The sequence below is a fragment of the Homalodisca vitripennis genome, chromosome 1 (genome assembly GCF_021130785.1).
Source record: "Homalodisca vitripennis isolate AUS2020 chromosome 1, UT_GWSS_2.1, whole genome shotgun sequence".
Classification (NCBI taxonomy): domain Eukaryota; kingdom Metazoa; phylum Arthropoda; class Insecta; order Hemiptera; family Cicadellidae; genus Homalodisca; species Homalodisca vitripennis.
Window position 1 is genome coordinate 68,255,446 of NC_060207.1, and position 72,089 is coordinate 68,327,534.

Here is a 72,089-nt window from a genome sequence, read left to right on the forward strand (position 1 = left end):
TAAATACAGTTTTGTATGTAATGAATAAATGACAGTCATACACCAATGAGGGAATTTTAGGGAATATTATTATAAGACCTACTCGTATATTAATAACCCAAACATATTTTTGCAAGTGGTTTTAATTTATCTTTCTAAACACATGAGTCTACGTTATCTCACAATATGCTTGATTTTCAGTTTAAAGTTCTAGTAACCAAGCCTGGAAGAAATCAGAAAGCATAGACATTGATACCTTAATTGCGGTAATACAAAATTTACAAACTTATAAATAAGTGTTCTAAATACACCGTTAGGGAGTTCTCAAGTAGCCACCGACGGTGAAGGGGTGGAAAAGGCTAAAATAAGATTTCGTCCATTGTCGTTAAATGACCATTCTAAACTAACACCTTATCTTAAACACATAATCCAAGCTTCCAGGAGTGGTGTCACAAGGGAATATGGAGAGAAAACTTTATTATTGATATCTTATAATAATAATGTTTTGCCTGAGAGGTACTTGAATTCTTTTGTACGTCCAGTATATAGGCCTAAGTCAGAAATAAGTGTGTTTGCGTACGCAAGCTGTTGGGACTGATGCAGTAAAATAAAATAAATGACGTGCCATGGTAGTAACCATGATAAGAAAATAAAAAATACAAGATATCGAGAATTACGTGGGTACCGGAAGAAGTGTACATTTAACAAATAGTAAATTTTTATTTTAAATAATATACATTAATTGATAAAAAGCCATTGTAACGAATTATTAAATTAATTCACTATTTGGTAAGAATGTTTCATTATGTTAAGGGAAACGTCATGCATGGATTATTGTACTAAACATACGCACACAGGCACACCTCGCACAAACAAAAATCTGTATTAAAATGTGTTAATGAGATTAATTATTATGAACTAGGACTTATTTACTTTTGAACGTTATGATGGAAGCCAAATGCTTATGTGTATTACATGGCTACCGTTATTAATAACTCCGGTCTTGTAAGCATAAGAATGAATGTCAATATGTGAATATATATATGAATGTCTTTTGACATTATTTTACAGTAATTTCACAATTTTTACCTCGTGGGAATCGAATCCGTGACCTCTCTGGTAAGGAAGCTGTAGTCTTATCCCTACGCAGACAATATAAATGTTCTCACGATTCCCATTAGAAAATGTAAATTTTTACAAAACCATAAGAGTATTATTTGAACGTTTGACGATTTGCTAAAAACACATATTATTATAATATGGTAGGATTTGTTGTTATTTATGATTGTGAGCAAAAATATAAGAACTATTATAATTAGGTGGCTGAAATAAGAGCTTGTATTTTGCAAATATTATCTAATCTAAACGCAAGTTCCCGAAAGGCCAGTTTTAGACAAAAACGCAATGTTATAATATCCCCAACGCAATGTACTCTGCTACCAGTAATCAAGCTTGCTGAAATAATGTTTGTTAAGCCTCAAATTAGAGAGCGTTTATAAATAATACTTGCGTTGCGCGTGACAGCTTGAACAATAAGCTTTGTCAAATGCACGCACAAACACACAAAGCACCTGGTGAGGATCGTATCTCACAATGCACGCAGGAATGAGCGGTTAATTAAACCTCCTACCCGTACTCTCGGTAAATTTGATTCTGCAGATGTATCGGACATATTCTCATCTCGAAGTAAATGCATTATTAATGTTTCATACTCATTTTGGAAATGCATTTTCTAAGAAAATTACTTCTAAGAGTTATGAATACTTAAAAACTGTTTATTGAAGTTTATTTTTGTGTCGTAAAAATCTTTAAATAACGACGTACTTAAAACAAACTAGTTCTTAACATTCTAGAAAATTCAAGTGTTCTGGCTCAATTTATGTTGTATGCTGTAATAATGAAGGTATACACTAATTATTTACGTACCTGATTTTAGCGTGATAGTCCAACATCCTTGTTGTTATCACCTGTGTGTCAGTTTATTTTGACAGAGAATCCAAACACCATAATGTAACTCAAGAAATATAACTATTGTTTGCAAGAATATACAATATAATTATTATTAACTTAAGCATTCAGTATGTCATAGCTGGAGACACACACATCGTTTTATAAATCAAATGCATGTATACGAGTATTTATGTCGTGCTCGAATAGAAAACAATTCAACCGATTTAAAAGTAACTATAACTGTACTGTATAACCTGTACTGCTTTAGAAATGTTCAGAAATGGACTAAACACAATAACTTAATTCGACCACAACTAGAATAGCAGTGACAGAGTAAAACTTACACCACGTATCAACAAAATAACCATTAAAAAGTAGCGATATTTTTACAAGATTCACTTCAAAATTCCTTTCTCACCTCCTACATACGAAATGTAATGTGCAGATCCTGACCTTTCTCTGAAAAGGAATGAACAAACGAAAACTGTACAAATTTGTCTAACTTAGATACAAGATTTTAGTGATTTGTCTAATAAAAATAGTAGTGAGAAGCAGTAGTTGTTCTTGTTGATAAATAATTATGCTAAAAAGTCCAAAATATAGTCAAAAGCTTGTCTCGGATAGTAAAAACATTAAGAGCCTATATACATCTGATATAATACATACCTGGTACAAGCCGTTGTTACACACAAAATATATGACATTTGAATTAATTACATATCTATTTGTTACCCTTTAAGTTTGATTTTATATATTATACTGTTTGACCCAGTTGGTTGTACTTCTTAAACGGTTTGTGTATTTATAGATTATTCATTGTTCTTATCAACGTCGTAACGTAGAGATAACCTGTCTATAATACGTATCCTAGGCGATATCCGTTAGCTAAATAGCCTGTGGTTAATGTGTTTCTGAGTAATTCTAAAAGTATTACACGATTTTCACAATTTAATGTAAACGTATATAATATATAGCAATGTGCCGAGACATTTATGTAGCATATACTTTAATAATTAACTGATAATAAATTATATGAAATCTGATTTATTCGCTATATATGAAAATAATATTATAAGTTGTAATTTTAGAATAGATATAAATTTGCATGTACACAATAAGTAAGATTAATGCAGTAAAATATAGTGAAATGTGTACTGAAGTGTCAGCGTGGGATGATGTACAAGCTGTCAAGCTACTAAATTATGTATGCCTGCTTGGCCCAAGTAAGCCAGAGCTCCCTTGATAAATTAACCTCATTATACTACAAAATAAGGCGTTAATTTGCTCATTTTTATAATTTAATTACTTTATCTGGTCTAATTTCTTTACCTCATAGTTTAACTATTTTGTAGGAATACTTGTTTTATGCTGTTGTTATATTTTGATACAAGAAGTAATGATCACACTATTCTCCAATGATATTTTTATTTCGTGCAAGGCTTTTCGAAATCAACGACTTTATCAACAAGTGACTCCATAAGATCTTTATTACATTAAATACGTATTTGTAGATTTGCCGAACATAATGTTGTTGATTCCGAAAGGCTTCAAACGAAATAAAAATTAATGTCAGTTGTGAAATTGTGTGGTAATAGTTGTATCAAATTAAAAACAATTCCAGCTGCTCCAAGACCTTTTTTATTACTCTTGTTATTATCATAATTTCAACATACAAATAGGGTTAATCATGAGTCAAAAATTATACATATGAATAATTATTTAGAATACTCCATTAGGTTAAACTAATATTTCAAATACTTTTATTTGTATAAAATATACTACTAATTAAAGTAGCAGGTCATTTATATATGCATGAATTACCATAATTAATTAATATTGGATTTATATGCGTGAATTGAAAATTTTATAGCTTACATAGTATTGTATACTTTGAAAATGTCTACTAAGACATTTGATAATTTAAACAGTATATTACAAATATCCACCGGTCTTATAAGTTTTGTTCTTTAATAAATTCATATTTTAAATTAATAAAGATTATATTAACATTTCAATTTTGTTGTAATATGAAATTGTTGTGTTTTTATTACAATTTCATTCACAATACACAATATAAATTATTACCTCTAATTCCATTTTGTGAGTCTTGGACTGTTATATTTTAGGAACGTTCCATAAATAATCTATTACAACATTTTTATTATTGTTACTAATATCTGCCATAAATAGCGTGCCAAAATAGAAGATGTGACACAAATATTATAAGACAATTATTCATATAACTATATGTATTTTAGTAAGGACACACTTACTAAAAGAAAAATCATTACCGTAAAATTTTTTGCTATATTTAGGTAAATATAAATAAATAATATAGCTGTTAATCGTATAGTTGGTGTAACATGTCATGGATTTTCAAGAAAATTTTCAAAGTACAAGAATTTTGAGAAAATTCCATGTTAGTACAGCTGTAAATTTAACCTCATACTCTGAATGAATAAACACGGAATATAAGCAATTATTTTACACGGTGAGGCACAACAAGCGTTAACATGTCAATAATGCATTGAAGTCATGTTATTGGAAACGTTTTCAAATGATGATGTTTTTGTGATAACATTATATCACAAATAAATATATTTTATATAAATACAATAATATATTTTAATATATTTCCTTTAAATATTGTATATAAATATTGTGCTAACAAATCAGTTAATTTTAATAATGAATATGCTTTTAATATGGTATTTTAATTTACAAACAACATTTAAATGTGGGAAAGTCTTTTATATATTAAAATATTATTATAATGATACTTCATACCAACAGAAGCATAACGATTTATGATTGAAAGTGTAATAAAGTCTTTATTGAAAAATCAGTGGAAAAAATAAAAACAGATTAAGGCAAATCCCAATATTTTACTTTATACTGATACATTACGTTCCTCAAAACTCGATGACAGAAAAAACTTTCGCAAATCGTATCAGAAGTCTATAAATCACTTGGATATAAAGATCTTAGTGAAGTCTGTAAAGTGGAAAAGTTTATCGCAATCCAAATATATGACATCAAGCAAGACCTCCGAAATTCCAAATTATGTTTATTGTTTAAGTGTTTTTTATTTTATTTAATATTCATTATTTTTTAATTAAATTTTTACTCATATAATTGATTTGTACTTTTAATTTGAAAAATATTACGACTTTTTTTCGTCCTTGACAATGTAATAGTTTAAAAAACGTCTAAGAATAAATCATGCACTAATTTCAGATAAATCATGCAGATGTGAATCCTCCATTCTACAATAACTGTCATTCCTTAATGAGTATTTGTGGTCTTAGAAGATTATATTTCCATTCCCAAACCTAACTTTGACATGTTTTCCCCAATCAAAAAATATATGCATAGGTCTCAGAAACTTTTCTACATTCTTTTCAGAAACTTACTTTGATAAAATTCGTTTACTTATAGCCCTTACAATATAATTACACACTTACCATATTTCCAGTGACATGGTTTCCTTGTTACTCATGAAGTAAATGAGGAAATATATTTCAAAAATATCCTACATATCTAGAACTGAGAAGTCCAATTCAGTCTAAAGCACTTTCGGAGTAAGCGGAAAATCATTACTAAGTTCATGCAACATTTAAAAAAATTGTTTATAATAGGTTTTGCGTTATAGACGTGTAGTTATTTTTCCGACAGTAGTCTAGGAAAGAATAGCTCATTGAAGCATGTTAGTGTATATTTCTCCATTTTCCTTAACTACTGTAAAAATTCCATTCTACAATTTCAAGTAAACCAACCAGTTTTATCTACTAAGATACTAAAACATGAATCCAACCAATCCAACTTATCACATGTCTCGAGAAATCTGGAAACCTTTGCCATGTAATCTGTTTGCTGTTTTTTTGTTCTATGCAAATTGTAATTCAATGTTCACATAAGTGTGAAAACATTCACAGCTTTATTCGTGAAGGTGGGTTTATAATACTCTTTAAATATATAGTATTTTAATGCGTTATATGTTTTTAATTCGTCACTGGTGTAATTTAGAGTAAATTTTAAGTACAAGTAAACCAACCAGTTTTATCTACTAAGATACTAAAACATGAATCCAACCAATCCAACTTATCACATGTCTCGAGAAATCTGGAAACCTTTGCCATGTAATCTGTTTGCTGTTTTTTTGTTCTATGCAAATTGTAATTCAATGTTCACATAAGTGTGAAAACATTCACAGCTTTATTCGTGAAGGTGGGTTTATAATACTCTTTAAATATATAGTATTTTAATGCGTTATATGTTTTTAATTCGTCACTGGTGTAATTTAGAGTAAATTTTAAGTACAAGCAATCTGTATTACTTTATTTATCAAGTGCATTATAAACATCTAAAATGTAATTGTGAACACAGTTCAGCAACTGTGGTGAACTTGAGCTGAAAATGTCGACAGCTGTTTAGTTTTACTTTAACCTGAATTGCAAATTGTTAGTAATTATATAATTAGTTTTTTCCGAGTATTAAAATATTCCAACGTTTAAAAAAAGTATTGGCGAAATTACTCCAGTTGTTCTCAAGGTCAGTCCTTGGCATCAAATTTAAATATGTATTTTTATTTATAAGATTTATCTTGATGCCAAAGTGGTTTCCCATTAACACGTAATAACTCTTTTAATTACTCATAATATGCATATAGCAAATGTTTTGAAGTAATCCAGTTATTTCGTTACAATTACATAGAAATCTGTAAAATATATGTTATTATTAATAACAGGGTAAGTGACACTTACTTTTTAATAGATCTATCATTCTGTAGAGTTTCCTCCAAAAGAATTACTTAACATATAGAAAAGTATTATAAGGAAAGAATATTTCCTTTTAACTAATGGCCTCAAGGAAGATGTATCCAATGCATTTGTTTTCCTGCCACGTTAGCTTCAATGAAAGAGTGGCTGTTGTTTTTGCTGTCTCATATCGCGTTCGTTTCTTTCTTTCTTTCCTTCTATCTCTATTCAGAGTTTTTTTTTAGCTTTAATCATTGTGTGTTGCTTTATGTAACAATGGACAGGTCACAAACAACTGTTTTTGCTTTATTAAACAAAACCTGGTGGTTTATGTTTGAGTTATAATTCCTTTACAAAATTCTGCGTTTATTTCAATATATATATATATATATATATATATATATATATATATATATAATGAGGTAAGATGCAAATCCACAAGACAGGTAGCTAAGCAGATGTACATTAACTTGCATACACGCTTGTAGAATGTTCAATAAATGTAGGCAAATTGTGGTTTGATCAATTCATGTATGATTCTCTATAAAATTACGTAAATAGATATTATAATATTTATTGTGTTAATGGAGTAACTGAGAACAGAATTACATTCATTTTTACTAAATTCGCTTATACAAAATCATAAATAATCATGAAGCGTATAAGTTATTCATACTAAACCTAATATCTCCTCCGCATGTGATATAAACAAAATCATTAACCATATCTGCTGATTAGAAACTTTAATAATATTAGTTGGTCTAAGAACCGATCTATAAACATATGCTACTGTTTCTTAAGTTGGACTTTGTAATTTCATTTTAACTCTGCTAATAAGGACATTAAATGTGTCAGTTATACCTATTTCACTGGATTAATAACCATTTGATATAACTATTATTTGGGATATACAGAAGTTCACAAATACCAAGAACTGCCAAAGACTGGGGGCTGCTGAGGGCTGTGATCTGCCAAAAGCCGTGAGTTGCTAGAAGTTGGGACTTGAAGTTCTGCCAGTATTTAAAAACTGTGACCTGCCAGAGGCCGAAAACTACTGGACTTTGGGAGCTATCAGATGATATGAAGTACCGGAGGTTGAGAAATATAAGGGGCTTGGACATTCCAAATTCCGACAGCTATCAGCTATCGAGAGCTAGCTGATCGAGAGCTTCCAAAGCTAGGAGCTGCTAGCAACTTGAAGATCTCAGATCCTGTGGTAGCTCATAAATTTCCTACAGTCTTTCACGGATGGTTAAATGCAAATTTATGTGGCTTTAAGGAAAAACTCATTACTGTTAATCAATATATCACTATTGTTTTTTGCAGTGCAAATCTGAGTCTTGTAGCTAGTAAACCTATTAAGGTATTAACATTCATGCTACTCAAAGAATATTAAAAAATATTTTCATTTTGATTCAATTAATAAATTGTACCATTAAGAGCTACTCCTTAAAATATACAGTGTGATAAGAATTTTAGTGTTTCTGCTGATTTATTTAAGTAAATATGAGATTATATTCGTTTTCTACTCTCTAATTTTCAATTCATAAACGCCTCCGATTATCTCTTAAAGAGAAGGCGCGTAAATAAGCAAAAAAGCATGAATAAATCTAGAACAAGAGAGACATATTTTCAATAATATTTTAGGTGCAATGTGGCACAACAAGTACTGTGAGCAGTAATTAACGTGTTGAGCTAAAGTATTAACAGTTGTGAGAAGAGAAGTGTTGAAACAAGCTGTGTTAAGTGGAATTTTACATATTGTTGAAAACATTATTAAAGATTGTATCACTAATATTACGTAAACCTTAACAAATGCAACAAGGAAAGTATATATTTCTGTAAAGTAATTACACGATTCTTAAATATAGGTTCTATATTATTTATATAAAGGAGAAAACTACCTCTTTTCGGAAAGGAAATATATTTGATTGAATAGAATGGGGGAGACTCGTGCCAGCTGGGACTAACTAAATTTGTGGGTACGTTTACCTCCTTCTATAACAAAGCATTGAATGTATATAACAAACTTTCATTTTAGATATTAAACTTAAGTAAGATAATAATATGTATTAATACACGTATATTCACGTAAAGAATTAAAAATTTTAAGACTAAATAATATATCTATTTTAAATATGTGTAATATTATACTTTAAATGGTTATTTTCTTGTATTACTTTCATTATATATAAAAAATAGAGTAAGGGCTATATTGCATAACATGTAGATTCAGTTCAGTTATAAAAAAATAATTGAAAATATAAATGATTACAACCCCAAATATGTATTGGGTTGTAATATGAAAATATGGATGACTCAGTTTCAGGTAAAGTAATAAATTAGTATATTAAGTCCATATTTATATATAATAAAATCCTAATACTAATATAAATGCGAAAATGTCTTTGTTTGTTTGTTTGTTTTGTTCTCACGCACAAACTGTTCAATCTATTGTACTGAAATATTACATGGATGTACTTAGGGCCCAATAATGATTATAGGCCTATTCTTAATTCGAAAAATCCTCCAGGCTATATCCCATTGGTCTCTAAAGCAGCGAAGAGTCTTATCTTTATGTCTAAAGTTCTGTAATATGAATGGGAGGAATCTGCTATGTATTCAACTGTTGCACAGTTTTTGTAATCAAACATTTCACTTTCACAGCACGATCATATGTTTAATTAATTTAACCAATATTTTCAAGTTGTTTACATTCATACAGTGAAAGCACACAAAACATCTCAACAGAGGTGTTGTAATTTTCACTGCAAGGCAAACAAATGAGCTTGTTCTGGATTTAAATTAATGTACTATATTTCAATGTATAAAACATATTAAATTTTGATTTCGTTAGACATTTTAGGACGGCTTATTTACAAGAGCGGAAGGAACAAAAGTAGCTGAGCGCAATGAGTCCGTGATTGTAGCAAGTGGAATCATAATGCAATACACGAGACATTAATTGCAATTATTGTGACAGACAATGGTCGAGAGGACATCGCATCCAATTCTCACTGATGAGGTACACGATGCCGATTAGTTATATAAATACTGATATAATTCCTACATTGGACCGAGATAACAGTATGATAATACTAACAATGATATCAACAATAGTATGTTATAAGGAAGCAAGAACATTTAATGTATTGTATCGTGTATCATCTTCTTTCTCTTTCAGTGCCTTTAATTAATATGCTTAAAATATAATTTCAAAGTTCAATTAACAGTCATATATTTTAGATTGGTTATTTTGTAATATATGATAATTTTATTTTTTAACAATAATTAGATCACGAACAATTCTTTTATTTACCTAGAAACTGTTAAGTCCTGTCATATATTCTTTTTAATTAAATCTGAAGACCAAGCTTATCGTTTCAAACGGCAAAAGAGTGGGTTTCCAAGTTTTATTGTCAAAACCGCATGTACACTTCTATTCAAATTCACCTCTCGTGATTAACCAGGGCTAACGTAGAATCTGTATAACTTTTCTGACCTACCATACATATATGCTTCAATATTACTTGCTTTAGACTCCTCTGAGTAGATCAAAGATAACTCCTAAATTCATCTGAATTCCAGCAAGAACTAATCATTGACGTACGTCGAGAAAGTGATACTACTGTCTTCAATAACGCACTTCCAAAACCAACTTGGTTATTCACATATATAACCACGTTCCCATGGTATAGGCTAACCAACTTTAGACAGACACTCTTCAGCCGTCATACAGATATTTCTAAGCCCCAGTCAATCAGCGCCTTGTGAAGCCGCGACCACAAATACATCGGTTATTTGTATCGGTTCTTGGTATTCGATACAAATAATAGTAAGTTATTCACGATTTTGCGGATTGATTAAGATCTCGGTTTTGGTTACAAAATAAAAGAAAACATGCATAAGATTATATATTTTTCTTCAACTATTAAAATGTATCTGCCTCACCTGTTATGCCAACGGTGTTTACGCAACTTAAACTATAATTTAAGGTTTATTTTACGTGATAAATATGAATAATTTTTCTTTAAATTAACTTTCTTAATATTTATTTTAATAGACTTTTTCGTTATTTATACCATAACTATTTTATATCACAAGTATCTTTGATTTATCGAGGTTTTAGTAAATAGTAGTGTTATTTACAATCAAGTGGTTGTCAAGTGGTTGCAATCAGTTATATGATGTTTTCCATAAACTGATTTAAAACTTTAGTAGTCAGAAGATTTCTTAATACAAATAAAGAAAAACTCATATACTATACTATGAATCATAGTGATTTATGTTGTCTTGAATGTGTATTATTATAATCATGAAACGTTTACTGAATCAAACAGAGATAACCAACCAATATTTTTCTAGAGTTTATTCCCTTGGGCTCACATGTTTATCAATTAAATGGTCATGTAAATTCCTCTAATTTCCGTGTACCGTAAATTAGTTAATAAAATTTCATATAATGTAAATTTCGCAACCTAGTCAGCCAGTATAATATAATATTATTTTACATCCAATGTTCCGGAACTAAATTATTGGGCGGAGTAACTACCTAATTGGCACGCGTATGAATATTTTCTTCTAACCCTTCGTAGCAGCCCAACTATGTGACCGAGCAGACCTCGCGCGCTTTGTTCGCGAGTTTACATGTCCCACGTGTCTCACGGCTCACATGGCACATATTATTATTTGAGTAGATGGCTACCAGTTTCTTAACTTCTACTCATCGTCTAGTAACCACCGACTAGACATAACCCTTCTTAGACTACAGCGCCATTGTCTCGTGCCAAGACGCCGAGACCCGGGTTGTGAGTCTACACATTGCGAAGGGAAGTAAAATCTTAATGTTTTATAAAGTAAAACATCGTAGGCATGATTCCATAGAACTTTGGATATTTAGGCCCACCTATAAAATATACTTCTTAAGTTCTTGTATTCTAATTGGCAGCAACGTAGCAATACATACATTTCATTTACCATCTAAAAGTGGTGCTTGTAAGTTTTAATAAATTAAATTGAACTTATGAGTAAACTTTGCAATTCGAGTATTTATTACTACGACCTCAGAAGTCACCACCCCCATGTGTTATCGTCATACGGTACATCCGAATACATTGTATTGGCTTTGTTTCTAGAATAAATAATCCAATTGCTTGCTTATGTATGAATGTTGTCCTTGTATTGTTTTAATATATAGAGTATTCAGACGAAAGAGAAAAGGGAAGACAAAGGTATGATGAGACAGCAGGAAACAATACAGAGTGTTCCTTTAAGCAAAAGTGACATGGATATAAATGTATCCCATTTGTCTTCGCCGCACGCACCAAGAGAAGAGACATCAAGTGGAAGTACATGTCATTAACGTTCAAAATATTTAGCTACATTTGTAACCTAAAGTTCTAAATGGTAACGTGATCTGATTTTTAGATATTTAAGGTCAATTAGTTATTTTTAGTTATCTTTAAATCATACCATTTTAATTTTGTTCAAAACTTTACATTGTATATTAGTACTATTCGTGATTGCAAACTGGAGTGAAAACGGACTCAGTTCTCACACACAGGCTTTTGCCCACGTGGGTACCTTCTCGTGTATATTATTATCACTATATTTGTATTATATATAAATGAGAAAAATAATCGAAAATGAAATGAATGAATAAATAATAAAATAAATAGTATTCTTAAAAACTAAATCAAATTTTCATTATCATACTTTTTAAAATGTATACACTCTTAGGTTTATATTGGTTTTTGTTTCTGCACAAATTCTCTGGAATTTAAAAATTTACAGATTTCGTAAAAGAATTTTTAATAAAGTTGGTTAACTTTGCATATTGTGGTTAAAACAAAGCTCTCCCACGTACCACAGAAAACAACCAAAATAAAAAAAAAATACAAAATTGGATCATTTTGCATTCTATAATATATCAAACATGTTATAATAGTTATTTTCAATTACACTACCGATAGCAAACTAATCTAACAAATCTGTTAATTTTGTTATGTTTATATTTATTAGATGTTAAGTGTTCAGTATTTACTGTAGTTTTATCGTTGAAATTCCATTACACTGCTTCATTAAAATCCTTTTAGAGTTCCTACAAAAACCTTCCTCTCTTACTATGATAAACACCTAACGTTTGAAAGGAACTGGAATTGTTGGTCATCTATAATGTGGTAAAAATGTGAATAAATATGATTACTTTCAAATAATAAATAAATTTCAATTTGGAGTAAATTAGCAAAACTCAAAGATGAGTTTTTTTGTAAAATGTAATGAAATATTTGTATGTAACCTTTTTATTGAATAAACAAAATTTCCATTTTCAAGTACAATAAAGAGCAGTTTAACAACTACAGTATACAAAAACACTTAATATTAGTTTAGTAATTAAAGTGTATGGAAAATACTTCAGGCACTACATCCGAAATTCGTGTTCCATAACTTTTTGTGTGTACACGTTACAAACACAATGTAGGCTAAACAGGTTGAGGAAACTGTATAAACTATAGTATAGTCATATTTTTATTGAATTATAGTGCTATCATCAATCAAAAATAGTTCAAGTAGCAATTACAAATGATATTTTTATTTATGTTTATATTGTTCATGGCAAAATTATATATTAAATATGTAAGGAAATTTATACATTTTTAAATTCAGTATACATATTTTATATGGTCAACATATTCCTTACCAACAATTGTTACTAAGGTTATTTACTACTATATAATATAGGCGTACAATTTCAAATATTTTCCAGTTTAGAACATATATTACAAATTATACAAAACTGTGTATGTAACGAACTATAATTTACTTGATAACTTTTAATTCAATATTCTGAATAAAAAGAACATAATGTATTGAAAATAATTAACCATTACTATTTATAGAATGCTTCGTTATTTATAATTTTCATAAAAACCACCTAGTTTCCCACGATCAGAATGCACCTGTATAAAATTATTAATTCTATCAAATTATAGTTGAATTGATGTATATTTTTAGCTATTCTATAACGGAAATTAACATAGCTTCCGTTGATTTACTAAACAAATGTGGCTTACACAAAAGTTTACGAGTCCTAACATCCTCCTTAGGTACTAAATATGTTATTCACCAAAACATACCCTCTACTAACTTAATAATAATTCCCTTGAGCTATAATTAGCCAATAGACTTTATAGCGTAATATAATAAAAATACAGAAGATTCCAAATGTGTCTGGTTGTTTGTGAGTGCCGTAGTCAGGAGATGTTGCATGGTCGGCTAACTAACCAGACAATCTGGGACAAACCTCATTACCAAGTTAACCCAGTAACAGCCTCTGAAAACCCTTGGCCCTTGGTGTGGAAAATATTACGTTTTGAACCTGAGGCACTGATAAGTTCTATTTTAATATAAGTTTAAAAATGGTAAAGGAGTTTTCGTGGGAAGTATTAAGTAAAATAAACAGCTTTGATTGAAATCCGGTATAATGTATATTCTAAATCAGTTAGTTACATATAAATAAATAAAAAGTTATTAATAAGTTTGTTTCATGTTTATTATCAAAGAAGGATAATTTTAACTGATAATAGGGTTACGGACTATTATAATCGTAAAATGCCTTAAAAGAAACACTTCTCTAGAACTAGCTACTCTTCTGCAAGTCTCAAATCTTAATACTTAAGGTTAATCTTAAAGAAAGTAAACGACCTTAAGACATTGAAATTTATGTTTTAGTTAACTTAATCTTTGTATGAGAATATATTTTAGTTTTCTGATAACAATACATGACGTCGAACCAATTATTATTTGAAACTGTAATCTAAACGCTAAAACGATGCACCTGTTCTATATACAAATGGTATTACGTGGTAATAACGTAATCTGTACGTAAGTATTCATCTTACAGATAACCTTAAAAACAGACACAATTCCTGCTCCTTTGTATAAAGTTTATGCAGGGAACAAAATTTAGTTTTCAATTGGAAGATTATTTACAGCCACCCAATATCCACCCCACTCTCACCAAAAGGTACTTTTACCTTCCAGTTCTAAACTTTTTACTTTCAATTATTGAAATAAGTACTGTTTTTTGCACATGCTTATAGTTTCTCACGAAGCAGCTTTTTTTAGTAATTAATGTCTCAGTTTAATGCCAATTATTTTGCGTTTGTTTCAAAGGGTTTGTTGTTTTAGGTTTGTGGGTCCAAGGATTAGCGGTGATAATGTTTGAGAAACTAACATTCCGAAGACCAACCTATTCTTTATTCAAATAGAAGGGTAGCCGTGCTTTTTGGCTACTCTTCGATCTATACGATGAAATTAAATTGTACAGTTATAGGGAAGTATATTTATTACTAAATTATTAGTGAACTTTGCAACATTAGAATTTTCATAATTAGAAGTATGTTCGAGTAATGTAATCAGAACGTTTAATCATATTAAAATATCAATGAGCAGCTAGTGTAAAGTATAGTTTTTGCTTTATAATCCGCGTGGTACAGTGAATTATAAATATTAGCCCTAAGACCCTAAGTTAGAAATTTGGGTCGATAATGTAGGCTTTTGTACTTAGGTATATTATTATGTTTATTTATGAGAGTTTTGTGTACAGAGATTCACCAGGAAAAGTATTGTAGTTTAGATCGTATTGTAATAATTGAATACAAGTGTTAATTATTATTTATAATCATACTTTAAAAATCAACATTATCATTATTATCGTCACCATCATCTTGTTATTACTATTATTATTATTATAGTTTTGCATGAAAATTATAATTTTTCTAGTTATAAGTTAATAACTCTTATAAATAAACGGCATAAACAATAGTAAACGAAACTGTGTGAGAATTATATTTTGGGTTGTGTTTAAGATTGGAACGTTTTAGTTTTGAAATACTTAAAATGTTATTTGATAAATAATTACATTTTAAATTTGTAATTCTTTGAAAAGGATATTGATCAAGGATACACGTAAATTATTTGATCGACACTTATTTTGAACTAAGGGTATATTTTTCAGTTCGTAGTATAAAATGCTTCATTTGCCTATTAGTAACACAACATGATTGAGCAAGACGCACTAGTTAAGGTGAATCTAAGTTTAAAGTTGAATAAATAGACAATAACTTTTACGAATTGAACTAAACTAAAAAAAAAATAATTTATTTTTCCATTTAATTCAAGTATTTTCCTCATTAAACATTATAGGTAATTTTTTGATAAACAACTGTTATTTTATGCACTTCAAAATGTTATGTGTCAGAATACTGATCTTTGGCAATTATTAGCCGTCATCTTTAATTAGAACACTGGTAATAGTTTTTTTTTTTTTTAATTTCGTATAGTCTAAAATAACTCCATATCAATACTAATATAATACTAAACTTTTTAAGTGTATTTTTTGAGATTAAATACAAAAGTGTACGCATTAAGTATAACAACATAACATCAATTTATTTTATGAGCGTGAAAACTAAAAACTATGAAAAATATATGTTTTATAGTATGCTCAGTATCAAAATGTATTGAGACTTTTACAGTTTAAATATTAAAATACATTACATGAAAATATAGTACTGCGAATAGGAAGAATAACAGAACAATACAACTCTCACACCTTTAGTCGATAATCCTGATGAATTAATTAAATATACTCTGATTTAAATCTGTAATTGTATTCTAATTTTATTTTAATGTTGTTGTAATGAAAACTGAAATGAAAATATTTACATAGAAATAATAGCAAACTAAATGTGTAGATTTTTTAGACAAGCCAACCCATTTTCGAGACCTACTTTGGAGAAATGCGAGCGTAGTGATGGTGTTGGACAGCGAAGGAAGTAACACAGTATCTGTTTCCACAACTCTGAAAGTCAAAGTTTTAAACTGTATACCATACTTTAACAGCTCTACACAGCATGAAAGCGTGATTTCATATTATTTGTAGTATTACTTATCAACTGCTGTGATATAGACGTGTCAAACACCAAATGTAAATACCTCTATGTGGGTATTCACATAGAAAGGGCTTAGTGTCATAGACCAGAAACTGTTTACAACTTTATGGTATCATTCACAAACGTTTATTGCGTTTATTAAAATAATAATGACAATTATTTTTCCAATTATCTCCATGATATTATATACAGCAATGAAATAAATATTTTTAGATTTTGTGTTAAAATCAATTTCAAAATTAACATTAAAACAACTCATGATTGTATGTATCAAGAATATCTGCCTAAATTTTATTGTTTTAATCACAGCAATGTTACTTTTTAATTTTTCTGTATATATGACTTTATTTCTTTAATATATAGTAACATTATTTTGTACATTTTGCGTTTTAAGACTTTATGTGAATGGGTTTTATGTCATTTCAAAGATAGTAAATTAAGAACTATTCCGATATGTAGAGTTTTAGAGTTCAAAATCACGTTGTCGTACTGAATGGAAATTATGTATCCAAAATGATAATAACATGTGTAAAACGTTAGGGCTATTTTACTGCCTAAAATTGCTAAAATATCTTAAATATGTGATAATATAATTTTTACGAACAAGAGTTAGTACGTGTTTTTATTAAAGGAGAATGAAGCTATATAACGTAACATTAAAAGAATTAACTGATAATAACGAAAGAGGTAACGGACAGACGAACGGGTTGACCATTTTCTTTTTTGGCCCTAAAAATTAAGTATCTTCTTACGACCAAGAGAATTGTATGTATCAAATCTATAGTACTTTACTATGAAGGATTATCGCACAAATATAGAGATATGCCGACACACAGATGAACTAAAACACGATTTCAGGGAGGCCCTGACGCCTCCTTAATAAAAGGGCTATCAAATTTAACAATAAATGCCTAGTATCATTTTTCCTATCTCAATATAACAGGGAAAATTGAGCATGATAATTGAGACCCCCTATACACAAATTCAATGATGGTGACTACTGTTAAGTCTATTCAGGTCTAAAAAGTTGGATGTATGTTGGACTCAATTCTCATCCTTTACTAAAGGGACGTTTGTGATCCCAAAAAAAATAGTTTAATTTATATCCCACGCTACATCACGGTTATGTAAGTAAGGCTGAGAGTAACAGATAATAACTAATAAACGGCATTATTGTCAGAGTAAACTACTGTAATTGGTGCTCTAAGTTTATGGCACTCATCAACTAAACCGCTCCGACTTCGAATAGGCGCCAGAGGCCAATCAACTGGTTGCTAAGCGCTCATTTAACTAAATGCGATTACATTAAGAGTTGAAACCATGAAGAATTTATTTAATACCTTTAAATTTAGTTATAGGGGTGAAATGTATTTATCAGTGTTAAAAATTGATATTGCAAGTTTTTCAGCGATTGCCAAGTTATCATTGATGTATTTAGTTTCATACTTTAGACTGGATAGAGTTTAATTGAATTAAGCAAAATGGGATAAATCACAGTGTAGAGACAAGTTTTTATATAATTTAACAGCACTTCCTTAGAACTTCATATTATGTCATATTTATGAATATTGTGTGACATCAATATCACAATAAAGTCAGGATTCCAGTAAATTCTGTTGTGTGAGAGTAGAAAACTGGACTGCGGCTGAATATGATGATAGATGTGTTTATCCCTTAACTTTATTTGAACCTTCCATCTACCCGGTATATCTTATCCTCCAATTATTCAATACACTTTCAAATAATTTTTAATTTATTACTTGCTTAATAATAGTTGGAAAACTTGTTTCCTTTGCACATAAGTGTATTATTTGGCAGAGCAAATGTAACCTTATACTGTTATTATATTCTGCCTCCCATCGAATATTGTACGAGGAGGCATGGTATTGTAAAAAATGGAGAGGGGTAGAAAACCATTACCGTGGACGATTCGAGAAAAGCATTGGGTTTATTTATGAGAAAGTAAAAGCTTCCACTAAAATCTCGTTCCTGAATTTCCTAGTATTATAATGGGTGTAAACGTAAGAGTTTATTTTAAATTATCTTTTTTAAAGCTTTATTTATCCTCACAATTACCCTGCGAGAAAATTATTATTAACGGTTAGTTATTTATATTTGACTCAGTTATTATTTTACCCAACTTATCCAGCTAACAAAACACCGGCATTGTAGTTATATTTCATATTTTCTGCTTTGTGTGTGAGCGGTTTGTTCTTTCTTAGATGGTGTTTTAAGATTTAATTTAATCATATGTAAATATACCACATTATAGGATATGTATTATGAATTTATTGCTTATGAACAGAATTAAAAGACCGTTTAGTATAGAAGCTTTAATACACCAATCGTCTCACTACACCAGTATGCTATTGAAGTATTCAAATTTTAGGATTAAACAAAACAAAGTGGTGGACATATAGGATAAGGAACAGCTGGGACCTCTTCATCTAGTTCATCTTGTGCCGGCTGTAGCTTTATAGCAGTTCTAGTTATCTTCAAAAGCCATTACATCATATGCAGATTATCAATATACCCATTAACGATGTTCCTAAAAATTGCTACAAATTTATTTATCTCTATTGTTAATTACAAAGAGAAAAAATGTATTGTGGATTTATATTTATTATCTTGCTTTACTATATTTTACGTAAGTTATTCACGTTTCTGAAACTATATATAAATATAATTGACTGTCCGGTATTTTTAGTATAATTACTCGTTAAGTAGTCGGAAACAATATTTGTACTAGGAACTCTAAAATTACACACAAATATACTGTATACAAACACATACATTTTCAAAGTGGATAGATTTGTAATATAGATAAAATTATCGGAAATAATTTAAAAATTAGACCGGGATTTTATTAAGTTTCTAATCTCCAATAGTGGACTACTATTTAATCTTATTAAACTGCGTTCTATCTAAATGTCGTGTAATATAGTTGTTTTTTGTAGAAAATGTATACTAGCATTTAATATGAGTGAATGTTAAGCATCAATATTCCCTACGATAACGTGTAGAGATTATTAATCCTTTAATTAGTAATATTTTCCCATAAAATCTTATCATATAACATAGTATTATAAGACTTTCCACAGTTTTTACTTTGGCAATTTCAGATGTAATCTGAAATAAGCTCTTAGCCTCACGTGTACGATTTATGGACAAATCTTCCACTTTAACACTTTACTAAGACGTTTATGTGTTATTTGATTTACGGGAGATTGCACAGTTCACGATTTTATTGCCTTTTATAGAGTTTCAGAACAACTTGATGTAATATAAAGCCACTTCCACGTCTTATTATTGATTTATTCAATTCATTTAAAGCAAAGCGAATAAATTGGCTCTTATCTATTTATTACATTATTATATATATATATACAATTTAATGAAAATAAAAGTCGTTTGACAGGTATTTGGTCTTCCGATCATATGTTAGTTTGCTTATTTAAACACATGTGTGACAGATACGGCCAAATACAAAATAATTGAATCAGAAAAAGTAAGCGCTCTGTGGTGTAATGGTAGCACATTCACCCGGCAAGTGAGAGATCCGGGTTCGACTCCCGGCGGAGCGAGTACTTTTTGTGATTCAATGTTTATTAAAATTATATATATATATATGTGTGTGTGTGTGTGTGTGTGTGTGTGTGTGTGTGTGTGTGTGTGTGTGTGTGTGTGTGTGTGTGTGTGTGTGTGTGTGTGTGTAAGTCTAATAATACATTATACCTATATATAACAATACATGAGAATGTTTGTGAAAGATAGGTCTTAAAATAAATTTGATTATATATGACAGCAGTGACAAATTCAAACCAATTAGATTACTCTGTATTTTACTTATGAACGAATGTTTACATGCATTGTAGTAGAAGTAGGTTGTCTTTGACGTTATGGGACGGTAAATATACAGTAGCTGGAGGAACAGAAAGAAAGAGACGGGCGACTATCATGACTCAAATAAACATTCCCTCCGTGACTGCAGTTTTACGAAACACCAAAAACTGTATACAAATTTTTATGACAATAAAATCGACGAGGGGACATTACATCCAATTTTCACTGTACTAATTAGGAATATGAATATTTATGTAATTCTAGACTAAACCAAGGAAATAGGATGACATAGCGTACAAGGACTGAGAAGAGAGGGATTGTATTGTACGGCATCACGTCAATAAAAATCCATACGCTCACATACGGTGCAAAGAAAGACAGCGTGACTTTGCGCAGGCCAGTGGTTCTCGGATCGTATCAAGACGTGGCACTGCGGCAATCTGGATTCTCCGTGTTCGGAAATGTTCCTTCCTGGTAGCCGGCTTGAGTAACGGTTTCGTATGGGTGAGGAGCTGGGGTTTTACCTTCTTCTCCTGCTACATTACACGAAATCAACCCATCGTGAAATTTCATCGGATGATCGACTGCCTTGAGAATGAGATCAGGAACATCACCGACATGGTCAATGTTTGCGGTGACTTTATGCCAGAGCGGTGGAGTAGGGTTCTTCTGAGTCTAACTCTCGAGTCCGCTACGTCCTGGAAATGGCTGCCAGATCGGGACTCCATATTCTCATAAGAGCGGCATCTCCACCTTCCGTCGTCCAGGATATGGAGAGACGATCCCGGACATCACCTTCTCATCTAATGGGATCGCCCACTGAATTAAGACTGACACGTCTGTGAGGACTAATCCATCAGGCAGCAAGCCTAGTTTTAATTTCCAAGGCTAAGGCTGCACCTGGGACTCCTTCTTCATTTCGTCCCTTGTGTATGCTTGATACGGCGGGAAAGGTAATGGAAAGGGTGTCAGACTGACCGAGACGATGGTCTCGGAGGGTTAATAGTCCCCGCACCAGCACGGTTTTCGGCCACTCGAACCATCGACGCCATCCTGGAGGTAGTACAAGCAGTGTGGAAGGTGGAGGACCAACCATTAGTCGAGCCGCCTGGACGTTTTTGTTACGCTAGATGTGAAAAACGCTTGGTGTATCGACATGCTGTGGGCGCTAGAGCACAAGTTACACGTTCCTTTTTATCTCCTGAGAATCGTCGAGCCAATTTTCTTTTGATATCGTATCCTGCTTTATGATACCACTGAAGGTCAGCGGTGAGTCTCCGTCACTTCCGCGTCTGCACAGGTTTCAATTCCTGGGTCACATTTCTGGAATATGTCTTATGAGCCTCCTCGTTGGCTATGCCGACGACATTGCTGTGTTGATGGCAGCGAGAAACGTTGAACTGTCGACACTCAAGTTATGGCAACACTCAAGGCCTTATTATTGTGAGAGTCAACCAGCGAGTGCAGCCTCATGCTCTGTCCCTGGCGATCAGCAAGAGAGATAGTGCCCCTTACGTGGAGAATAGTTCCCACCGTGTTCCCCCTGCAGAAGGCGTTGAACCTTCAGAATCATCCCGGACATTCGACCGTGGATGGTACGGCAGCACAATTTCGATGCTTACTATGTGTATAGTAGCATATGTGAATAAGAGACAAGTATTGAGTAAATTAGCGACGACTAGAAAACAATGAGTATGTGGTCAAAAAGAAAACGATCCCTATGTAGCCACTTGGGACACAAAGAAACATATAATTAAATATAATTGTGTTAACATGGGTTTATTGGAATATTGAAATCGCAATCCATAACGTTATGACAAATATTTCGAACCATTTTAACTAATTAATAATATATAATTATTTTGTTAAATTCGACGGAAATTATTACAAAGAGAAATATAACGACACGGCCCTCAATTAATTATATGACTTGTTTTCCGTTATTGACATTGGAGACCGCATTAATTGAAATTAACACGTCCTGCTTAATTTATTCATCTTTATATTTACTTCCAATTTACTTGATTTAATTCAGTGGTTTTTTCTCAGAAGTAAAATAATAAATCCAATGTAATAAATCAATGTCTTTAAATGCTATTATTATACAATACTTACAGAAGTAATTATGAGTGATTCCTACACCTCATAATTTAGTCACTATTGCTTAACTACTGTAAACACACACAAACTATTCGTTCTACTATTTAACCAAACAACTTTAAAGACAGGTAGGTATTTCGAACAAGAAACCTACCCACTTCTAAACGTTTTATTTCCCCTGAACATTGAAAAATTTACTTTGACAATTTCTCCATTGTCTTAAAAGAAAGTAATTTTAAAATAAAGAATAAGAGGTAAGTTAAACCTCTTTTTTATCATATTCTGGATTAAACGATATTCTAATTTTTTTATATTAAAAAAACTAAACATCAAGTAATAGGATTACCGATAACATAACTTGTTATAAGGTACTATCCAAACTATTGGTCAGATTGTAGTGAAATTTAACATGGACATTCTTAGGGTCACTAGTAAACATTTAAGCCTAATTTCATTTTGAAAATTTCACTGGGCTACAACCCAATGGTTTTGTAAACTCCCTTTTCTGGTCAATCAGCAGATAATGAATGCGTTTTTGTATTCAAATGTTCTTTGTAAACATTATAATACGACAACAATATAATATTTTTAGTTAATTTAAGTAGCATTATAAGTTACTTTACGTTTATGGCATTAAAAAGCGTGGGAGAAAAAATAAAGTTATTTATATTTAACTTTTATAAATGTAAATAAAAGTTTTGTAATCTGGAATCGAATATTTATCTAAGCAACTTTATGTACAAACCATAACTTTATATATATATATATAAAGAATGTATATATATATATAATATATATAAAATATTTATATATAAATAATGTATATAATATATATATATATATAATGTATATATTTATAATTGCATATATATATAAAATGATATATATATATAAGACAAATTGTAAAACATATGTTTCATTAGCAGTAAATTATAACCAGTTACAACAAATAATTTTGAATACTAATGTAATGTAAAGGATATAATTGGTTTGAAGAAAACTTCTGAATTTATATTTGTGTCAATGATAAATAATATATAGTATGTTAACCTTAACCTTACACATTATATAAGGATGCGTGGAAATAAAGGAAGGCTTTTAATCTAGGATTACAAAACACGTATTTCATTGAGTTCCTAACTAAGCAGGTGACTGTAAGGTGGGAACTTTATATGAGAATTATTTAAATAAATATTTACAGTTTATGGTTTTTACATAAAACTATCTTATCATTCCAACTGCTTCGTTATTATCAAGGATTAACCACAAATGTGTTTTTTACAAAAACATGATAAATATCCAACGTTTACGTTAAATGGACATAATACTTTTATTTGCACATAAAATTTATTTGTATTACACGTTACGTGGTTTTACGTAATTAGACTGCTATTAGTAATACATTCTGTAACACTTTATATGTTTCTGCCAATTACATATGATTATAATTATTCTCCTGATCATCTATTAAATTAAATATTGAATACGAAAAATATATATTTGTTGCTTGCTTATTATTCCACTTTACCGAAATAATAATAATACGAACTCTATAATTGAACATCTACAACTGGTTTTTCCAAATTGTGTTTTACTACTTCAATAATCAAGTTAAACGAATATATAATGGTTTTCCGTATAAAATTGAATTATAAATTGTATTTTTAATTGTTATCAGTTTGTAAATCATATTTAATATTAATTACTGAATTTATAGTTTTTGCAATACTCATATGCAATTTTAAGTAATTGTTTATGTGTTATATTAACTGTTTTATTTGAACTAAATTAAAACGAGCATGATGTAAAACATGTTTATGCGATATTAGATATAAGAGAACGTATTCATATTATCAAACCCAAATTAATCATTGCTTGATCTGCAATATTGCTCATTAATTGAATAAAAAATGTGGACATCCATTGATAAAACATTTAAAACTTTATTCCACTGTAACATCATAAATAATGCTTCAGGCAAACAGGATATTCTTATGTTACCCTACTAAGTACCAGAAACAGATAAAAGCGTAAGACACTCTTTGTCACAAAGCCTTTCGTCCACCGTTAATTATATTTCTCTTTACGTTTTGCCTTCACCCTAATTATATTTGGGTATAAAAACTATACAAGAGAATCTTTTATGTACATTCTCTGTGGCCTAGAGTTGTTACATTCCTTAAACTCCTTTTATTAGACATGACATAGTAGTTGTCATGTTTTAAGCTATCACCAATATAGTAGCTAAATTATGATTATATGAAAATAAATATAAAGAAAAAGGGCCACTCGAGTTTTATTGAATTGTAATGATTTGTTCAGATGACAGACAGGAACATTTTTTTCAAATTTGAATTAAAAAATAAAAGATTGATATTAAATTGTTTAAACTTGACCTCTATAAAACAATGTTACACTTCAAAAATGTTTATAGTTTTAACTATAAACGTAGAACGGATGGAGGTATCTGATTGTATTGATATCACTGTTAGGTATTAAAACGTTTATATATTGCTTTGTTTTTTGCTCTTTTATACAGGAAAGTAAAAGTATCCTAAAAAGTAAGATATGGTAGAAGCATTATGCATTATAATTATTCCTGTATTAGTATTATAAAATTAACCTAAGAATGTAATAGATAATGTGTACAAAACATTCGATAGTCTAAGATAAAAATTACAGTATTATCATGCTATCCTGTATAACCATCATTCATACATACTATTAAAATGGTACACATCCAGCAACACATTGTACGAAAGGATCAATTTGATAATTTGCATTACTCTCACACGTAATCAACGTTAATACGAAACCCTGTAGTTCGTCTAACTATTATCAAAGCAATGTGTTGCCCGTTTATAGGGCACAAGCAAAGTACAGTCAAGGGCGGTTAACCCTACAGAAACTGTTCACTGCTCACAAACTTGTTTGACGGTTTCTGTGTAGCTCCTTACTATTAAGGGTAAAATGTATATAACGTCACAGTCGATACGTAACGCAAACTATTTAAAAGTTTAAAGTAATTCTAAATTATAAATAAATTCCTTTTAAATTAGAACAAATTATGAGGTTATTTTGAGCTTACATTAAGTTGTATTTCCAGATAAATATCATTCAGTAACATGAAGTCGTTCTTGTATTTAAATGACTGATGATTCTGATAATAATTGGCGGGGAATGTACAGGTCGATCACGTGTATACTTTTTCTACTGTTATTAATGTTACTTTTATTAGGATTTATTTATATCCTAATATTGAAATAATTACTATTATATTAGTCTTTTGAAAACTTCATTTATGGTTCGTTTATTGCAAAAGCAGCATTTTTTGTTAGTATTTCCTGATGAAGAAAATGGTGTTTAAATGTTGACCTAAAATAGGTGTCTTATAGTATTTTTCGCGGCGCGGACAGTTGTGTTTAAAAAGTTTAAAATTATTTTAATTCAAATTTTTTATTTGTTTACCTACAAGAGTTGAAAGTATTACCTGTAAGAAGAAAACGTTAGAAAACTTTTACGTGTCATGTTTAAAATTTAATGTAATGCTACAAATTAATTCACTTTTATTGATAGTTATTTTGAGCCCTATTTAATAGAATTTCGTTGAATGATCCTTTTTAAAAACTTGGTGGCAACTGATAAGACGTACTGAATTTTGTCGTAGGAAATGACGTGCATTAGTTTTTAAAGCAGAGCCTTCAAGGAAAAACTCGGTATCTAAGAGATTTATGAGGGATGTGGAGGGATATCTTCCTTTTCAGTTTTTAATTATGATATAGAGAGACTGAGAAATAATCCACTTCCCAAGGAAATGTTGTACTGTTGTCTTTGTTTCTGCCTGTGGGTTAACAAGGCCTGTAACTCCAGGGTCAGTCTGTCTGTATGACTGTCTACATGACTGTTCGCACGATATCTCTAGTGCGATCCGTCCTATAGAATTAACATTTTTAGGAACGAAGTTTCTTTCCCACTTAAGAAACATCGAGTTCCCTGACGCGTCGGTGAGTTTTTGTGAGCATAGTTACATAGGTCTTATAGGTAAACGTGACAACAACAAAAGAATTTATAAAAAAATAATTTTTGAATAATATTAGTACAATAATGTTATATACACACGTAGCCCAACAAAATAAACAACAGACTTGACAATTTTCATGCAAACTCAGTGGAGACTGTAACGCGGCACGTAGTGTGACAAATATTTGTCATACAAATGTGCAATGATAATTAAATTGTATCCTGGTTTTTATTCCCTTTTCTGGTATATAGCATGATTGTTTCTTTCACAATAATTTTGTATCAGTTTCTAAGGCAAAGTACCTTTAGAGGTAGAAGGTTCTGGGTGGATGTATCTAAGTTTTAATTTTGTCCTATAGAATAATAATTTTTGGTTTATATAAAATATAGAAAAGTTATAAGTACTTATATATATTTAAATTATTACAAAATAATTGTTGACCCCATACTTTGCGTCTCGATATTGACTGAAATATCGAAATACACTGGTTACTAAAACCAGATTTGGTACTAGAATGGTACGTAAAACTGTATTTCTAAATTTTGTCTGATATATATTCTAGTAAATAATTTGAATAGAGTAAATTAATTCCTTTTGTAATAAACTTAAACTAAGATTACACTATAACAATGTTACTTTTCAGCAACTGTTTGCATGGTTTGTCAAAGAACTTTTTGACAAATAATTTTCACCCCCAATATATTACGGTACCAAATAGTATTGTTATTATTATTGTACTATAGGTAATAATTTACCTTACATTGCTAGATTACGATCATGATAAGAAGTGATATTCTTAACCTGGCGAATAAGACATAGATTGAAAAGAAAGTGAGTGGTTTGTTTCAAAGATGAAGTCTGAAAAGCTGTCAAGTTTACGGCGAAGAGTGGAGCTGCGGGGCTTCTGTCTCTCGTTTATTTGAGAAGTAAACTTCCATGAAACAGAATAACATTAGATCTTTAGCAGTTTACAAGCTAGTTAGATCGTACTCCTAAAAGCAGTATTTAATTAAAAAATATTGACTTTACAGATTCATATTCCACCTTATTTGAGTTAAAAAGTAAGAACAAAACATTTCAGAATTACTTAATTCACCAGGTGACCTGAAAACAAAGCAGAATCTTTTGCCAGCCATTACTCACTAATGGAGCGTTTCCGGACCTACCGTTATATATTTTTTTCCTTACTTTTAGCTCTACAGTCACGTCGTAAAACGTTTTACCATATTTCTGACTCATCCTGTATAACACTGAGAGACGATACAACATTGGCATTAATTTATGTTCGTACGATACACAGGACTGATGAACAATAACAAATTATAGGTATATATATATATATATATATATATATATATATATATATATATATATATATAAGAGTTATTGTACGTCATGGAATTATTTAATCTAGGTTAATAAATACTAATTGAAATTATCACAATCATTTGAATTGTTTAGCTATTATATAGTGTTATAGTGTTTAACCTCAGATATATAAGAAATACCCATGTACCCATTATTGTACCGTTTACTCAATAGTATTTTTCTTCTACGGATTTAATTATTATTAATTAAATAATATATTTAATTATTGTAGATGTAATAATATATTACTTAATGAATTTATTTTTAAATAACTAACACTCAAAGCACCTTCGTTAATGGAATTTCGTCTATATTTACATTTTTTAAATATGTATCTTTTATTTATTTTCAAAAACTGAATAAGAGATCCCCTTTTCAAACTTACAAGGCCTGCTGGTATGTGAGATATTATCAAATAGAATAAGAAATAATGCCGGTAAAGACTCAGTTCAAACTGAGACCATTCAGCCAACGGACCTGCCTACAGTTCAACTTAACTGAGACCACTCATCCACCGGACCTGCCTACAGTTCAAACTGAGACCACTCAGCCACCGGACCTGCCTACAGTTCAACGTAACTGAGACCACTCAGCCACCGGACCTGCCTACAGTTCAAACTGAGACCACTCAGCCACCGGACCTGCCTACAGTTCAACTTAACTGAGACCACTCAGCCACCGGACCTGCCTACAGTTCAACTTAACTGAGACCACTCAGCCACCGGACCTGCCTACAGTTCAAACTGAGACCACTCAGCCACCGGACCTGCCTACAGTTCAACTTAACTGAGACCACTCAGCCACCGGACCTGCCTACAGTTCAACTTAACTGAGCAGTCCACTTCGTCTACTGTATTAGCCAGACAACTAGAGAGTATGTGTATTACACTGGGTGGATATGTTTTACATTAATTTATCTAATGTCAAATAAAATCATACACTAACTGTTTACTCTAGATCTCCAGAAATCTTAGCGCAATATAATGATCTACTATTTTAGTGGTCTTGGTTCAATACACACAGGTCTTATATTCCGTTAAATCAAAGTAATAAATCAAATAAAAGTAGTAAATATTTCTATAAATATAAAAACATATGCTTTATTTTCAAATATGTAAATGGATGCTTTTCCTTGCCTGTTATAAAGCACTTCCCACCCTGCTTTCGAATTATTTTGTTTGTTCCAAAAATTAAGCAGAATATTTCAAATAATTTGTAAAGTTGTTTGAGACAACAAGAAATTAGATACATTGTATCTATAGACACATATTGTTAATCAAATGATACATTCAATACATGAATAAACAATATCAATAGCAATATAGTTTTTTACAAGGCAAATAACAGTAAATTATCGTAAACATGTTTAGAAGTTTAACAATAATCGGAGGTTCTTGCAATAAGCATGGCTAATCGTAGAAATATGTTTTAATATGCAGTATACTTTTTGCTATGTTCATAGACTTCATAGCATAAAGTACAAATAAATATTTATATAAATGTTCACGAATTTGTACATACCTAAATATCTGTTTTATTAAAAAAACGCCATGCTGAAATAAATATGTAATTACAAAATATTAATTACAGGTAAAACATTTTAAATTTTTTTATAAGTGAAATAGCTCATGATGATTAAAATCATAATACTTATTTTCCTTTACTTTCATATGCATACAACAAATGTAGTTTCACACACAAATACAAGTAAATATTGTAATACATATGTAAAAGGTCTGGGAAGCTTAACATGACAGCCAAAACTGGAACAAACATTTGACTTTAATTTGACATTTGAAAACTGTCTAGAGCAATCATTTTTACTTGTAACATAGAATAGTGTACAAAATATTGTAAATTATATGCTTGTACTCGTATGTAAGGTGAAAAGTTTTATTGGTTCTTGACGTTTCATATTCGTGAACTTATCATCCCGAGTAATTGGGGATTAGTATAGTTTCTAAGTAAATTAAATAATAGTGTACTCATTTATTTATTATTGGTATTAGTTGTTATAATATAAATTCCCCCGTGTGGCTCCGGGTTATAACAGACCGCAGTATCCGTGCTTGTCGCGAGAGGCGACTGAAAGGGCGAAGTGCAGCTGACTGTTTTAAAGCATCCTTTACAAAGTTCCACATTCTGACCAATCGCAATAGCCCTGCTTCCCACTCCAAATCATTCCGGTCGACTTGAGGGCATAGCTTTGTGTCATTCAACCTCGTTAAAGTTGGACGTATTAGTTGGGCCGAAAACAGTTTAAAAACTGGGGTTGTTTGCACTTCCTAGGCTGCCGGATAGTAGCTTATCCCGGGTCAACTAATTCAGCAATGGTCGGGCTGTTAGTGCTGGTTTGCGACCGGAAAAGTGCCATGCTGCGACCTTGGGGGGCTCTGTCGCAAATATCTGAGCACGTTGGCGGTAATGGAAGCTGCTGCGACTCTTTAACTGATAAAACTAACCTGCACGTCCTCAAACTTAGGAAGTCGTGACAGTCCTTTGAGGTAGTCTCCTGCTCGGCATAGGCTTCGTTGTCATTGCAGGAGCATCCTATGCCCTCCTCAGCATGTAAGCGCCCAGCTTCTAGTCCTGCCGAGTCTGAGGTAGATAAAAAGAAGAAGGCGGAAGAACCAGAAAGAAGGACAACGAGACCTCCTGAGCAACATGAAAATCCAACTGGCAAAAGGGAGAAGAAGAAACCTTAGAAAAAGTCCCTCGAGGAGCGTCCGCACGCCTTTTTAATCGGCCGTCGGAAGGTATATCCTACGCCAATGTGCTGGAGGAAAATCGCCAAAAGGCGAAGCCTGATGAGTGGGGCTCCGTAATCTAGGGGCTCAGGAAGACCCGTGACGGTGGTCTTCTCGTCGTGCTTGGGGAAGCCACCGGGAGTAAGTCCGCTTTCATTGCCGACCTCCATTCCATCTTGGGTGCTAACACGACAATCCACGACCTCGAACCAAGGTCTACGCTGGAAGTGAAGGATCTGGACAAACTCTCGTCCAAAGTGGAGGTAGACAACGCTGTCAAATCTGTCCTTGGGGATGCCATCCGAGTAAAGACCTTCGTTTCGTAGGCCAATTCTTGTGTGCATATGATGGTAATTCTTACATTGGGTGCTAGATTGATTTCTAGACGAGGGCCACATCAAGATTGGGTGGATCATGTGTTACGTAACGCGAAAAGATCACGGCCTCCTAGGTATTTTAAATGCCTGGGATTTGGTCATGTCGAAAATCGCTGCCGCGGTACCGACAGGAGTCTTGCGTCCTGTGTTCGGAAGTCGGCTTAAAGGGCGAACCGGTGAGTCATTCCGCTGGGTCACTGCAGGGCGTCTAAAAAAGCGCACCAGAAGCTTAAGGCTCCGAAGAAACAATAAGACTTCTTTAGTTAAGCATGCAGAGGAGTAAAACAGCAAACGATCTGCTGTACCGGTTTGCCTCTGAGCGAGGCTGATATCTTGCTTCTCAGTGAGCAATTTAAAGAACCGTCGCTCCCCGCAGTGGTACTCGGATCCGTCTGGCACTCATTGTATGAATTCGTAACATAAGTAATACTTGAATAGTCCAATCAATTCGAGCCATAATTATTTATATACTATTTGTGTTATACAAATTTCACCTCTATAAAATTAAATGACGTTGCTTAGGTGTTGACGTTACAAAGACCATAGTTATTATACGAGGAGTACGCCAAGGTACATGTAACATTTTTCGCTCAAGTCTATATCTTATTAATAAGGCAATCAACTTCCTGCTCCTGCAATCAAGCTTTTGCAACTTCCTGGCAAACAGAAGAGAAAATCGGCGAGCTTACTGAGTAAATCTTGTCTGTAGTACAGATAAACTGATGAAACGGATTATTATAGGACTTTGGAATGTAAAGAAAGTTTTATAAATCAATTCATCAAAAGTAATATGAATCCCTCATTACTATTGTGGCTACTCGTAAGAATGCAATAGTGTGACAGTGCACCGTTATGAAAATAATAATCTATGTATAAAAAGTAAGTAATATAAAATAAATAAAAAATGTATGTTTTGGACATTTTTAAGGTTCATTAACTTACGTAATCGCTGAAATCTTAATTATAAATTCCTTACAAAAAAATAGCATCTTTAGTCAATTTACTCAGTATAAATTAATGTAAACAAATAGAAAATAATAAGCAATATTTACTGAGAACAGTAGTTTACATTTGACAGTTTCATTCAACAAAATGTTGTAAAGTGTTGTAATTATTACACAACTTTAGAGACCAAGATGACATTTTTTTCTACTTTAAAGACGAGGGAAGCGTAGCCCAGAGGAATTTTTTAATATAAGAATAGGCCTACATCCATCCCACGAATCGTAAGAACGTCCATGTTAAAATGTATTAATAGGTTGATTAGTTTACGCGCGAAAACAAAACAAACTATGAAAGTCACTTTCGTATTATAATATTATAAGGATAGAATAGTGATGGATATTCCAAAATACTTTTATAATGACTAAGCATAACACTAGTTTGATTCAAAGAACATCACTCCACTAGTGAGTAATCGGATTTGTCAAATTAGTGTTGCTCAGTTAACTCCAAGACACGGTTACTTTACGATTAATTTCCGTTTCGTATATTATAACTCGTCTTAAGTGTTCTTTATTTATATACTTCTGTTAGTGAATAAATTGTTCTTATACTCGTAGGTGATTCAATTATCTATTTGTTTCCTTACGACAAAGAATATCCTTACACTAGGTATTTTCCCATGTAAGCTAAAAATATTGGATAGAATCACTGACGTGTCCAACGAAGGTGTCACAGTATTCTCTTACAAAAATTTTGATTCTACATTTATAATACTACACACTTCTAAGTTAGTAAAGAAGGACTCATATTTGTAATAAAACTATATTTAGTTTCTCTGTTTTGTGTAAACTGTAAGTAAATTAAAAACGACGAAGTCCACGTAGCATTACATCACGAATTAACATAAAGCTCTACTGGCTCAAAATACATAGTTTTTGACAAGTTCTAGTCACCTAAATCACATATCGGAATCACAAAGAGACACACAGGTTGTATCTGACAGCAGAATCAAATTTGTCGCATCATTGATTGATCAGATTGTGCAAAGCTAATCATTTATTTCTACCTTTAATGAGTTTTGATACATCTATTACAGTAATTGTTTATAGTTATCCATATCTTCTAATAACATGAAACAGAATAAACAATTCCATATCGTATTGTTGGAATATATTGCATTTTTTTCGATCCTCATAAAATATAAATACTACTTTAACTGCAGATTTCTAAAGAAATTAATATCCTTTGCCTAGTAGCAATGTATCACTATTAGTTGTAATTTTAACGCACATAGTAATTCGTTTAGTAAATGTATCCTCTATGTATCTTCAAAATGTTTTATTAAATATTGGAGGCACAAACAGATGTAAAGATACCCCTTTCTGTATACTACTCAGTAGACGTTATAAACAAATCTTAAAGAAGTTTTCATTTATCGATTTAATAAATGCAGGATATATTTGCATCTTCTTCACCTAATTAACAACTAACTGTTATAATAGTTTACTGAATTTATCAATAATCGCAGAAGCTCTTAACAGCGCAAGTTTGTTTACACAATGTTACTGTATTTATTGTTTATACGTATATCATTATTATATCAATAGAATCAGTTGAATAATTAAGCCGTTATAGGTGAATACATTTACAAACATAATTTTAGATTAATTGAAATTAAATCAAGTGAACACCATATTCTTACAATGAAATTTAAATGCTTATAACTTGTTTTTGCTAATACGGTTTCAACATTATTAAGATTCTAAATACTAAATACAAAGTTTTACGGTAATATTAAAATGCCAAAATTAAGAGTTATTTTGTCCCATCAGTGATGTACAAATTAAACATATAGACCAATAATGCATCTTCAGTTTGAAATTTAGAGATGATAAACGTAAACTCTACATTTCTTCTCGCTGAGTTGGAAGGAATATTTTCAAGCTTTACTAAAATGATGAATTACCAAAAGTATTTAGGTTTCTTTAAACATTTTGACAATTTTTCATATAGTTTATTTTTTCTATAAATTCTCAACTACATAGTCTTTAGGCTTCTTTAGTATTTATTCACCTACATTCACCTGATTTCACGTTTGCCTGTACGCCTATTCTCAGACAGGAATACAATTTTATCACCCGTTACTATGAACCACTCAAAGTTTCTATAATCAGAACATATCCTTTGATGTACTGGCTCGGTGGGAAAAAATAACTCACCAACTCACTCTTCTGTGCTTTGACTTTCACTGTTTATTTACGTGTGCTATCGTGTAGAACTCTTTAATTTGTAATAATAATATGTACTATAATGCGATTATATTGGAACACAATGAAATTGTTAAAACAGATATACTGTAAAATCGATTACGTCTCAAATTCCTCGATGTGGTTATTTATTAACTGTCTTTCTGTCTGCCTTTAACTATACTTTTTTTACAAGTACAAACTGAAGTTGATAGTTCTTTGGTAAATTTCATGTTTCATTATTTATGATAGCATAGAAAGTAAAACCCAGGGAGAAAAATAGTTATTGAGATTCATATTCAGTTACGTACCCTAAACCCAAATTTTCATGATGTAAACTTTCAATAATTATTTTTATTTTTAGTAAGATTGCAAGTAGACAAATTTATGTATTTTGCACAATGATTCATATGTATTGTTTCTAATAATTGTTATAGACACTCTTGAATGTTCTGTTTATGAAGTTCTATAAATAAATTCTAATTACACAATTACATAGAGTTTGTTAGATATATGAAAATTGAACCTCTATCAAAATTAATAAAGGGGTAAAATTTGAGATCCCAAGTATTAAGTACCTTCATCCTTAATTAGGATGCAGCTAATTATTGCGTCCTAAATTGATCTAGCCGAATGAGATTCTATAATAGTGTAAGTTATTAGGAAGCTGTACTTAGGAAGCTAAGGACAACACTATTACATTAATCGATATCGCGTTACTAAGTGATACGCATATTAATCTCACAACTTTGTGGACTAATACATAGTTTATACAGCACAGCAATTAATTACTCTTATTATTTTAATAATAAACAAATATCTTCCCTTATACGTTATTGTTAAATAAATTCAATTTACACTAATCAAATATGTGGAGAATTACTATTGAAGACGCCAATATAGTATATATGTCAATTAGTTTTATATTTATAAGACTATTAAGAAACTATTATTTTCTACACAATTATACATAAAAACAATTCTCTACTATAGCAACATGTTAATCTATGTTACAGACACATAAACTGAAAATAGAACCAACAGAACAATTCAGTTTATTATTTAAGTCTGTGTTTTGTGATTTCAATAAATGTATGGTCAGAGAGTGGGTTATAAAACATAAGGCTACATAAAAGGGTCGAGTATTCTATGAACTTTTCTACTCATTCGTCACATGCTCAATATATTGGTGTATTTATAACCGTAAAGAGATATAAAATTCACCCTGCAAGTCAATAAACCAGGTTAAAGCCCAAAAATATGAAGTACTTGTCTTAAATCAATATATATTTAAATTACATTTCAGTTTTTCCTCTATTAAAATATTATTTCCACAGATATAGCAATTTCTACCTATCAAGGGACGTGACAAATTTTTTTTTCTATCACTTACATTTTTGCATTAAATTATTAAAATCCCACTGCCTTTTAATTGGCATTATTTATAAGTGACATAATCCCGTTATCAGGATGGTGAACCGCTTTAATTGTTTCTTTAAATATTTTGGAATAAAATTTGAATTATTTCGAAACGTCAAATATGTATTTATTGCGGCTTAGTAGAGCTCGCAGGAGATTAACTTTAAATATTTAACAATGAATGGTGTGTACCGATACCAACAGGATTTAATAATGACCGGGTGTTTTATGAAATGGAGTTTAGATTATGAATCTCATCTAATTATTATTACAAAAGTAATGAAGAGTTTATCGTATAAGCGCTTAGGGAGTATAATTCATTATCAATAGCTGCAGAACCAAACGTGATAAATATTTATAGATTGTGTAATTACAAGGAGGATTCTTTTTAGCTAATGAGATTTTATGCAATGTAATACAGTCTTTTAGAAATTCCGTATTAACTGTAGTCTAAATCGGGCGATTCTAAAGTTATTTAGATTAATAACTTGCATTTATTTAGTCCTAAAAGCGTTAATGAAGTTTAAGTCTTATTAAACATGTATAGGTTTACTAAAAGCTTTGTTACTTTTTAAAATCAAGTGAGTTTTGATTTAACTGATTATTTTTCTTAATGTTTCCAAATACCCTGATCCTGAGCCACCAAATTGTAGAAGTTTGGAGAACTGGCCTTTGCATTTCTGACTCTGTAGCGCTACTGGACCTAAATTATAAAATACGTTCAAATCCAGTTCGTGTTTATCACTTTGGTTCCTTCACTTTGATGTAAATGCATTTTACCATACTTTCTCAGTATGACTTACTAAATTACGGTTTCATCTATGCTGATGGAATCCAAATACTCCAAGCCAGAGCAGATTTTTTCCAAGGTTCCTCCATTACAAAGGTTATCAAGTTCATAGTATTAACTAAACTTATTACAGTTCTACTGTACCCTCCCAATCAACACATTTTAATCACTAGGACCCCAAGTTATATATAAAACCTTCGACATATATAAATTTTAACAAAGGATTGTATCACTCCACCAATAATACCATAGCATAACTTAGTATAGTAAAACAAACAATATTGTAAAAGTTTTAGGCTTTAATACAGAATGAATGGTATATGGAATGATTATTGCATCAATAATAATAAATAAGTAGGGAATACAAGTTTAATATCAAGTCGTTAAATTTTATTTTTTTATTACTTTATTGTTGCATACAAATTACCAAGAAAACATTATTTAACTGAGGCAATGGTTCTTTAATGTTAAATTATTCTATGTGGGATAGAGGGTATAATGAATATGTCCGATTAATTTTACTGCCTTAGAAATGCACGAATTAATTTTCGTTCCCATCGGGTATAGAAAAGTATAAATTATGTATAATTATGTTACTGATGTCAATGTGACGTATTTATCAACACTAAACCACTAAACTGATATGTTTTATAGAAGGCTGAGTATTAGAGAAGGAGGTTATACAAATTTAACTTTTGTCTGTCTGTCTATACAAAAAGAAAATTCGAGCACGATGATGGCGCTTGTGCGTTAGCAAATATTTTTATATTTGTCTTATAGGTAGCCTATACTGCCACCAAGAAAAACAGGCAGGTTTTTTCCATGCCTATACTGCATGGAATAAACAGTTTTTTTAACAGAGTAACCTCTCCATATACAATTATAACCTGGTATATTACGTACGACTGAAAATATCAAATGGCAATCGTCACGGCAGAAGGAAACAAGATGGCGGAAATAAAAAGGAATGGGGACAGACATGGGCCTTTTTTATTATTTCGAAACGTAGTTTTACTGATTTTTTGTCACTAAACGATGGCAAATGTCCGGAAAAATCCTGTTTCCTTCACGTCGTATAGTTTTATCCTCTATTGTGTCAGTTTCTTTATGCACAAACAAGAGAGAGTTCAGCATTTCCCTCCATGAGGTTTGACTAATTGTTACCGTATATCTCATGGTAATTTCTTATTAACGTATTGAACTATGGTCTTAAAATTTATCATGTAATTTCAGTTATACATAGGCAACGTCGTTACATGATGGACATTTGGCTGAGCCATTACATAGTATAACTATCCGTGTTATAGTACATCTCAAACAAGATTCTTGATATTGCAGATTTTAAATTTAGTATGGAACTTTATTTCTACATAGACAATATTTAGTGCAATGTAGGTTATTTTATATCCATGAGATCTGACAGCGTCATGGAAATCCATCTATCACTGAAAAGGCTGCCAGATTTTCTGTTTTGTTTGTTTGCACTGTGTGCAACTTCTTATCTGTGTGACTGTCTCTCTGTTCGTCACAGCTCTGTTTTTATCTTCGGAATCAAATTATTTATAACTTTGAGCAGCACTTGTTACGTGACACGTGGTGTAGTGTACTTCCAACTTGTATTAAATTTATTATTTTGATAAACATTTTTTGTTATTTGTAGTTCTTGACTGATAATACGACATATCAATAGACACATTCTTGAATTTAAAAAGTTAATATGTCAAGTTGAAACTCTACCAAATCACGTAAATCAATGTAAGTAGTAAAGATATTTTACTTGTTTATCCAATTTATTAATACAAACTTAAATACTTATTTCATTTCTTTTCATTTCAAATTTGTAATTTATTACAACTATTTCCTTATGAAATTTAATGTCCTTAATTCGGTATTTTAACAAGCCATATTTACGAGGTTTACGACTTCAAATGTAATTAAAATTTCTTGTATGTATGCAGAAAATAAAATTTGCAAAGAATTATATTTACTCCACCCTCTAAATATTTCTTTTAAAATTAATATTTGATGTAAAAGCAGTGTTTCCATTGAACTACGTAATTAAAAATAAATACTATTGCTTAGTTAATTTATTTGTTTTAGAGTTCTCAAACATTTTGTTATTTAATTGCAGAGTATTCTATTGTAGAATGTATTATATCTTACATAAATGAATATGGAATGTTTGATATAACGAGAACTGTAGAACTGTTAGGGTCCCAGGTTGTCATATCATAGTTTGTTGAAGTATAAATAACAGGCTAAACTATACTCTAGTGTTTGATAGTTTACAGCCACTCAAGTTTTGATTGGTTGTACCTGCAGAGATCCACAAACTTTCAATTGGTTCCCTTAGAGTTAACCCCTGGATATTGCTACCAGACTACAGGTAATGATTAGTTATATCTTCCTGCAACTAATTATGTCAAACAGGTTTATATTTTATTTTCAATTAAATAATTTTCTAATAATTGTTTCCAAAATTAAAATAATAAAATCAAACTGTAAGTAATATCAATACATCAGTATAAGTTTCTAGAAAACAATGTATTTAAATCATAAAAAGTTGTGTTTTTGTGATTTGGAAATTTTCTTAGCATTAGAATTCGAATCGTTTGCTGAGCTTATAAACTTCATATTTAGTTGGAAAAGACAGCTTCTGCTTATTTTAATACACCCTATTATATTACAATAATAGATTTGTGGGATTACGTTTACTGAACATTTTCCCACCTGTACGCATGATAACTATCAAATGACTGGACGCAGACCGGGGAAATTTGATGTGAAATAAAAAAATATTATTGTTAACTAACAGATTCCCAAATAAATAATCAAAAAAGAAGATATTATTCAAGAGAACCTACAAGCAGCAAACTGGAATTATCTTATAAGTGACAACATCGACTGCAAATTATACTAATTTAAACTGTATTTAAAATATTTATTATATTAAATTTATTATTTATTAAATTAGTATATTTATTAAATTATACTAATTTAATAATTATAATTATTAAACTGTAGGTTTAGCTCCAAACAATATTCTGGTGCATATCATGGCTTGACATTTTCAACGGAGACAAAAACAAACTATAAGTAAGACATTGTTTTGAAAACAATCATGAAAAATATTAACGGTGTTTCATGTTAATAGTAGTATACAAAATTGAACCTGTTCTAATGAAAGTTATAACAGATTGAAATTAAAGTACATGGAGCAATTACATCAATCTTTATAGAATAATTTTTAGAAAGTTTCTTAAATAATTTTCAAGTGTTGATTATATTCAAAGTATGCTTATTTTGTTTTTATTCTAATTTCTAAACAATAGGTTCTAATTGTACAATTCTAAATGTACAACTACTAGTACATTTATTTTTGTACATTTTGTTTTGCTATAGAAATATTTCCTTAATCAAAAACTAACTGATAAATATTCATTGCTTTTGCTATATCAATTAAGACATCAATTGAAACAGACCAACGCTCTACATCTCTGAACAAAACACAAAAAAAAGAATGGATAAATTGTGTTGGTTGTATAAATGCAAACTATTCATTGGTATCATTTACCAGAAAATGTAGGACTTTTGGGTGGAGGCTTATACTGAGTTGTTTGAGGGAAAAAAACAATAACTCGATACTGATAGTGGCGACGTGAACCCGATATTGTATGTGTAGGATTGTCTCTCAAGTGTATGATTGTGATCTGATATTCCGTGGTTTGGATACAAGATGGCCAATTATTGGATTCATAGAGTGAGAGCCTGTATTTATTCCGAAAGTACAGTAAACATTAAATGTCATCGATTTCACACAGTGTACGATCACGTGACTCTGAATACGGTAGAATTCATATAGACTAGGTATTAGTTTACTTTGCTTAAAAACACTACCAAGCCACTTCGAAAATGCCATTTTTTCACGTGGGATAAGAGCCATGAGATTTTTGACTTAAAAGTTTGTTAGTTGGGTAAATTAATTGTTGTGAATCTTAACTATTATATTAAGCGACTGTGTTTGTTAATTATAAATATGTATGGTCTTACCGGAGAAAACGGCAATATACCATTCATTTTGATTATTGTTGGGTGTCTGTATTTTGCACGTTCAATTAGCACGAGTTAAGGTTGTCTCGTATCCACCGGCAGAAAAACCATGCATATTTCTTTATAATTACAAATGTCTTAATGGCAAATACTATTCCCAGCTTCCCGTAATATCATGTCTTTTTTCGTTCCTTTTCTTTTCATTATAATAGAAACCTTAAATCACTATACGAGAAACAAAACCTCATTTTTGAAATTCAACTGTTGTGGAAAAAAGGTGTCTAGGGAAGTTTCAGAACGATGTAATTGTCATTACATTGTAAGTATAATTATAATTGCAATTGTAAGTAATTGTCAGCTGTTAGTTGTGTACTTAATTGTAGTATTACATATCTATAACGTTACATTCTTCAGGTTTTCAATATGTGAAATACTAAAAGCATATTTATTATATCAAATAAAATATATCTATATCCTTGTTTTGACTTGTGATCTATTTATTGTGAGAGATCTGCAATCGTGATCTGGGACACTTTGCAAAGAAATCAGAAACTGGATTTTCCAGTTGTAACAGTTCCGTGACAAAGCAGCTTTTCTACACTGAGCGCAGTTTGGCTCGACAGTGTTGCAATCCAATCTTCTTAATTGACACAACAGAAAGTGTAGGAAATAAGTGCCGATTTCAGATCTATCATAAGTATGAGAAATCAACCTATTTTTAGTGAAATCCTTTGGAATTGTTAATACTGTTGGATCCTATAATAAAATAGATGTAACCCGCTTCAAATAAACTGTCAACATACGTAACTCTATATTTGAAATAAGTATTACATCAAGTTATAATCATTACATTAAATCAATTATAATAGTTGTTAAATTAAATTTAAACAAAACCTTATTTCAATGACTTGAAAATCTAATGTCTATTTAATTTCTTAAGTCTTGACATATTACGTAACAATTTCATACATTTAACATTTCATATAATTAATAATTACAATATATTCATGTTCTTGTGTAAATTTAATGTTTCTGATAATTTGTATCTTATGTATGAAAAAAGAGTAAAAGATACATTTTCTGTATTAAAATTATTACTAAAACCGGTTAAGCAACAATTGATAGAAGATGTGGAGTAGCTTAAGCTAGTAGTTGGTTAATGGTAGCTGATGGGCGATTGAATGTGCAAATGTAACACAACGTTGTACTCGTACTTACCCCACCGAGTTAGGATTCGTTAGTTGTATACTATAATCAGGCCTGTCCCAGTAGGCAGGCAGCATAGATCCTTCAGAAATAGGCGCTAATCTTGAGAGTTTAGTTCGACACAGTTTGTTACCTGGAAACAGCAACATGACTGACGGTCAAGGAAATGGTTTTCTTCAGTTTACAGTTATGTAGTAATATAGAGCAGATCATAGTCTATGAAATACTAAATTATATTGTAATATATTGTATGGTGCGCCCACGAATGCGTTACAGGCGCAGATAGGAGACATATTTAACATAAACTAACGACACAGTCACGTTTGAAACAAGTTTAGGTAGAAAGGTAAGGGAATCCATGCAAAACTGTCTAGAAAAGTAGACGAGAGATAGCAGCTAAATAAAAGTAACGTTACTAGAATATATGACTAGAATATATACTGAAAATATCATGCAAAACGTATTAACAAAGAACCTTAGACTGGCAAAAGAATAACTGAGGTACACAGACGTTTGGGTTAAACACAATACAAAACATGTTTCAGGGGCTTAAACTTGCACTTCTTTGTACCAATTGAATAAATACTAACCTACTATGTTATTAAAAAAATTGTGAACTATATTTTTAAACTTATTTATATGTAAAGCACTTTGTTGCTTGGTGTCAGAATGCTTGAATGGTTGTTGCTATATAATCAACATTTTCTAAAAATACATATATAATATTGATAATGATAGGTAGGTTTCTAGTACATTTAGGAAGATAAATATAGGGTATTGTTTTTTACATTACACATATTTAATACATTTTAATTATGAACAGCGTCAATGCATTTTATATCATATAGCGCGTATAAAATGCAGTTATATGTTGCAAAATAGAGCGCAGGGAATTGACAGCTTGAAAAGTAAATGAGAGGACTGGAAATGTAATGCATTTAAATTAGTCTCAAGTGTACGTCGTCACAGTCTTGTTTGCGACAAGTATTGCACCTTTCTATGTTGGTTAGAAGCTGATTTACCTCATATTTTACACAAAATAAGAGAAAATATATTATTATTATTATGGTTTTGTAACTATACCGAATACCAGAAAATCTAGTAGTTACTATAGCTTATGGTAGTTTTCGAATTGTTTATCAAAATTATGTCCTAATAACATAATGTTTTTTTATTTAATGTAATAACATTATTATGGAAAATATGCCAAAGTACTATTTTAGTAAACTCTTAAAATATTAGCAGTATTACCAGAGAAATCAAATGTCACTATAATAATACAGTTATAAAAATTCGCTGATCTATTTTGTGTCTTGAAATGTAGGCCTATATTCATTATACGTTAATAGTTATGATTTATCATAAACAATTTAGTAAGACTATATAATTTCGTTGTTTTATATGCTTAATATATTTGTATCTTGGGTTGGACTAGTAATGTGATGGATGGTTTACCACTAGTAATGTGCTACATAATCTCCCTTCAGACATTCAAAACATATTTCACAGTAAATGCAAATTGTTCGATTTGTTTCGGAAATAACTTTCTCCGCCCATACTGAAATAGTTTGTTGATGGCTCTTTTAACAAAAACTAACTACAATTAAATGAAGTTCGCCTTGAAAACCTAATATAAAGTAATTGTAACCCATAGTTGCGGAACGCTACAGCTGGATCAAACATAACTCACACAACTTTAAAATTACAAAAGAAATCAAAGTAATGAAGTAAAACATTTTACGAACAAGATTAATGAAACTAATATACCAATTAAAATTTTAATAAATTACTTTTTCATTTCTGTTATGATAAAAGTGTAAGAGTCCTGTAACCGTATTTAAAATGTAACGATTCCTACAGACACATAAGATATGCACTCAGAATAGTGGAACCTCATATATCGACTGTTACATATTATATACCGTAACACATTTGTTTAATTATGCTAAACGTAACTCTATGATAAGTAAAAAATACATTACCGAAAACAAATTAAGCAAAGCGTCCACGAATCCATGATTATAGTATATTTTACTACATTTTTATATATTTGTATAAAGATAAAATATGCCTAATTGGGTAAAAAGCCCATATTTTATTTTATTTCATGATTGGTTCGAAAAAATAAATTATAAAACATAAGGAAAAAGACTCCTACTTTTATTATCCTATTACATACGTATCTAACATAAGTTCAAAATTGAAGCACCAGTCAATGGAGGCTACATGGAGACACTGCCTTGCCTTTCCCTTTCCCTTTACCAAGCCTCTCCCTCTCTCACGCTCTCTCCCTCGCTATTTACCTGAAATGGTAAACAGCTACATGAACACTGGTGATGTAAAGAAAAGAAAACCTGAAATTCCCCTAACAGCAAGATCCCCTCAAAACATTCATCGCTATCCCCTTAGCGCTCTGCCCGTAAACACACAGCTGCTAGGAGAGAAGCCTACCACTTATGGTGGTGGAAATTTTTAATTTCTCTCTATCTACATGTCTGTCTGTCTATTGGACTGTCTGTCCTCACGATCTTTATAAAACCAAATGACCTTATTCAAACAAACTTCAAATAACAAGCTTTGTTTCTGTTTGAGGTACACAGAATTCTATGATAGTTCATGTCACTCCATAGAGTTTGCCTGAGCGTTATCAAATATTGGTCTTAGAAGTACTTATAACAGCAACAAGAAAATAACAAAATAAATAAATTTGTTAACAAATTCAATACTACCACAAGAGATTAAAACGTAAAATACTAACACGTGTTGCATAACTATCCCAACATAAACATAATAATTATTTTATTGTGATATTTTGCCCCCGCTTCTAGACTTAAATATATCATGTTAAAACTAAAAAATACACGTTTATTCAGGTTGATTAACACATTAGACAGTGATAAAAAGTACACATACCAGAACAATTACATAGAAGAATGTCACAGGAATATTTAAAATAAATTGTGAGAATTTATATTAGCAATAATTTTAATTAGATTAAGTTTTGAGAAAACTTAGTTTCTTTATTCACATGCAAATATAACCTAACAATAATATTATATTTGTTGCGTAACAAAATAAACTTGATGTATGCATATTATTATAATAACAATGGATATAACAATATTAATCTAGATAAGTTGATATCTAAATTAAATAATTAAGATTTAAGTTTAATATTAAGTGCAAAAAATTAGATTGACGAACTTTTATCAATCAAAGTTACTCGCAAATTTAATTTTCTTAGTAAGGCATGAGCCAGCATTTCAAGAAACACTTTCCTGCCACTCGAATACAAATAAGAATTTCCTTTGTCATGAAAAAGACGAGACCTTGTAACATGATATTCTGTGTAAAGGCCTCGCTCACTGAGAGGCAATATCTTGTCTTTTAAAATATTATATTAGATCCCTTATTTTCCTCAACCAATTGCAACTGTCACAAAGTAAAAGGCTCTTACAAAGCCACATGGGTAGTAAATGATAGCACATAGATTTCTAGTGAATTATTAAACACATTTTTTGTAAATGATACAGTCTAACTGGAGAGTTAGTAGGATAACATTAGAAGTTTTAATAATTTACCAATAAAACTAAAAATAAAATTCCACTAAATGAGAAGTTTTTTAAACATAAGTGATATAGAGTAACAGAACTTACTCATTTTTTAATGAAAGATTCTTTCTACTTGATGGAATTCAAAAAATTAAAAGAATTCGGGCTCGTATGTATAATTTTCTGCTAGAACTTAAAATGCAAGAATAGCAGTACTCGTGTATACAACTAGTATCTAACAGTGAACAAGGATTGTTTTGAATTGTACTGTTCCACTCTAACACGCAGTTTTATCAAACAAAGATACACAGCCAGTGGCCTAGTACGACCATCAAAGGAAATTCAATATTATTATAAAAGGAATCTATTTAAAAGTAAACGTATTATATTAATTTTACATTATAATTAGAGTTGTATTGTTATGCTGGAAAAAACTACCAGTCATTAAGCATCATGTATTCCTACTTATGGAAACAGTCCATCTTTTGGAGAAAGTAAAGTACAGAACGGATGAAACAGACGGTGATTCAGGAGAATGGCAAGACACTAAGTGGAGAGATAGGGACGAACACAATAGCTAAGTGCAGTCTTTCCCGCCTCGCTAGTCACACACGAATTTCGTATCTGGTGCTGTGGACTATGAAGTCATTTTAGATGACCGAGGATTTTACATTTATTTTTCAAGAGAGGTAAACTAGACATATAATAATTGAATCATATCGATAATATTTACAGTATACAGGTAATACAGTAGGTTAATAACTACGAGCACTGTGTTAAAATAAAATGTATTAATAATAAAAAAAATTAATATATAATTGACTCTCCATTTATCATTTCGAATTATTTATTACATAATGTAAATAATCGCTTTATTACTTTTAAGTTCATAATTAACTTTATTATTGTAGTCTAATCATTTAATAAAATTATATTTTATAGCACATTGAATCATTTCTTACTAAAAACTGTGCTTTATTTCCTTTATATTACTGGACTAGTAGTAGTAACAATTCAGTATACATTTTAATATTACAGGATGAAAGGTACCCCAAATTGACTATAGAGTATAAAAATATACAAATAAGACATTTGAAAGTTGTATTAAAACTATACTCTTTACTGTAAATTTGAGAAAACATCATACATGCAGTGTTTAGTCAGTTCCGTAATGCAGACAACAAAGAAAAAATTAATATCAAGCTTTTAACATAAATTGGAAGACTGTTATATAACCCATCTTAGTTGACTTTGTACGAGAATAAGCTTTTCAGACCTGTGTATTTATGTATATTTTCTTGATCGTGGCAACAATGCTCAACATTGGCATTGAAAATAAAACTTACTATAATCATAAATGCTAATACACATGCAAAGCCTACGAAATTGTTTGTGAAGCCTTTGATGACTGATATTATCGCATATTTACACAACAATGTATGATTATATATATATAGATATACGAGTATATATAAAACTGAAGGTAAAGTAGCTGTAGTTATGTGTTTCAGTTACAATAGGAATTATTTGCAAGTTATTATAAAGAGATAAAGAGTTTAATCAAAAACGTTACTAATATTTCCCTGTTACATCATTAGTTACTGGAGACATATTCACAAGTGAGTTGGCCCAGTATCATTTGTAAAATACCGGGAAACCTGAATAATGTTCTTTTCCCCAAAAAATATTCATTTATTCTTTCCTGGATATTTTGTTCCTATCTTGAAAAGAATCATAACATAGTAGTGAACGAGGAATTGTGTCTTGGGGCCAATTAACCGACCAAACTAATTGGTTATCTGCATTATGTAATTATTAATAATATTATTAACTCTTGAAATGTAATAAACAAAAAGATTGGTATTATTTGTTTTTCATTATTAAATATTTTTTATATATTTTTCCTATTAAGAGCCCTATATAATTTATACAGCTTTAAATTATTAACCCAGATTTCATCCTTGATTTATCTTCTTTGGTAATAAATCCAATAGCACTGAAAATAAGAGAAATTTGAATTGTGTTGGTTGACTATTTGAAGTATGGCCATTTTTCATCATTTTAAAATTATTATATATAATATTGTATATAAACTAGGAATATGCTTTATCTTATTGTAAAAGATAAGAGGAAACACTACGATCAACACTGTATTAATTATTTTACAAACTATATAATACACTGTGTTAGATTTAGATTTTGATAAGCAGATTATGAAATGAATTTTATTTTTCAGCTGTTAAATATGAACATAAGTATTTTTAAATTTATTTGATTTATTTATTTACATGAACCAATTATATCTAGAATATAAAATGCATATGCAAGATAGCAATGACAGAAAATAAAACAGGCAAAGAGCAAACAATGCTGATACCGTATGATAATGAACAGCTATGAAAAATGGTAACGACATGCAATCAGTATAACATGTATTGATGTGCCATTTTTGCCACAAAACTGTACTAACTCTCCACAATGACAATTACAACTTTGTTATCATGTTCATCATGCATAAATTAGGTGACTTTGAGTTTCACAGGTACATACAATGCGAGTAATATAACTCTACATAACAAAAGCACAATAACAATTAACAATAACAAATGCACTAAGCCTATAACAATACAATAAAGTAAAATAGAGCTGGTGGCTATAATATTGTAACATGAATATCAAAAACACATAACAATGAACTCAATACAAGAGTATAAGAAAACAAAGAATAAAAGTGACAATATAATCGCAATCTCGTGAGAAATACTAATGTTAAAAGTTACAATGATCAGAATAATAACACGTCCTTTGAAATGTGAACGTATTTGCCACTACATGCTAGAAATTACACTCTCACGCAAACATTGGCCAATTAACCTATGTATAATGGAAAGTGCGAACGAGGTGTTACCACCAACTCAAGAAAGATCAGAATACGGACTCTCGTCTTGAATGCTAGAACACTGGCATCTCAGAAGAAGTAGAGCCCCGTTCCCCAGTCTCGAAAGAGGATAATTTGTGCAATGTTGTCTCCTGAAAATTATGTCACGGGATCTCGTCCTACAAGTAACTTGCAGTTCGATTAGTGAGAGCAACATGGGACTTCTGATGTTACCACTCAATAGTCTGTATAAGAAACTAATTTCAGCAAATTCACGACGAGCCTCGATAAAGTCATATCCCAAGCAAGAGTCATAACAGTAACTAGAGCATCGAAAAGATGGAAACCGAGTCTAATATCTGAGGTAATTTGTCCACAATGCAATATTCTAGGCGTCTCCGTTCGAGAGAGTGGTAAATCATAGTTCTGATGCTAAAAGGGCCACTTCCAGCCACAATAAGAACCCCATTGATCTGTTGGCCTTAGATATGTAGCTCACAGGGTCATGGCTAAAGAATACACCAAAATCGCGATTGGCCACGCAATGCTCCACTCAGCCAACTGTGTAGCTATGGCTGTAGCTATGGGGGTAGCTTATCATGTCAAAGGCACTCATAGTCTAAATAGATAACGTTACTTGTCTCCCCCTTTCCAAGGCAGAAAAACATATTTTCGCGAGGGTGCATTGTTTGTAGTTTATTGGCCTGAGCGGAATCCGAGCTGCTCATCAGTGAAGGTCTGGTTGAATGACAAAGCAAGAAAGTTTAACACAAGTCCCTCAAAGATCTTAGAGAAAGAGGTGGAAGATTAACCTTTTGCCTGTACTATATTTGGCTTTAAATTAACCAGAAAAAACTCGAGATCAAAGGGAAATACTAAAGAGGTGCAGCACAAGAAGATTGCTGCACATGCCATCGGGGCCACAACCCTTGGGAGAGTTCAACCCCGTGATGCTCTTAAAACCTTCATCTTCGCTAACTGTGCATATGCTTTACGTCGGTCTGGAAGTCGTAGGATGGACAATGATAAATTAAATTATGATTAGCCTATACGAGTTCATGTCATTATATTAATGGAAACTAACAAACGTGGTGGGCTCATATCACTGACAATTTTATCTTTCTTTTAATATCATCTTCATAGTAAATTTACTTAAAAAACAAAGCTACAAGTAAATAAGTTGACTTTATTTACAAAGAATTTTCAAAAACAGAAGGAGCTGTTAAAAACTACAAAATATATTCTTAAGTATTTATGTAGCATTCTAAATGCCCCTTGGCACTACTGAGGTAAGTAGATGAATGGTGATACATTTTTGTACTATACATCGTACAAGAGCTTCAGAAAGTTTTTCTTCAAATATTATATGCAATTCATAGTAAATAAAAGTAAATTCCATATAAACTATCAATTCAACGTTCCTCCGTCAGAAAATATCATTAGGCATAAAAACTAACCATGAACTTTTATTAAAGGTTTTATAATCCTAAATGTCCTTCAGGATCATCCTAAATCCGTAGGATAAATTAAATGCGTAGAAAAAATACATAACGTCTAGGATGTTCCACTATTCGAGTATATTCAAAATGGAAATCACTTGAATCCATAATAATAACAGTAAAAAAATCTATATCATCCAAGAGATAAATTTTCACTCCATGCTAATAATAATTTGCCTCGGGTGGTCCTGTGAAATTATCACATGAGTATTATGAATTAAGTTAGAGACAAAATATTTTAGAAATAAATTTCTGCACTTTATCTTGTTTCGCTTCTTTAGCATGGTTCACCCTTAATGTTCAAACACAGAAAACGCTTATGATATATATATATATATATATATATATATATATATATATATATATATATCATAAGATTCTAAATTATTCTTAGAAACATTGGAATAAGTAACAGGTATTGGGCAATTCTTCGTCTCTGACCCCAGTGCTCTAGGACTACCATAACTGACCAATACAGTTCCCTGGAATCATACTATCTAACTATTATCTACTATCTCTGATATAATTGTTCAATATGGAACATATTTGACCGCTGTTACGAAACGTAACATAGAAAGAACGTGTACAAGAACAACTACAAAAAAAATTACATAACAAATAATAGGGGTTGTAGCCTTCAAAATTTTGCTCTTTGTATGGTAATCGTAACTAAATAGTGTTTTGTGTTTTCGTAATACTATGGAAATATAACTGTTCACAATAATGTATCGTTAATGTTATAGTATAGAACATAAGAAAGGATTTTGGGTATTAATCTCAGTCATGTCTCTTTGGAATGGAGGAAATAGTTATGTAACAACCTTTGTAGTCTGGGCTAGTTACAGCCATTAACACTTGGGGAGCTCCACCAACATCAACAGTCATCTCCCGCAGTAGACCGGACCTATCGATCTACCCTTTCAATCCTATATTTTGAAATTTACGGTTAATTATGTGCCTTGCCTTGATGTCCATAAGGTTGCCCAGATTTAAGTGAAACATCGGTTTTTACTGTGCCCAGTATAGGTTCAACTAGAAGGTATAAACCAGACAGAATAGAATCCTCCTGGGGATATACTAGATGTTACTCAATAAGTTATATGTTCTTTTAATAGAAGTTAAGGGGTACGCTACACCAAGTTTTGCGTATCAGACTTCGCTAATGTTGTATGCAAAATGTTAACCCTACAGCCCATTTCATGCTCGAGATGTCCTGTGGTCATAATGACGGTTATAATTTACACAGAAATAAAATTTATTGTGTCAGCCTACTAAATTCTATGACGCTCAACCAAATTCCATGGTTAGACATGCACTATCACAGAAATTATTTTTGTCTATACGAAAATTAAGTTTCATGCACAATTTACTACAGCTCGCAGGATATTTTTTATCGAATTTTCTCTATCAAAATATTCCTTCCAAATGATACATTCAAATCTTGATCCATTGAGTTAGTGTTCATAGCAGTGTATAAGTAATAAAAGTTTTGGTTAGATAGGGAGGGTATTACATCTCACGAATGCGCTAAAATCAGATCTTATCCTCAACACTGACTTTCACTTACTTATTGTATTCTTTTTATTGTATGATTAATCTACATCTTATAATATTTTCATTGTTAAAATCTCGTATAACTGTACTAAGTTTGAAATTTTATTCTTTTCCCGTAGTTATCATAGTTAAAATTAAGACCAATGTAAATATATTTGCTTATTATCAGTCAAATCTCTTGGAGTGACATGCATCATAATTAAACTCATCATAATTCAAGTATATAGTTTAGATATTATTGTTAGATATATTTTTGAGATATTATGTGGAGGGAGGGACTGAAAGTACATTTTTACTGCCCCACAAGCCATAAGCTTTACTAACCCTCAGCCAGTTATTAAGCAAACATCAGTAATCGTGAATTAAATTACAGTATATTATCCAAATAATGTTGTGTGTTGTCCATTATTATATTATGTCCAAAGAGAACATAATCTGCGATATCACAATTCAGGTAGAAGTCACTATCTCCATAGGAAGAAACACCCACTAGTCACTTGAATACAAATCAGAATTTACTTCGTCGTCAAAATAACGAGACGCTGTAACTTGATATTCAGTGTAAAGGGCTCTCCTTCTGAGTGGCAATATGCTGCCTTCCAAAATAATAACTAGGGTTCTGGATACCCCTTTACCTTTTAAGATTCGTTGAAACAACTTTACAAACATATTCAGGGAAGTATTATGGAAATGTTCAAATTTTGAAGAGTCTATGGCAATGTACTAGCTATTAGTGTTCAAAATGGTTTTAAATCAATATAAAATAGGAGTATTAGTATGAAATAAAACTACAGAATAAATAGTTCAGTACGAGCAGGATCTCAAATTTCTTAAAAAACTTTAACTTTAAATATGACATGGTATACTAAAATTTAAGATTATTAGTACAATTTTAATAAAAAAAATCACCGTGCTTTATGATATTTTGTGTAATATCAAAATGGTTCAATAATCAACCAGTGTATATTAATTATATGGAAATCATATTATATCTCATCCAGTATTGCAAAAGTGTAAGATAATGACAATAAAAAAAAACTAATAGTACACTAATTTAATTACGAAAGTGACGAAAGTGTCACTCTTTCACGCATAAACTATTCAACACATGTATTGAAATCTTAACAACGACATTCTTACGGTCCCATGTGTGGATAAAGGTCTATCCTTAATTCAACAGGCCTGACTTCCCACTGGTCTCGGAAATATAATTCACTCGAACATGAGGTGCTTATACACAAGCCTACGAAACTGCGTACAAATCCACTAGTAACTGCAAGTGGAATCAAAAAGCTAAATGCAATTCTCCAATGACATAAAACCGTTGTTGGAGATTGCGTCTAGTTTACTCCATCGTTTTATATCATAAATGCTTTTTCAAAGAAACTTAAGAACTCCAATTTTGAGTTTATTCACATTGGTATAAAATAGTTCCAGTATTACTGAAATTGTTGGAACTATTCAATCAAGTACATTGATTGATAGATGCAAAGCAATGCAGAGGAATTCCGTGCGAAACCCGAGTAAGTGTTAGGTATAATTTACACATGTTTCTAATACAGGTACTAACCCTAAGGAGGGAAGTAAACTTAATAATAAAAATTATATAAATTTTCACTATAGGCAAATATTAAAAAAGTATAAATGTTCAGTAACGCAAGATATTGTAAAGGATTTTACTTTACATGCAACATAGTAACATTTTGACATGCAATCAGCAACTTAGTTACGATGTATCTTTACTTTTTAACTTGGCTAAAATATTATGTATTCTACCACTTATCAGAAAAAGCTCATAAAAAAGTATTTGCATTAAAACCAAATGATATTTTTGAGGGAATTTCTTATAAAAAGAGGCAATTATGTACTAATGTTGTATTAAAGGTATTCAGTGCAAAATTACAAAGGCAAATTAATTTTAATTATTGTTAAACCTACAATAAAGTATTAGTAGCAAATACTAAAATTATTCGGATATCTTCAGTGGTGACAATTTCAGTGGTGGAGTGTGTAAATTATTTGTCTGTGACAATAATATGACTAAAGTGGTTTTTATATTACTTGAACTACCATATGCTATGATGAAGGCATGTAAGTTTAACCGCCAGATTCATATTTATAACCAGCCAAAAAGCAATTTCCTCTTGGTGACGGGTGCATGGAGTTTTCAACAGTGGAGATTCATAAAGTGAGCATAATATTCATATGAATATTTTTTTATTGGAATATTATAATTCGTTCAATATTTCCACGGATACGAAGTCAAATTTAAACCATCCGTTGTTATAATAAAGAAGTATATAAGTTTAATAAAAAAGTAAGAGAAGGTTAAAAAAATACATTTATGACAAACTGTGCGTAAATCTTCAATAGCAAATAGTTGAAAATATCCTTTAGCTAGATTACATTTTAATACACAAATTTTATGTATGAAATTGTTTTACGTGTTAATAGAGTACACTGAGTGATGGGGAAAGTATACTAAACTCAATTCTCAACAAATTATAGTATGCGGTATGTTGCAACATAAATATGTTATACATAACAGAACGTGTAAACAGCATGCATTTATTTAAAGCGGTTGTTATTATAATAAATGTATGTTTTTCGTTTATTTTAAAGAACATTAAAAAAATGACACATAGCTTAGGCAAGTTTGTTATCCAATAACAAAAATGTTTTAAGAAGACGGATGTTATAATTCCCGACAAATTGTTATTATAGATATTTTATGGCGTAAACCAAAAACTAAATTATTAGTTTAATAGACTAAGACATATAGACATATTAGTTAGGCAATTTTAACCTTAGTATAACCTGCCATACAAGTATTTTAGTTATTCTTTTCAGTTTTAAAACTGTAGTCGTTTAGGGTTTAGCAGAGAAATGGTTATATTTGAGTTATTGGAAAGCGTAAAGACAAAGTAATTTAAAATTAGGAGACCCATGAAACTAATAGAGGTAGACCATACCAAGTATCCCGTAACAGGCTTTAGGGAGGTTACAAAAAAAATTATAGTTTATACTCTACTTCTTTATAAATTAATTTCTTCTGTAATTTTATAGTTGCCTTCGTTCTTACCTGTCAGACTATAATGTAAATATGTTTCCTAACGCTCAGCAAAGTCCCTAGGAGTGACATGCATCGTCATCTAACTCAATTTTGCCTTTAGAGAAATAGAGCTTCATTAAAAATTTCAAGTCTAGAATTCATTTTGTTTTCAAAATATATAATAAAAAGATAAAAAGGCATACACATATGCAAGTTTACCGGCCCTTCAAGCGATAGGCTTCGCTCAGCTAGCAATTTTAGTTCTCATATATTTTTTATACATCGTATGTTTAAAGGTAACTGTTGTAAAATATGTTTATTAATGTACGATAACACCGAGTCATTACAATAGTACTTGCTTAAAATATCGTTACTAATTACATGTAAATAAATTAAGTTTTCATTTTGAGATGATGGTAGTTCAAAACTTTTAAACGTTTCTTGAGTTTATTGACATTTTATTAACTAGAGTTTTCATACAATAAGTACTGTAAAAAAACATTTGAAAGCTATCTTCATATCTTCAATATGTATGTCGTTATGACAGCTACACAAGAAATATATGTACAGGGACGGTTATTTTATTTAATGATGTGTAAAATTTTATAAATCACCAAAATTTCATAAGAGTTCATTAGTTTTCTCTGGTGGTTCGGCAGACTCTCTTCATTTATAAGTTCAAATTAAATACATCATGGGGTTTGCTGATGGAAATAAGGGACATAAGTTACAATATTATGGAGTGCAGAGTATGCCCGTTCAGCTGGAGAGTCCTTCACACTGAATATATCACAAGGTCTCGAGTATTTAAGGACAAGTTACACTCTTATTTTGTATGATAGCGGCGAGTGAGGGCATTTCTTTTTGGAAATGCTAAATTTTACGTGACTTCAAATATGTATCTATAGCAAGAGTTCATTTTCAATAAAATGTTGTGATAATAAATGGAATTTGCTATAACCCAAAATGGCTGTCACAGTACATAATTGCTTGATTACTAGTGGCAAGGGTAAAATAGGTATAACAATTGAGTACTACATCTGGTTCTATAGAAAATACCATTCAGTAACACTAAGGATAAGACAACAACAAATGTAATTATAATACTAGATGATATTATTTAGAAAATTTGATTTACTAACAGAAAAATATAAAGCTCATTCCTATTTTATTAAAGTACGCCACCTAATTTTAGTCTACTAACATACTTTTAAGGTAGAAATGAATGTAATAACTATTATCTGAGCGTAAGTTATGCTTTATCTCTAAGGAGGCTAGCAAACTTTCTTCTGTTTTATTTCCACACGAAATCCCAAAAATGAAATGACATATAGATTTTGAAATTTGCATGTATCTTCTTTTATACATTGCCAACATCGTGTTTTTACCTTGTAGAAATTGTAAATACAAGTAATATTTCAATTCCAGCTTTCAAAAACACTAGGGTGTAAACATTTAACAATTCGTTTATATGTACTTTATAGTAAATAAAGTATTTCAGTTGCACAATAATTATTGAACTACATTTACTGTACGTATTGCAACAATTATTGTTTTACATTTAAAAATAATAAAGGATCAAAAGAATTGTAACTCTTTGCATAAATGTTTTTATTACAACTTTACCTTCAATTAAAAATACACTTAAAATAGATAAATTTACACGTTTTGAAACAATTGATTTTCAAAAGCTCTACACTTTCGTAACTCACTGTTCAAATAAATCCACGAATCCATCAGACTAACTTATTTGTATCAAACATTCTTATAAGGGCAATTGTTTTCAATGTTTTTTATATCCCACAGAGATGAAGAATGATTCTAAAACCTTACAAATGTTCGCCCTTTTATACATTTGTTACTAGAGACATATTCACCAGCACGATAACTCAGGACCATTTGTTAAATGTTTGTAAAACTGGTCGTTAAAACTGATTAATGTCTTTTCCTTAAAAAAATTATTCTATTCTTCATTCTTTCATTCACCAAGAATGTGACTCGATCTTAAATTTCAATTAGTTTAATTCTAGTAAGAAATCAAACTACTTTTTTACCATATTACACAATAAGCAACTTTTGTTAATACTTTAGTTAGTCTATAAAATCACTGTTTTTGTACTGTATTATATCGGGTAATTCCACTATTTCTGCATATATAGAAGAAATTAGAAAATCACCTTACACTTATCTTAAGCTTTTTTAATGCACTAACCTCAATCGTTATTCTTTCAGTAAAATAAATGCAAATAAAGTTTTGTCATATATAAATGTGACCGTATCACTTTGTATATGTATTATAAAATAAAAATTAGAAAAAACATGGAAGTATTTTATTTTGTTTCCTGTATGAAAAAAAAAATATTTTTCGCCACACGGAGCAAAATTGTTTTTAGGCTTTTTCCTCCTTCGCTAAAAAAGACTGCGCATAAAACCTTTGCTTGCCCCTAGTGATGAAAAATACTTTTAGAAAACTGCCACGTTCTTTATATTGGTAAATACGCAATATTAAGAAGGACTGAAAAACTATTTTTCAGAAAATAAATTTTACTAAAAATATAAAAACCTAATTCCATTGGTACACTTTCAAGTACACTGCATCTCGTAAGTAACTAGATAAATTGGAGATGATAAGAGTAGATGTAGGTTATGCAAAAACATACCATAAAATTAAAAATTTGTATTATTAAATCGTAAGTTATAATTTAAAACAATTCTTGTGAGTATGCAATATGTCGGGTTAAGTATACTACAAGATATTGGTAGTCCATTCGTGTACAACAGATGGATCCGAATTCTCTTTAGAGTGTGAAAGTAACTCGGTACATTTCCATTTAAATTGGTTCAATTTACTTTGCCGTTGAATTTCAATTAAACAGTGTACTTTGACAAATAACTTTCTCTTACAACATACGCAGTGCAAATCATAATTAATTATTAGTACAATCAATTAAATTTGGGATATGAGTGAATATTAAATAAAAAGAAAATGTTTAAATAATGTTTTAATCAGGAGTTATTCGTTCCTGTTATCTTTAAATAATAACTTTTTAGAACAGTTTTAATAATCACAAGTTTTGCTGCTTAATTATCGTATACAATACGTTCTTCAAAGGTACCACCTTTCATTAATGTGGGCTTTAATTATAAAAATATACAGGGGCTGATATTGTCACTTGTGATCACAATAATAGCTATAATCATTATTGATTTTTAGAAAATAGTTCACAGTTTAGATATTTAAATCGGGATGGTAGCACAATGATTGGTTTTGTAAGAAAGAGCAGGAGAGATTGAATAAACGTTACTCACTTAATCGAAACCTAACTTTCTTGTTTTAGAACCATAATGTTAACTTAATTTACATTTACAAAACAACACAAATTATGGTAGGAATGGAGGAGGTGTACAGAGAGAAAAGGGTTATATAAAATTATGATACTCTCTCTCAACACGGCAGGACTCAGGAATGTCTCATTATCCCAAAGGACTGTCACAAGGGTCGACACACTGTCTATAGGTACAGTTATAGATGAGAGCAGAGATGGAGTATAAACACAGTTCACACACAGAGTGACTTGGCATCAACAGGGAGGATGGTTAATTACACGGGAAACCATATTTACAAACTGCATTTGAAGACAAACAACTAGTTGTAGTTCTAGAAATACACAAAACTTGTGGGTTACTCCGTCTACGTAATTTTAGAGAAAGGAAAGAACTACCTACTTGATCTCGTTCCCAAAATGAGTAACATGGCTCCCGATCAATGCACATAATAAGATTCAAGTTTTCCTTATGCCGGCCGTGGAAAAGCATTGTCTGACCTCACAAAAATAAACTCGTGTTAAGAATTGCTATCTGTTCTTTAGCTTCCTAATCCTATTACGAACGTTCATAAGAAACAAGTAATACAATTATTATGATCTGACACTTGTTAGAATTAGCGTCTGACACTAATTAATGTTACTATGTCACAAGTTAAAATATCATATGGTTTTAAACAGTTTCATAAATTTATTTATTCTGCAATTTCTTGTTGGCATCATGGACAAATTATAAAATAAAAAAGAACAAATAGATAAAAATAAGATAAAATAAAAAGACAAATGTAAAAAGTTTTCACCAATGCTCGACAAAATCTATAGATCAGTGTTATGTCAGATATTCAGATATACAGAAAAATTTAAATTCTCCAGTCCCTCGAGTCTAGAAACATGACTGCACTAACACTCAGCCAATGATAATATGATATTTTCATAATTAGTTTAACGTGAATAACACTTTTTTTTAGTTCTCTGGGTGGATCTCTATGCCAAAACAGTAAAAATATGTATTTATTGAATTTTTATAGTTACTAGTAGTTTTATCATGTACATTTTTCTGTTCATTACAAGTGCAATGGATATGTGGATGAATGGATCAATACGCAACTTGTGAAATTAACGACGCATGGCTTCAACATGATGCCAGTAGAGTTAAAAAAATTTATTTTTTTTAAATTATGACTTTTTAAATATAAAAGATAACATTATTTTAAAACATTTGTATTAGAGTCGAAAACAAATATCATATCGAATCAGAATTGAGTTTTTCCTAGTTTTATTACAATAACTGAACTATTCATTTGCCAAGAGTAACAAATAATACTAATTAAATACAAAAATAGAAAGATTATAAACATCGAAAAAGCAAAGGTTTTGAGATAAAGTAAATAAATCTCACGGGTGAATATTATTGTGAGCTTCATCATAACTATACTTGTCTGACCAACTATACTGATAAAATGAAACATTTTTTTATTTGACGAGAAGTTAGGTTTTCATGGACCTTTCTTACATTTAACCTCATATAAAGACTACAGAAAAACATTCGTATTTTTAAATATTAATAAAACTAAATATTTTAATGTAAAAATATTCCATACGAACATGTAAAATACAACTTTATTAAGGGAGTATAAACTAAAGATTATATAAAGATAAAAAAGGAGTATAAACACATTTATAAACACGTACTTACACATAAAATAACAACAATGTACTCGTGTATAATATTATACTAAAACACACATACTACTCATGCTAGTGCAACTGTAGCGAAGAGACATATGACAGGTGCGAAAACATTTGACGCCAGCACCAGCTGGTTATGATTTGACAATTATTTCTCTTTATATTGCCCATTGTTAGTTATTATGATGACCTTAATGAATATATTTATGAAATAAATCAAAACTATGTCCTGTATGTTTTATTTAATTACATAAACTGTACTAAAAAATTTGAAGATTCTAATCACATTCTGTACATCTTAAAAGAAACCTTTTTCCTTGATGGCCTGCATTAAAGATCATCAATGTATCCTTTTTTGAAAGAATTTAAAAAATTTGAGGAATTTGAGTAAAGGCTCAAGGTTACAGCGAGAAATATTTCAATGTAGTGCTGCCATGAGTCCCAATAAATGTCACAGCAGACACTAGTAGCAGTGAGACACGATACGATGCTGATAATTTCTTAGTGACGTCCAATAATTTCTGGACATTTCAATGTCCAACTGAACATGCACAATAATACTTATGCTGGAAATACTCTAAGAGAACCTACTATGTCACAAAAAGCACATAATTATCCAAAGAACGATTATTATGACTATATATTTGTTCAGGTTAGATTAGTGTGATATGTAAATATACAGTCTAAAATACGTCTATAAAGGAGATAATTGAAGATGTAGCAATTATTGGCATATACAATAAAGAAGATACTTGACTGTTTATATTAATCTACATTTACAAATCTACAATTTCTTATATGTATGTTATGCAATTGTATACGATAAGTTTACTTTACTTCTTAATTAATTTATCTGATTTAAAGTTTTACTTTCAATAAACTTGGCCTATCCAAACTATATAGAACACATTATTAGTATAAACTCACAATTGTAAATATACAAATTTAATTAGATTTATGTTAGATTTAGATTTATTATAATGGTAGTATTTACAACCTACAGTTTATTGCCAATAGTTTTGTAAGTAAAACAACTAGTTCAGTAAAGCCACCAACACTTATACACTGGGGAAATCACAAACCAGACCTAAATGTGTTGATAGTGATATTACTCCCGGAAGTATGTTTGTATCCTATGAGAGCGTTGCAGCAACGTAATAATTAACATAACATTTTAGTAGCACGTATTGCTGGCTACACTATGTTAAGTTGGAAATAGCAAGTAAATAGTAACTGAGTACTGTAAAAATGGGTGTAGGCGTATATACCATTAACGAATATAAATATCCCTTTTTAACAAAATGAACACACTTAAGCTCACCTTAATGGTAAAGGGTGTGTATATATATATATATATATATATATATATATATATATATATATATATACATATATACATTTTCGCTGTATCTGTTTAAAAAGGAATGTCTGCTAAACATTAATTAACAGAAAACCCCTGGCAGTTTGTAAATGTGAGTTGGCTACTTCTTGCAACGATAGGTTCTTCTGTACTTCTTGAAGTTGAAACGATTTACAATTTACAAAGCCATAATGCACAATGGTAGCCTTATGTTCTACCTAATGTGAGATTTGTATAGAAATATAGTTATACAAATTAATAAACATACTTATAAACTATTATAAATACATATTTTTAAACCAAAAGTTTAAATATGTATAACACAAAGTTAATGCCACTACTGCTCTACAATTATTCGCCACACTGTGTAATATACCATTTTATTTAGCGTTAAAATAGTAATTAAAAAAATTTGGTTTCTGATTTTTGTGTACTTACTGTCAAAATAGAACACTCATAATGCGAGTGTAACATATTTATGGTTAATCGTATTCTGAGTACATAAAAAAATCAAAACAAACAACATGTTATTATAATCACAGTAGACTTTTAAAACAGATGGTGCTTTTAAAACACTAATTAAAAAATTATGTTTTATGAAATCCCATTTTATTTATTTACCGAAACAGTTCGGCCGTTACTATCAGAAGTGTAACAGAGACGTTTGTACAAAAGGGTACTGACCGAGTTATGTTCACTGTTCACTCTACTGAGACTTCAGTTTATCAATAGAGGCCGATATTCTCATCCCTTGCCCCCAGCAACGCTAGCAGCGTGCTGCTTTAACTTACAATTTATCGTAGAGAGTTAATAAAAAGCCTTCTCTTTGAAGTAATTTAAATTAAAATTACCTAACGTAAATTACCACACCTAGTATAAAACATCAGACGAGGTCCTTGTTGTATCGTAATATTCTATCTTATAAAAATTATATTCACTATACCATCAGTGGATGGTTTCATGGGTATATATTTCCAATAATGGCACCGCTGAAGAAATTTCAACTTGCAAATTTGGTTTATCGATAACTTAGAAAGTATAAAAAACTGTTAAGTGATTTAAAAAGTTTATTATTTTCTTATTAAAAGTATAAACAAATATTAGGCAAGTTTCAATGTGCTTGAATTAATATAATTGTTTAAGCCTCGTGTAACTTATTGGGGTATCTGAATCCTTTAAAATTGTTTATTAATTATTTTTTATTCTTGATAATGTTTTATATTTTAGAATAATAACAGTGTCAGGTCATGTATATATACTGTCGGATTTATTAAACTATATCCATCAAAGAACTCAACATGGCCTAGTGCAGTCATATTTAACACATTTTATGTTATCTGGAGAAAAGTTAAAATATAACGCCCTAAAACAACTCGATATTGTTAAGAAGAGACAACATTTACGGTGTAGCCAATATCCACTGCTCGGTTCAAACTAAAGCCTGTCCCTGAACCAACATAGTTTTTTATATTAATTCTTGGAGTTTGAAAGTATTGGAGTACAAGGATGAAGATATTGGAGTCTCCTGTGCATACTAAAATGGAGGAAAGTATTCCAATAGTGGCAAGTTTAGTGATCAGCTTGCTTCATCATTTTATTCAGTTTAGGGCTGATTCCTAGTAGGCAAATAACTTAATTTGAACTAAGAAAAATCTTTATTTTTAACTTTCGCACGTCTAAGGGTATGCTTTAGCGATATCACACCAAAGTCAAAATAACAACTCAGGTTGATTGCATTGTGGTAATAAAAGAGAACTTGGTATAGTCATCTAAATTAGATGGCTGTTTCATTCTACAATATTTCAGATACTGTTTAGTCTAATTCACTATAATTAGAAAATGTATAGTAGATAACAAAAGTAGGTTAGCACCAAACATTTTAAGAGTAAGTTTTTTATTTGTTCTCTTTTTGGAGTTCCTTTTAAACTAATGCACTTGATCAATATGAGATGTTTAAATCAAATATGAAGCTTTCACTGTCAACATTAATATTCCCACTGTCCCAATAGGTAAAAGTTAAAAGTCAAAATAGTATCTAACTTGTGGCACATATAATAATTGAAAGTTTAGATGATCAATTAAGTACAAAAATATAAAAAAGACTCATTGTTTAAAATTAAATTTGAAACTTAGGACTAGGTGTAATAATAGTTCTTTTTTATTTTACACCAACTATAAAATGTACTCCATGAAAATTTTTGTTGTACTTATTTTTTGTAGAGAGTATGGATAAACCACATATTACGACCAATCCGAGATTTATAAAGCTTTAATTCAGGTCTTCCCTTTGTTCAAGGTTTAAATGTCTTCCCTTTAAGCTCAAAATTACCATTTCATTCCCAAATATTATGCATACAAAAATGTGTTTAATAATACTTACTTAATATGTAAATGCTTTCAAGGTAGAAGTCATGGTTACCCTTAACACAATGCATTTGGTAATAGCGTGCACAAAGACAGAAATAATGTTTTTCTGACCCCATAGTGATAGGCTTCCCTAAACCAAATATTAATAAAATAATATACCAAATACAGATAGCAATATCTTATCTATAATTATGTATTTATATATAAATAATGTATAATATATACCTTTCATCTCGTTTCTCGAATATAAATGGCAGAAGCACATACAAATAACATATCTACATACCAACTGCAAATTAAATCGGAAATATTACTTGTATAAATGTGTCCCACCTCCTTAAAAAGTTAAATCTTAAAGTTCAAACTTTTACAAACAAATCATTTATATCTTTAGAATAATTATTGCCGGATGGAATGTTTTATAAAAATGTACTGAAAAAGCCTACCCAGTAGGTCTTTAGTGCCTGAAGTGTAACCTCACCTGAAAATGTAGTCTCAAGTTATGCCTGAAATGTAACCAATAAACGTTATTGGATTTAATTTTATTATTGATCAATATAGTTCACTAACTTCAATCTTGTTTATTGACAACCTGTCCAAAGCAAAAGATCCTTCCGTAAGAAACTGTGTCACGAGGTCGCGACTCGATCTCTGTAGTAAACCATTTGCTGAGTCATACTTTCCGGATATTACACGAGAACAGGATTTCCTCCCTGTTTCATCTGAGAAAGTTGACGTCAACTTTACACAAAAGCTTTAGCTTCTGTTTACATGTAGGGTCGGTATAATTCACCTCTATCCTACCAATTATAATTGTATAAATTTAGTGGCCGGTCTCTATTAAAGTGCTAGGTGCCCATACAACCCAATTTAAATAAGTTGATAGAATTCATTGCAATTAAATTTACTTAAATACTAAGCCTTATAAGATCACTGATAATCTGTTTTACATATTTATTTGAATGACTACATGGTTAATGAACATGTGGTACTCATTTTATTTCGTTCATAACCATAATAAATTATAATAATATCTCGTTTAAATAATACAATTACTACATGTATGCAAAAACGAAACGAATTCGAGGACATTTTATGTTTGTAACATAAAAGAAGCCAGCCGTTATTTATCACGCGTTTTGCTCTTGAACAACACAGTCACAGGTATACGTTATATTTAAATACAATAAAAAAGCTCCTAAAAATAATTAATGGCCACTAACAGTGATGATAGATCCCTATGATAATTTTAAATTGGAAATGTAACCATCTATTTATGATTTATACTAATTCGTTGTTCGTTGTCAAGAGGTTGGAAAATAGCTTATAACTTTTTAAGGTTTAAGCGTTTGATAACACTTAAGGCTCTAATGAATTATATATCAGACGTCATTAAATTCTTTGTTTTGTTGTCACGATAAAATAACATAAACATGTTATGACGAGCTATCATCAATCAAAAACCGTCCACAGGGCTTGGATATTGTTGATGCCATAATAGCTTTTGGATTGATTCATCAATACAAAAATATATAAGTACGTATATTTGGGGTGCCGATGGCTGAGCAATCTGAGACGCCAGTCTTTGGATCTGAGACAGAGATAGTGAAGGCTCAAGTTATGCCTGTAACCGTAGAACTTTTTATCAGTACCATCGAACTTTTAATATATCGACTTTCCTCTTTATTCTGTTTGATAAGATCATAGCACAGGTCAGTGGCCTATGGGACGGACCGAATAAGGCTTTAAATTGGATCGACCTCTCCTTTTATATCCTTTCGTTCAAAGAGTCAAAAAGCGTATTTTCCAGCTTTTGTTCTCCAGATCAAGGAAGTATGTATAAAGTTCAGAAGTCTGAAAAGTCTACTTAGGTGAAAAGGCGACCACTTCCTGCCATTTTGCACCACTTTCCATCTAAGATATTTCTGGTGCCGGTAGTCTGTTGAGTGTATAATATTTGTATTAAATTTTACCTTTATAGAATATCGGAAAGTTGAAACACAAAAACATAATTTCTAAACGGTTGCACTTAAACCCCTGCGGGTCATTGATCTTTCTGAAAACGCTATATTTTATATTTAACTTGTGTTAAATGTTATCGTTCTAGACCAACATATTAACCTTTTGATCCAAACATTTCAAATTTTGTATGCAATCTCTTCACCACCTCAGGAGGATGTAAGCAAGTTCAATTTATGCCCTATGTCACTGATCAAAGTTTTATATTTGTACATTTACGAGTACAGAAGATATTATACCGTATCCAAACTTTTCAGCACCCCTGTAGATATGAAGCATCACATGTTTCTTTACATTTAATTTTTTGCTGTAATATATCTGTCTGATTATACCTGCTATCCCATACGTATGAGAACTATTTGAAAATCGTTTAGGAATCAATAAGGTATCACTTTTTCGAAGTGATTATGAAATCACTTAAGTTGTAATGTGTAAAAATGTGATACACACGGGTTTTGTTGTTAATATTTAAAGCCTATTTAAGATGTTATTCAATCAGGTAACTATATATAAATGTCTAGTAAAAAATTGTTTCCCTTATACATTTCAATTCATCATCACTGTAATAATTACTAAAAGGAGTTGTGTGTCCCATAGTAATTGGGACCTTTATCTATTCAAGTCTTTATTATTTAGTAATCACTCTTGTTTTATAGTTCTTTTAAATGAGTTTATTAAGAAATAGGAGATTCTAAGTCACTTATAAATCCTTTAATAATGTTTTCATGGAGATACGCCTCATACTTGCTACGTTTCCGGACCACAATATGTGGTGAATGTGTGGGATTGGACGTGCAAACTCAATCCTCTCAACAGACTTAGACCAAGAGAAGAGATCTGGAATCGTTATGTGCGCAGTACACTTTATCCTCGTTTATGTTTCTAGTAAGACTGGATTTGTAGCACTTCGACTAGTAAAGCTCAGTAACAACTGAGCTTTATATTGGAAAGCAATAAGAAAGACATAAGCAGCACAGTAAAACAGCCTATATAGCCATTTATTTGGTGAGACGAACCTTGTGTATTTCACATGTGTTAAAAGTGGTATCTCACATGATGCAGCCAAGATTGCTGTTATTGTTTCATTTCTTAACCTTGTGAGCGATAAATTATCTAAATGTAATTTATAACTTTTTCAATGAGTAATTGTACCATAAATCGTACCATTGTACCATAAATCGATTTGACAGCACAAAGTGCTCTCATTATGGCCAAAACTGTACTTCTACCACTAAAAACAGGAATAGAACTCTAGTGCAACATTTCAGAATCTATTTATTTAAAACGTATAAGTCGCGAAAACTATTAATTGGCTTGAACTATATTGGTAAGATAGTTAATAATTAATATTGATATGTGTTTTAAGGAAAAACTAAATGAAATAATATAGATAATAAATTTAAGTGTTGTGGTATCTCAAGGATTGCACAACACTATAATATAATAAACAAACTAAATGCAATTAATAACATAAACCACTCAAAAGCCAGTATTCAAACGTACATGTTTATATTTGTTCTAGACTAGTGAGTGTAGAAACATCCTATAGCATAGTTATGTACATAAAACCATTACGATACTTAATGAAGGTGTTACAAAAAATTTTAAATGTTAAAAGATGAGTTTGTTGCTCCAAACATTTTGTGGTGATAAATAAAATGTTTTAGTTCTTTGAGTGCAATTCGTAATTACTAAAATAACTTTGTTGAATTTGTTATTACAATTATATTAAAAGCGATCAAATTGTTCGGCAGACATCACTTTTACTAGATTGGACTGCATTAGTTATGGCTTTTACTGTTGTCATAGCGATGTGTTACAATTATATTTGAACAAAACAATGGAACAATGCTATGGAAGCTTCAAATCTTTACTGTATACGCCATTATTTGATTGTTTTTGAGCATTTGTCGTAGTGTCATATACGTTATGCTATATGTGAAATTGCCCTGTCACGAACTCAAGTAGGCATAAAACTTGTAGATAACTATAATTCTGTGTAAGTTCAAAAGTTTCGCTAGAAAATTACGATTGTTTTACAACTGAGTTTAACATATACTTAGTGACCTAAAAAAGTTATTATGTCCTTCAAGAGTAATAAAAAATTGCATTTAGCAAATAAGTAAATGGGTTTAATTAAAATATTTTTAAAATTAGAAAATGAGTAGACACTAGTAAAGTAGAAAAATTAATTTTTATTTTATTTTATACAATTCTATTCTCACTCCATAAAGTTTCAGAGACAGATTGGTAATATAATTGATCCTCTATTTCCAGTTTAGAACGTTTTATACAAAGACAGTTTGAGTATGAGTGTAATGTCAAATAGAGCCCTTTTGTACTGTCAAGTTTTCGTAGGATTCCCGTTGAAGTATAAGGCAAGTTCGGTTGGTTTAAAAAAATTATTTTTTTCTCCCAAGGTGCTCTTGTGGGGTTTTACAATAACCTTCCTACAAATAGGGTTTCTTTGTTTTGAAATTTACACGAAGTATGCCAGAAATTCCTCTGTTATATATTATGAATCAGAATCAACATCTCTATTCTTGTAACGACATTCAAAGTTGGCAGTACCATGTTGATGGGAATAATTTTCTTCATCACTTATGCCAGAAAGTATCCAAAGTTTCTGGAGGTATGCACACTTCTGGAGACGTTTGACCACAACACGCAGCAAGATATACACGAATATTGGACAACAGTAAAATTGCCGATCATCGTTCTTTCCACAGCTGCTCCGATAGTTTGTGAAGCAGCAGATCAATATTCTATCTCATTAAGAGAAGATCATAATCTCATAATTAGATGAATTGCAAAATTACTATTTTTGACGATTTCATATTGCGGACAAACTGGTATGTTAATCCATTTTCAACAAGTGACGCATGGCATTATCGAAAGATTCAGGCTTATTAATGCCAGGATTAGGTTAGAAGTGATCATTCAGAGTTTCAGACAGTCAATGCAATACCACAACATAGCACATGATGTAATATCGGAAAGTCGCTCATGTAAGATATTTAAGTGCCTAATGAGCGCTTACAGACTGTTATGTGATTATTGTCAAATCAAATCAAATCAAATCAAATCATCTTTTTATTGCATTTTTTTTACAATTCAACATTGCATCGCAATTCGTCAAGAAACCCCTTATAATTAATAGTTATAAGCAACCCCTTATACATTCACACACACACAGTCAAACTTACATCTTCATACATTCTCTCAAACACATTCTCACAGAACCTCAGATCCTATGCTCTCATAAATCCCAGCGGCTCATCATGAATTCATCGGACAGAGTTAAAACGCTCTAGACACCAGTAGGCGTCTTAGACGAGTTTTAAATTGATTTTGATTGTTTGGAATTCTTTATACTTTCAGGGAGCCTATTGATCAGTTTTGACACCAACTTCTTGAGGTAGATGTTGCGACAACGCCAGTCCTGTGATGCTGAGTTCGATAGTTGTCCCTTGCCTCTTGTTTCATATTGGTGAACGTCCCTGCCACGAATCTTGATACGTACACCTTGATCTGCAGTACGTAACCACCTCAAAAATGTAGAGGCAGGGCAAAGTCATAAATCCAAGCTCCCTAAAAGATTCCCTACACGACTCTCTGAAACTCAATTTTTGTATGATTCTGACAGCCTTTTTTTGAAGTCTGAATACTCGATCCAATCTATTTTTGGCACAAGCCTCCCCAAAGTCTTATTCCATGCGCAAAGTGTGGATGGATAAGGCCATAGTAGGCCATTTTTAAAACTTTGGGGGAACATAACTTTGCTAGGTTGCGCAAGGCATATATACCTGCGGAAACTCTAGCACATTATGTGGTCGATATGGTCGTCCCAGGTCAGCCCTCTGTCAAGGAACATTCCCAGAAACTTTGTAGAGTATGTTTCCTCTAAAAGGACATTATCTACAAATACAGCTGGCCCATCCGAACGTGTATTCTGCCGAATGCAGAAATGTACAAAATTTGATTTGGTTTGATTTGTTTTCAAGTTCATTTCAGAAAAAGAATTGAATACATGAATTCACTTCAACAAACGTTGTGATTTCCAGTTCTTGCAGTGTTTTGCTTTTAAACCAGAGAGTCGTGTCATCAGCATATTGAACTAGTTTCCCATGTTGGATCACCGAGTTCAATCTACTGACATAAATCAGGAATAAAAGAGGCCCAAGGATAGATCCCTGAGGGACCCCATGAGGCATTTTGATTTTGTTAGATGTGACGTTCGAAATCTCCACGCTCTGATCTCGCTCCCTTAGGTAAGAAGCAAGCCACAGCTGCGGGAGTCCCCGAACGCCGCATTTCTCCAACTGATGCAGCAGTGTCTCATGATGCACACAGTCAAATGCCTTGGACAGGTCAAGAAATATGCTAAGCACATGTTCTCTCGCCGTTCCAATCCATCGACAACATTTTCCAAAAGGTTGTTCACAGCGTCAATTGTGGATTTGTTTTTTTCTGAATCCAAATTGCTCTGGATTCAGAATCCGCTTGTTTTCTAGAAAGCTTTCAAGTCAAGCAAAAATTTTGCTGAACACCGGAAGAATTGATATGGGCCGATAATTGCTTGGAATGCAAGGATCGTCCTTCTTGAAAATTGGAATGACTTTGGCTGTCTTCAAAAGAGAAGGAAAAGTTCCAGATTCGAATGAGGAATTTATCAGTTTTGTGAGTGGTCCTAATAAGTGCCTGAGGCACCGTTTAAGTAACCAAACTGACATCCCATTTGCGTCACCTGTTTTCTTCGAATTCAGTCCCTGTATGACACGTGCTATCTCATCCCCACACACAGGAGGCAGAGCCATGGACGCAACCGGCTCCGGAACACGCCTTCCACAAGATTGAGTTTCCGTGAATGACGGATTCATTGAGGCAACAGAAGAAAAATATTTATTGAATTCATTTGCCACTAGTAAATTGATCTTCAACAATTGTGTCATCAACTTTGATCACAAATGATCTGGAACCCTTGTCCTTACTCGCACCAACGTCTTGTGTACCAATCCAACGTCTTCTACTGTGATCTACTAATGGTTTTCTTCCCCTGTACGTATTTTCACATCGCACGAAACATCTACTTTTTATTTCTGTATGTAATTAAGGAAGACATAATAGGGGCTGCTAAGGAAGGAGTCTGGGTCCTGGCTAATGCCATATTTTTGGTGCTAGTCGCAACTTCTAGCTCTGAAGTGGTTGAAGCAGCTGATGAGACGGCATCTATACTCTGCAAGCTGAAAACTCAGGACTTGGACCCGGGTATGAGAAATCTTTTGAGATCGTTTTTGCTGCAGTTAACCAAGAAAATCGTATCGTTTTCCGCATGTGGATTTTTCTACATCAACGTACAAACTTTGACCTCGATGGTTGCAGTGGTGACTACATATCTAGTAGTAATGATTCAGTTTGAGATGCAGACCTCGTAAGCAATATTTATAGTTCATTTATGTGCTTCATACAGCTTTGTGTTTGAAACTTTTAGAAATTTAGAATTTATATATGTATGTATTTGTATATGAATGCTATATATTATACATTTATATGTATCATAACTTTATTTAAATAATGGATATGCAAATAGTTAACTATTATTAATGTAGCTGTAAGTTTATGTATGCTAATAATCAAATAATTCTTTATACATTAAACTAACTTGGCATGTTTGGTATTAATATCCATGTGTTAAATTGATGTTTTATTCTAAAAAACTGAACTAAACTTGCGTAACTCTAATCTAAGGAAATATTTTCTCTGTATGTGTGAGAACAGCATAAAAATAATACATTTATAACACTATACCAATAAGTACTTCTTTATAAAACGTGAATACAAGATCCTCTTTAAAAGAGATCAACAAAATCTCTTCACTGTAATGAAATATGTATCATCACTATGTATTGTTAACTACAAATTTAACGGCAAACTAATTGCTGAAAAGGCTCTTGTTTTTAAACATTTGTAGTTGCAATATTCCACTGTTTTTAAATCAGAGTTATTTTTTAATATGGAAATCAACCATGTAATACCTGCAATATATTTTATACTAATTCTGTAGTGTTCTGTATTCTTGGATCATTTGTTATAATACCAACAGTATATGGGACACAGAGGGTCCAAGTTATATATATAGTGTTATATATATATATATATATATTTCTTTTTTTTTATAACAATTTGTTGACCAATGTTTCGTTTCCGAGAAAACAGAATTTGTGAAATGCCTCTTTGTAGGTAACACATAGTTATCCTTTGAGATTCGGCCATAACAACGCAAAGCTAGTGAATCTAAACTTTTTTTACCCTTAATTGAGAATAAAAGAACCACTTCGTCGAAAAAAAACTATACATGTTATTAACAGTGGAGCTCAGCCTTGCATCGACACAATCGGGAGAAATTTAGAACATCTTAATAATAATTTTTTACCATATTGTTCGCATAATGTGGTTCTTGTATGTTTTATTGCAAACCAAATCTAGTTTTGTTTTGGCATCTTTGCGTTTTTTGCCCGAATCTTAATATTACGTCTTGCCTACAAGGAGGTAACTCACAAATTGTCAATTTTCTAGGAAACAAAACATTTGCGAGCCCATGTGTAGGTAACCAAAACTTTTTGTATTCCCATATTCTATCAACCGTGAAAAAATGAACTCTTTAATCGGAATCACTATGTATTTATGTGTACAAAGTAAGTTAAAGGAAAAACACATTACCCGTGTTGTATTTTTTTTTTTCATTAAAACCATACGCTACACCTTTTTACTGTGTTTTATATTTCATATGGTTTTTAACACCTCGTTCTATCCTACCTCTCCATTGATTTATTGTTGTGAGTTTGACTACCTGTGGCCACGGTATGTTGACATATAACTTTATTTATACTCACCATAACATTAGTCATATACTCTACCCTGCGCTGTTCTGGTTTATTACCACTTAATTTTATTTATATTATGATATTCATTATAAAATTCATACAACTGTATTATACTAGAAGTTTGTGTCACTTTAATAAATGTTAGGTAAGACCTTTTTT